Source organism: Xenopus laevis, chromosome 9_10S, assembly GCF_017654675.1.
Source record: "Xenopus laevis strain J_2021 chromosome 9_10S, Xenopus_laevis_v10.1, whole genome shotgun sequence".
NCBI classification, from domain to species: domain Eukaryota; kingdom Metazoa; phylum Chordata; class Amphibia; order Anura; family Pipidae; genus Xenopus; species Xenopus laevis.
Window position 1 is genome coordinate 33,434,392 of NC_054388.1, and position 72,089 is coordinate 33,506,480.

General features: G+C 39.8%; 1 protein-coding gene across 4 annotated transcripts; it reads right to left on the reverse strand.

Annotated features, from left to right (window-relative positions):
* Positions 1–317: 317 nt before the first annotated feature.
* rpn2.S (ribophorin II S homeolog) lies at positions 318–21,225 on the reverse strand. Of its 4 annotated transcripts, none has more exons than XM_018237182.2 (18): positions 21,069–21,225; positions 17,633–17,829; positions 17,308–17,403; positions 16,293–16,468; positions 11,775–11,850; positions 10,803–10,937; positions 9,144–9,320; positions 8,571–8,689; positions 6,088–6,193; positions 5,397–5,488; positions 5,202–5,316; positions 4,683–4,877; positions 4,040–4,126; positions 3,671–3,766; positions 2,967–3,042; positions 2,740–2,869; positions 2,297–2,367; positions 318–757 (listed from the first exon to the last, which is right to left on the reverse strand). In XM_018237182.2, the coding sequence occupies exons 1-17, from the start codon at positions 21,076–21,078 to the stop codon at positions 2,316–2,318; spliced, it is 1,935 nt and encodes a 644-aa protein (XP_018092671.1). In that variant the 5' UTR covers positions 21,079–21,225; the 3' UTR covers positions 318–757; positions 2,297–2,315.
* Positions 21,226–72,089: the final 50,864 nt, after the last annotated feature.

The following is a 72,089-nucleotide window of genomic DNA, read 5'->3' on the forward strand; positions in this document are numbered from 1 at the left end:
GACTTTTAAAAGAAGCAGGTGTACAGTTATTTCATACAATAAATGGTTTTAGTGAACTGTGTCTATTTTGAGTCATTTTTAGTAAAACAGGCTTGTTTGCACAGTGAGAATGGAGTCGCAGCATATCATTACATTATCATAGCTAGGTAGGGCTGGTAAAAATGATGGTTGATCCCAATGTTATTAATAGAGAAAAAAGATAAATATATAGGAAGGCCGGTATTTTTTTTTTTCAGAAAGGGTGGCAACCCTATAGCTAGGACCTATATGCCTGTCTTGGTCTTCCCCAATGGGAATAAAAACACACAAAACACCAGTCCCTCTCACCTTCAATTTTATTTTCACAGGAACAAAACAGATTTTTTTTTTCAGTCCCTCAAACCTATCTTTTCATGGTCACATACAAACATGGCGACTAACTCCATTTTAGTCTGAAAATGAATGAGTCTGTACTTGTGACTGCCCCTCTTGCATACAATGAGGTTCATGGGTTCCCCAAGCACAGTATGATGGATAAATTGTGATTTGGATGACTTCAAGTCTTTAAAAACTTAAATGGAAACAGTAAAGGGAACCACCAAACTTTGGTTATGGGACAAATCAGTGCACAACAGAAAAATATGGGGAAGAAACAAAATACAACTGTTGTAAAAAATAGAAAAAACCCCACGCAGACTGATGTTTGGAACTGTACAAATGCATGAGTGCTGTCATTTTCGGGATGTTTTCTTATCTTGTCTCAACTTACTTCTCTGTCCTAGAGAATGAAAGAGAAAAAAGTGAGTATATGGTCAAGTCCTGCAGGAAATATTGTAGACTAGTAATGAAACATCAACACAGGTTTACGGCTGGTCACTGTTTTACAGTGAGAAAGAAGGATCATATTAGTGTAAAACTAAAATACACAACATTAGCACATGACACATTAGACAACACAAGGTTTTCAGAAGACTTAATGTCATATAATTAAAGGACACTAGATAATAATAATTGTATAATGTTCCTACTGAACTGTGCTAAGTATAGTGGAATGACTAAACAGGAATACTTTTATTATCTCTCCCTGTACATCATATTAACAAATAGGGAGTTGTTCCAGTTATGTCGATATACTGTAGTTCCCTTGGGCAGTTTTAAGCTGGAAGGCTGGAAGCTTTACTGGAAGGCTAAGACAGGTGAACAATAATTGAACAGTCAGTACTACCATCTGAAAAACTGGGGAAAACACGGCAATGTGAAAATAATCATTTATACTAACATTTCCTCAGACAAAATACAAAGTGGAAATTAAAAATTAAAATTGATCCACAGGTTCCCTCTAACTCGGCTTTAAAAAAATTATCTTTTTGCCCCTTTTACCAAGTTAAAATTGCGGTCTGGTTAATAACCTACACAGAAGAAAGTACTTTGTGGGAACAGACCTAATTTTTTCCTGTCTGTCTGCTAGTTAAACCAATGCTGGATTGTTAGGGTCAGCTGAACCCTGGCAACCAGAAAAACATTTATCATATATATTTCATATATAGGGGCTGCATATTAAAACAATAAAAGTCAGCTTTTCTGAGCTTTTCAGCTTCTGCATCATAGCCAGTGATTTAAATTTCCCTTAAAAGGGAAGACGAACATAACAAGCTTTTTGAAAAATAAACAATTTCAAGCAACTTTGCAATATATATCAATTAAAAAATATTCAGACTTTTCATTATTTTTAATGGTTTAGAACAGTTCCCTAAGCCTAGCCCTCTGCTCTCCTGCTGATCTGTCTGACTACTTTGCTGAGCTGGCTGACTACTGTTGCTTTATATCAGCAGCCATCTGTCCTCAGCCTGCATCCTCCAAACCCCACAGTTCCCTGCACATGTGATTTCAATGAGGAATGGAACATTACAGTGAAATGCATTATGGGTTATGTCGTTCCTGCATGCTGTCTGTAAGCGGTTGTTACAATTCGTAACATCAGTTTAGTCCCTCCTTCCCTGCCAGGATTTCAAATGATGCAGAAAGAAAAGAACTGTTAAACAGCTGGATTTTAGCATAGAAAATGGCATTTATTCATACATTTTGAAGACACAGGTAACTGTGATGGATATATTAGGGCTTTCTATGTTATGTGGGCCTCTTTGGAAGCCAGAGTTCCCCTTTAAGTATGTGACATTCCTTCTGTTTAGAGTGCATTAAGGTCAGGTGTTTAGGTCAGAGTAAAAAGTGCAAAGATTGTAGTAAATAAATGTGAGCAGCATGCAGGGTCTGACAGGTGAATGAATGGCAAAAGGCAGATTTGGAAAAGCAGCCTTACTTCACCAGAAGCCCAGAGTCTACCGAAGCGTCCTATACTTTGCCAGCCTACTGCTTTGCTCAGCTGCAGTCCTAAAGGAAGAGTGGGAAAGAAGGAACAGAAAAATAGGAAGGACAGTGAGAAGATTCAAGGAGAAAGGGAAAATACAGGAGAAAACTGTGGAGAGAAAGTGGGGTCAGAGTTGGAGCAGTTCGTAGTTGCAGTAACTGCAGACACCAGATCGACAATGAACCTGAGAAAGTCCTTTAATTTTGGGGAGCACTCTTCAGTAGCACTCATGAAACAAGACGCAGCAAGCCCTAGACATGTAGAGGCCAGATACAGACTATTGCAATAGGGTTTATACTGGTTCCTGTTGTTGGTCTTGTAAGTGAGGCTGAAGAACATAAATCTAAAGGATAGTGCAGCAGATCCCGGCCTATGAAATTCTGATGCTGTAATACCTTTTTACTGCTTTGTGAGCAAGCATGCGGTTTCCTGCCAGGAATGTGATGGTCCCAAGCAAAGCCAAGTACTTCAAAGTCTGGAACATGTTCAGCTGTGTCCAATACACGTACATCAAACCCAACATTGCTATTGAAGAAACACAGGCGATAAGAGTGTTGAGCACAAATATCCATTTGGGCAACTGATTGGAAGGGTATGGAGGATTAAAGGAAAAAGTACATACTTGCATGCCCCAGGTGGAAGATGATCGTGCTGGGCGAGAAGCTGATATTAGAAACATTGGCACCAATCTTTATCCACTGAAGAGGAAAAAACAGACAATGCTGAATACATATAATGCATGTAAATACAGTCAGACCATACTCCTACACTGGTACTGTATACACAATCAGTCTACTCTTTCCGTGGTTATACAGGTATGGGACCTGTTATCCGAAAACCCATGATTCAGAATGCACCGATTTACGGAAAGGCCATCTCCCATAGACTCCATTATAATCAAATAATACAAATTTTAAAAATAATTTCTTTTTTCTGTGTAATAATAAAACAGTACCTTGTACTTGATCCAAACCGATATAAGTAATTGTTATTGGAAGCAAAACCAGGCTATTGGGTTTATTTAATGTTTACATCAGGTATGAAGATCCAAATAACAGAAAGATCCGTTATCCGGAAAACCTCAGGTCCCGAGCATTCTGGATAACAGGTCCCATACCTGTATTAAGATCTACACAGTACTGATTCCTTTGTCATGCACTTCCAGCCAAACAGTACGGATCCCCATGTCCTATATGAATCACGCTGTACTATTTATTTGTTGTGTATAGACAGAGGATGGAAAAATAGACGGTAACAAGGATTTCAGGCAGTGCTTTGTTGGATGCACAGGTACAGTTTACTGTTGGGGGGATGTTAAACACTCACCAGGATAAAAAGCAGCAGTAGAGGTGCAAGGATCAAAGCAGTAAAGGTGTTTGATACCACAGTTGGTGGCCTTTTCTCAGGTTCCCGAAACAGGTGCTGAGGAAAAAAACAAGCATTTAAATGTGTCTATAGAACAATAGGGGCATTCTATTATTTCCTAGTTTTTAAAGCTTTTATTATCTATGTGTCAGCCATATTACATAAGTTCCTTTGCTATCATAACACAGCTTCAGCAAACTGCAAAAGTACTTCGTCTTTAGATCAGATGTCAAACCCAAGCACCACAGTTTGCAGCGGATTTGACACATTTGGAGTAGATTTCTGATGTGTTGGGATCATTTTCCAGATATATAATATATGGCTTGTCACCTGAATGTCTGGTTTAGGGATGAACAAGTTCTTGGATTGAATGGGAACTGGAGAATCCTCATCTGGAAACTTAATTAGTACATCAGCCTATATAAAAAGACAAAAGGGGTGGTTAGAAATTGATAGGGATACCACTTTCACAAGCCAGCTTCTTTACTAATCTCAATATGGTCATATATGGGCCAATAAAAGCTGTACTCTACTGCACCAGACAATGTTGACAGATGTATGGGACTTTCCCCATGGTCTGCCTGACCAATCTATCAGACAGTTTAGAATGCCCCATTAGATGAGCACCTTCTTGTTTAGTTAAAGCTGTCCTCTCCTGACACAGGTCTACCCAGCCCCTATCACGATACAGTTCTGGGCCTGGGGCCAAAACGATTTGGCCCAGTGTGGGGGGTAGTCAGATTGAACAATCTCCTTTGTTGACCTTACCAAGTAACGGGTGGGCCGTGTATGTCCAGCTTTACATGAATTGCAATCAAATAAGCAGCCCAAAATTTATAGTAATTTTACAGTGTTCGTTTTGACCTGTCTTTATACTACTAGATCTCATCAATAAGCTGTAAATGGTACAGTTTATTGATGATTCACAATTTACTTTCACACGATTATCTTAGGGCTGTTACAGTACACTTACTACATTCCATAGCATGGGGTTCTCTATAGTTGCATCTCCCACAATCAGGTAGAGCGTGTATGTTCCTGAAGCAGAGTCAAATTCAGACTTCCTTTCTGATGGATCCAGCTCAAACCTATAGGTGTTCTTATTGTCTGGCTCTGCCACAAAAACAACTTCTTGACCTGTCTTTTGGTTATGTAGCCGAACAAAGGTCTAACAAGCAGAAAATGAAATGTAAAGCATTAGTGAACAGCATCAATGATATCATTGTACTATGATCTGCATAATCTAGTGTATGTTATATGAGATGCTATAAAGATGAGGAATAAAACTGTATTACTAGATTTTGGTTAAATTAGGGCAGTTCTTTATACAGAAGTACGAAGTCCACTTAATGCTCATCAAATTTGGAAGAAAGCTTCAAATTGAATTTTGAGATCATAATGGGCAACATGGCGGACTTCATGATAAGAGATGTAAGGACAAAGTGGGCGGCATGAAGTTCATGATATAAACTTTAGGATTAGGAAATGGTACCTGGTGAGGTGTGAGGCTGGCTCCTGTGTTTACATCTGTCAGCTGGAAGGACAGTGCAAAGTTCTGATGACTGTCTGTAGTAAATGGTCCTTTGGCTTTTGAAGGGAAATTTACTCTGAGGAAAGAGGACAAAAAGACTAAGCAGCCTGTTTCAACATAGACTGATCTCTACAACTCTCCAATAAATCCCCTTACCTAGTCATCTTAGGAGAGATACTTTGGTCTTTGTCAACAATAGAGAGATCGACATTTCCAATCCCCACCTCAGTGGACACTTTCACCTTAAGCTAAAAGAGAAAATATAAATAGTTTACGACTCAGCTGCATTTGCCACCCACATAAATACCCATGGCCGTTGTTTTATTATAAACACTAAATCACCTGACACTGACCACTTTTGCCTGCTTCCCTCCAGTGGTCTCAGGGTTAAAACACTGACCTGCAAGTCCTACTACTTTTTAAATAAAAAAAGAACTATTGCCAACAAAGGCCTACATAGCAAGAAAACAACTCTTTTTTTGTGCATGCTTTGTGGAGTTATTAGTCACAACTTAGAGCCTTTTGTTTGTGAATAGATTTAAAAAGTCAGTATTATTCCTAAAATAACATTAAAAATAGTTCATATAAGCATCTTTATTAAAGCCCACGCCATGACATTTAAAGGCAGTTTCATATCATGTTAGTTATTCAACAGTTTCCAGTGGTAACAACTTTCTTCTTCAGTTTTTAACTGTGCTGATGCCAAATCGATACTGAATGGTTAATTGTCGAAACTGAGCACATCTGTGGTGCCTGGAGAGTTCCATATCACTTCTACATTCACATGCATCTTATACACTGGTGTATAAATAACGGAGAATATCCAAGCGATAAATACTATGCTCACCTCCACCTGACTACCCAAGTAACGGAGATCTCCTTCCACATTGATAGTGAAATCATAGTAGCCGCTAGCTGGCTTGGAATCCATGAAGTTCAGTTCAAAGGAATCCCTAAAACAAAAAATAAACAAATTAGCTTAATTAAAACCTACATTTTGTAGACCGCTTATATCATATATTTTTAAGATATACTGTATAGTAGGAGCATAGAATTTAAAATTAGGGATGCACGGAATCCAATATTGTGAATACGGTTGAACCACTTAATCCTTCGTGAAAGATTTGGCCGAATACCGAAATTGAATCCTAATTTGCATATGCAAATTAGGGACAGGAAGGGAAAAACTTTTTTTAGTTCCTTGTTTTGTGACAAAAAGTAATGCAATTTCCCTCCCTGCCCCTAATTTCAATATGCACCATTATACACCATTGTATAAGATGCATATGCAAATTAGGATTCGGATTCGGTTTGGCCGGGCAGAAGGATTCGAGTGAATCCAAATTCTGCTGAAAATGGCTGAATTCTGGCCAAATCCCGAACCGAATCCTGGATTTGGTGCATCACTACTTAAAATACAGGTATGGGACCTATTATCCAGAATGCCCAGGACCTGGGGCTTTCCAGATAATGTATCTTTGTGTAATTTGGATCTTCATACCTTAAGTTTACTAGAAAATCACAAACATTAAATAGTAATAGTCAGGTTCTGCGGCTAATAAGGATTAAATATATATTAGTTTGGATCAAGTACAAGGTACTGTTTTATTATTACTAGGGATGCACCGAATCCAGGATTCGGCCTTTTTCAGAAGAATTTGGATTGGACCGAATCCTTCTGCCTGGCCGAACTAAATCCGAATTTGCATATGCAAATTAATGGTGGGAAAGGAAATCGCGTGACTTTTTGTCACAAAACAAGGAAGTAAAAATTGTTTTCCCCTTCCCAACCCTAATTTGCATATGCAAATTAAGGTTCGGTATTCTGCTGAATCTTTCGTTAAGGATTCGGGGGTTTGGCCAAATCCAAAAGTGGATTCAGTGCATCCCTAATTATTACAGAGAAGAAGTAAATCATATTTTAGCATTAGGATTATTTGGATAAAATGGAGTTTATGGGAGATGGGCTTTCTGTAAATCAAATCTTTCTGGATAACAGGTTTCCGGATAACATATTCCATCACTGTACAGATTCCTGTACGTTATATATTTTAGAATATATATCTATTTTAGAATTCCATACACTCATGGGTTAAAAATAAAGTATAAAAAAAATCACTTATTTCAAAATCTCTACATCTACGCATTTAGATCCTCTAGGGACAGTTATCAAGAAGACGATCCCTAGAGGATCAAAATGCATAGATGTAGCTATTTTGAAAAAAATTATTATTTAAAACTTTATTTTTAACCGGTAAAAAAAAATCTATGGTTTGAGCTGTACTTGGACAGCATATTTTTAAGTACATCATTATAATTGCACTTTGTACTGAATTCATTATTGCAGTATTACACCCCCCACAACTAGGCTGTAGCAGTAGCACCCTATGTTAAATGTATCATTAGTAAAACTGCTCACAGTTGCCTTTTTAAAATTTACTTAACGGCATGCACAAAACTTACTGGGGTTGCTTTATTAATAGAGGTGCAAACAATCATAATTAATCTTGATTAATTTGCTACAAGTTGTTGGAAAAAATATTTGCTATTGGTGACTGCATTGGCGCAATGTGGCACCTATGTTAGAGCTCAGCCCCAACTATGTTTTAAAAGATAAATCTGTTTTTAATGGTCAGTCATGTGGCCACTACCCAAGTTTGGAAAAAAAATAAAAAATCCACCAAACCCTGCACTGCTAGTGAGACCTGAAGGCATTTTTGTAAACCACGACTTTCATGAGATCTAAGGGTGACACACATTTACCCACCTATGTATAAAAGCAGGTGAAAAAACGAAGGATGCACCAAATCCACTATTTTGGATTCGGCCGAACCCCCGAATCCTTCGCGAAAGATTCGGCAGAATACCGAACCGAATTCTAATATGCAAATTATGGGTGGGAAGGGGGAAACATTTTTTACTTCCTTGTTTTGTGACAAAGTCACACGATTTCCATCCCGACCCTAATTTGTATATGCAAATTAGGATTCAGATTCGGTTCGGCCGGCCAGAAGGATTTGGCAGAATCCGAATCCTGCTGAAAAAGGCCGAATCCCGAATCGAATCCTGGATTCGGCGCATCCCTAGAAAAAACAGCTGGTTCACTCCCATGGTTGTGTTCACACACTGATTGGGTTTCAGCATAAAAATTCATATTTTTACGTTTCTGCACCGAAACATGCAGGTGGCAATAAAGCCTAAAATGTGGAATATAAGGCAATATCTAAAGGTGAAAAAAATAGGCAGCCCATACAGTCTGCTAGTTTCAAATTGGGATTAGAGAACAGGGAATTCACGCACTTCTGTTTATTGTATTGCAAAGATTCTTACCCGGATGTAGTGAATGCAACCTGTTGCAGAACAGTTGCTTTTGTGCTGCTGGACTTGGCTTGATTCACTTTGACTTTGGCTTCTGTCAGTGGCTGAGACAACACGTTTGTGACCAGCAACTGCAGAGAAAACAGTAGTGTATAATGGATCTGGATTAGAGAATAATCCTCAACATTTACTTTTAGTAGCATGTACACTAAGGTTGCTGGCCTATTTTTAAACCAGAACTTGAAGGTATTGTGCAGCTAGGATATTGTATACCTCAATTACTATTCACAGTTTATAGGATCAGTAACCCTAGCAACCACACAACAGTCTAAATGTCAAAGTAAACAGCCTGCAACAAAATACAATTATTATACAAAGTCTGCTAGGACTGTATTTGCTGTCCGGTCATCTTCTGTAAGAGTGCTTCTGTTTCAGCTGGAGTGGTGGGAAATCAGATTATGTTTTTATTTTGTTTACTACTTCTTTTATCCCCCTGTCAGGCCTCTTTCTTCTCTGGGGTGAACAGCAATAGCAAAAAATGTAATTTGAAAATGCTGCCACCATAAAATAGAAAGTATCAAGAACCTTGAGCAGTGGCTGTTTATGGGACACAGCAGCAGGGCCATCGGGTACCACGACGAGAGGAATGTGATAATGATTATCAGATAAAGCAGAGGCTGCCAATGCCACACTGAATGCTTCTGAGATGGAATCAAATTTCTTCCTGCTGAAAATGGCATTCATCAGCTGGACAATCTGTTCCTGAAGAGGAAGAAAGAACACGGAGTGAAGATCCCCCGTTACTGACCAAATGTTTCTACCTTTAATATCTGCTGATCAATACAGAAAATGTGCATCTACATAATTTGTATACTACAGTCTAGGAAATAGCAGAGGCATATGATCCAACTTTTAATTACTAAAGTGACACAGAAGAAATTGGAAAAAATATAGAGCCTAAGCCAATCATCCTGGTGGGATAAACGATTTGCATAAATGAGAAAGGAGAAGATCTCTGTTGTTCTAAAGTCTGAAATGCCCACAAAGCAATAATGTTTGTGTACTTTGATGATTTTTCAACAGTGCAATTAGGCTTAACATTATTTACAGTGATAATTCAGCCTTCCTCTGAAATGGAGAAAGTCCAATTGATTTATTTAGAAGTTACAAAGTTTAAGTAGGCTTTAATACATTACATAGTTAAATCGGGTTGAAAAAAGACAAAGTCCATCAAATTCAACCCCTCCAGATGAAAATCCAACATCCAAACACCCCCCTCCATACCTTCACATGAATTCTATATACCCATATCTTTACTAACTATAGAGTTTAGTATCAAAACAGCCTTTGATATTATGTCTGTCCAAGAAATCATCCAAGCCATTCTTATAGTCATTAACTGAATCAGCCATCACAACATCACCCGGCAGTGCATTCCACAACCTCACTGTCCTGACTGTGAAGAACCCTCTACGTTGCTTCAAATGAAAGTTCTTTTCTTCTAGTCTAAAGGGGAGGCCTCTGGTACAGTGATCCACTTTATGGGTAAAAAGGTCCCCTGCTATTTGTCTATAATGTCCTCTAATGTACTTGTAAAGTGTAATCATGTCCCCTCACAAGCGCCTTTTTTCCAGAGAAAACAACCCCAATCTTGACAGTCTACCCTCATAATTTAAGTCTTCCGTCCCTCTAACCAGTTTAGTTGCACTTAGTCTCTGCACTCTCTCCAGCTCATTTATATCCCTTTTAAGGACTGGAGTCCAAACTGCACTGCATACTGCAGGTGAGGCCTCACCAGGGACCTATAAAGAGGCAAAATTATGTTTTCATCCCTTGAGTTAATGCCCTTTTTTATGCAAGACAGAACTTGCAGAAATTTGCTTTAGTAGCCACAGAATGACACTGTCCAGAATTAGACAACTTGTTATCTACAAAGACCCCTAGATCCTTCTCATTTAAGGAAACTCCCAACACACTGCCATTTAGTGTATAACTTGCATTTACATTATTTTTCAAAGTGCATAACCTTGCATTTATCAACATTGAACCTCATTTTCCAGTTTGCTGCCCAGTTTTCCAATTTAGACAAATCACTCTGCAAAGTGGCAGCATCCTGCAAAGAACCTATAGTTCTGCACAATTTAGTATCACAGTTTAGTACATTAGCTTAGAACTAAATATAACAAGGGAATAATGTTCCCAGTGAATATGTAAACACATCAGAGCAAGTGGGACGTCTCTTACCTCCTTCAATGCGGGCTCCGTACCTACATGGTCTGACAGTCTGTAAGTTGCTGCCACAAACAGAGCAGTGGCTTCCAGACCTTCTTCAAACTGCAAGTACTGACCCCCTAGGTCATCGAGACGAGCAACAAGATCCTGGAAGGTACAAATACAAAACATTTCAATCTGTAGCAACCACCGGCCCACAGCCTCTATGTGGCTTAACAACTGAGATGGAGTTCAATCAGAGAGAGACAGATGTGCAATGTAAGTGTGTATGAGTGAAATATATATTTTTTTTCTTGTCCCACATTACACAGATAATGTTTTGGTTTAGAAAGAGGTGGAGAGCCACTAAACATGCACAAAAGGGTTCAAAGAGGAAACAAATGGTTCAGTTCCTATAGGAAAGGCTTTGGGATCAGCCAGATACTGAAATGCATTAAAGTCAAAGTATTCCCCTAGTTCAACACTAGTTCGAGAATAGAAGTTTTGTGGACCATTCTTTTGCTTGTTTTAATTACTACAAGGAGGTTTTTGGTATGTCTTGAGCTAAATCACCCCAAGGCTGAGTTAAGCCCAAATTCTAATCTCAGCTTTAGCATGCAGATCTGATTCAAATAAATGGAGCAGGGGCAATAAGCAGATCTGCCTCTCTCAGCCTGCAAAATTATACAGGCTGACAACAACCTGTGTGCCCATAGCCTAAATGGATATCCTATAGTTCATTGTGTCAGTGCTGCAAGATACATCTCATTAGGGGTTGTGAGATCTCTAATAGGAAGAAGCTTCACTAACCCCTTAACCAAGCCTAATGGAGAACTAAGAGTGTAGGAACAGGAAGTGGGGACAACAAGATGAGCTGCTTTATCTGCCTAAAGACCTCAGGAACTCAGGAGTGCATGGGTACATTTTATTCAAAAGTCTGCCCAGACTGTATGGAAAGATGCAATATTTACAACACATGCTAGTATACCATCTCCTTCTCCATACCTCTATCTCCTCCACAATCCCACGTAAGTTAGCTTGCTGGGACAGGAATGAGGCCGTGAGCAAGGCTTCAATGGTGCTGTGGAAATAGAATTATCCAAATTAACAATGCAGAGCTATCCTGGGAAGAAGGGGTTACATTTTTGTGATTTATTATATGAGTTTGGCATGAACAATGCTAACTACATCTCCCTCTGAAACTAAAAAAACAGTCACATGCCTATAAGAGACCCCAAAATAGAAGATGTTCTCTCACTGGAGGAAGAAAATCCGACGGCAATGGGTAATTCTTCCTGCTATCTGACAATCTCATTTCAATGATAATGCAAAGGGTCTCCTGGGCCAAGATGAGGGGGACCAGGCATTGAATAGCGAAGCATTGCGTGGCAGTGGAATGACAGACACGTCTGTATGTGAATACTAGAAGTACAGGGTTTATGAGTATGATGGTTTTCTGCTGTCTCTGGGGACTGCTATTATTACTGCAATGTACATTTAAAAGGCTTCTTGCAAATTGCTCCTGCTTTCATACTAAGAATTATATATGTTGGTAGGTGCCACATTTATATGGAGATTAGAATTATTCATTATTCAATAGTCATAAAGTAATTTCCCACGTACAATACCAAATAAAATGTTCGCAGGCTTTCAAGTAGTTGTGTCTCTTGGGGACTAGAACAATATGACAGCAATTTGTTAGTTTAAAAGAAAATCTGTAAAAGGAATAATCATCGATGGTGGCTTGCATAGATAGGAAAGCCGGTCAAACGCAGAAAGATCCACGTTTTAGCTAGTTCAACCAAGCTGGAGTGAGTCAGATTAGGGTTATCCAATCATTTATGCCTTTTGTTAAAGGAGAAGTAAACTCTAAAAATGAATGTGGCTAAAAATGCCATATTTTGTATACTGAACTTTTTATATATTTCATATATTGCCCAGGCTAAAGTTTGAGATTCTCAGTGGCATCAATGATCCAGGACTTCAAACAAGTCATGGGTGTCACCATCTTTAAAGTGTTTGCGACACACATGCTCAGTGGGCTCTGAGCAGCTGTTGAGAAACTTAGTGATTGTTGCAAATTATCAAGCAGAAAATTAGGTTGTCCTGTAATATAAACTGATGCTACAGGGCTGATTCTCAAATTCTGATGCTACGTGCACTGCTTTCTGATTGGACGTGCATTATCTGTATTAATTACTAATCAACCTTATATTGTGACATTTCTATTCTATGTATATATACTGTATATTGTGAGTGGGTCCCTAAGCTCAGTAAGTGACAGCAGCACAGAGCATGTGCAGTGAATCAGCAGAAAAGAAGATGGGCAGCTACTGGGGCATCTTTGGAGACACAGATCTTTACTGCTAAAGGGCTGTGGTTGCCTTGGGCAAGTACAGAAACCTAAAACATAATGTACAACATTTCTAGCTGGTTCTTTAGTTAAGCTTTAGTTCTCCTTTAAATAATGGCGTTCTATAGCAGAATGCATCAACAGCTGAATAGGATCAGTATCAGATAGATTAAGGAAGAGGGTGTATTTATACCCATATGCAGGCCAAGAGACTGTGGGCTTGGTGATTTTTTGGAACATTATTCTCCTTGCTTCCTATTTGTTCACTACAGCATGCAGAATGCATATCAACCTTGTACAAAAGGATCATACTAATGGCATTTTCTCATTAGACCAGCCACTTGGATGGAACTCTGACCTCCAGACATTTAAGGAAACAAACAAAGATCTGTAAGAACTTGTTTGGAAACCCTGCAGCCCCAATTTCTCTCTCTGGCACAACCACACCACTGGGCAAATTGAATAATCGAACACATTTGCAAAGGAGGGTTTAGTAATAGTGAACAGCAGAGGGTATTCATTTAATCTTTCCTGATATGACTGCATTACTGCAATTGTTAGGCAACCTCCCCTCTAATCACCACCACTGACTGTAGTTCTTTCTCCTCCTATTCTGCCTGGTGCTCCCACCTTTTTAAAAAACAAAACAAAAATAAATCAGCCCCAACCTGGGCTACCCTGGACATTTGCACGAGCAGTACAAAATACTTTATTTTTTGTACTACAAACACATCCTTCTAGAGTTGGTAAAAGGGCTACCTGGGAGGTCGGAAAAAGACGTAGGCATGGCACTTTCCTTCTTCTTTAAATTTAAATGTTTAAACTAAAAAAATAAAAGCAAAATTTCCTGTGTGATGTCTGAATACTGAACTTGAAAATATAGTTTAGAGTGCCTCAAGAGTTTTCATAAATCAGAGCAGGTTATTTACTAGAAATAACCACTTTGGCAATGTAAGGATTTTCCAATTTTAGGGGGCAGATTTATCAAAATATAAGATTAAAATTTACAAAAATATCAAGGCTAAACCACAGTAATGTTCTAAGATACCACACAATTTATATCTTCTCCAAACAGCATGGGCTGGTGCATCCATTCTCCAAAACTATGCTGGCCCCAGGTACTAGTGTAGGATCACTTTGCTGCCATAACTATCTTTTTCCAGGATCCTCTCAACAGGTTGGTCCAGCCCATATGTGCAGTTGAGTAAAAATAAGGCTTTTCACTTTACTGCACATTCACAACTAGCCCAAGAACCCAGTCTCCTTTAGAAGTATCGCAGGGTATTTGCATGGTAAGTGATATGAAAAATACAGGAAAAAAACCAGAAATCTATATTGTTGATTTAACAGACACATTTGGGGGGAAACACACTTATTTCAGTTGGGAGGATGTTCTGTCTGGGGGTATGTAATGTGGCATTTAAAGGGAAACTATAACTGCAAGTTTATTAATAATTTTACAACATTATGAGAGAGAGAAAATGGGTTTACATTCAGCGTGTTCATCCATTTTGCTTGCTTTTATACCATAACCTTGTAGTCTAAATAACATAGGTCATCTAGCTCCGAATGCCAAACCCCGAAAATGAAAAAGAGCCGAAGAGTAATGTAAGGAAATGAACAGAGTAAGAAAGAAAAGCATAAAAAAAAAAAAAGAGATCCTTCTATAGCTGTCCGAAAATGTTAATGAAAAAAGATTTTTTTGAAAAAAAAAGTGCTTATCCACCTGGGCTTATGTAGATAAACACTATCTGAACCTACAAAAATAAATCTAAGGGCCAGATTTATTAAAGGGGTTGTTCACCTTTTGGACAATAAAGCTAATTTAACAGCCCATGTCATTAAAGTTTTTGTGATTTATCTTTATTGCTTAAAATGTTTGCTTTCAGGGATACATACCATAGAAGTGGATCATCTCTGCAAAAACTCTCTACTTTGTTAAGTGATCGTGGGACACGCTCTGTGAAAATGCAACGAAGTGAACAAGGAAGTTCACGACTGAATCTGCACTGCGCATGCTCTCTCTCTTCACTTATCTTTATCAGATTGCCTGAATCTTGCCAGCCAATGGAATTGAAGCAAACAGAGTTTTTGCAGAGATGATCCATAGCTTCTGTGGTATGTATCTCTGAAAGCAAACATTTTAGATAATAAAGATAAATTACAAAAATGTTTTTTATGACATGGGCTGTTAAATTAGCTCTATTGTCCAAAAAGTGAACAACCCCTTTAAGGGTGAGATTGAAAATTCGAATTCTCAAATTTTTTTTATGGTCAAAACTGTCAAATATGACTAGGGAGTTATCCAAATTCAATTTGAGTTTTTTTTTTAAATTCAGATTAGATTTTCGAGCTTTATCATACTCTGGCCCTTTAAGAATTCGACTATTCACCACCTCAAACCTGTCGAATTACTGTTAAAGTCAATGGGAGAGGTCCAGGAATCAATTTGGAGATGTTTGCAGCCTTCCTGGCATTTGAGTTTTTTTCTGAGAAAAAACTGGAATCCAGTTTGATCTAATTCAATTCGAATTTTCGGGTTGTTTCAATTCGTCAGAGTTTAATTTGATTTTATTAATAAATTTTGGAAAGTCAAATTTCGAATTTATAAAAACTCACATGAATTCGAAATTCAACCCTTGATAAATGTGCCTCTAAGTGTGTTCATTTTTGTTTTTACAAACACAGATTGAAAGAAAACAGAAATGGAACAAGGTTAGCCTAAGTGGGGGTGGGGGCTAGTCCCAGCAACCACACACAGACTACAATGATCAATTTTTAATCTGTGGAAATAAGTACATGTGTTGAAAAAATACACATAAGATCTTGTATTTGGATGTTCAGACAGTGTTTATGTATCTTATACATAAGCTTTACTAAAAAGCTAATGTCAAAAAGGAGGTATATTGTCCCTTTAAAGAAAAACAAGGGCAGTCTTAATGTCCTAAAAACTAATTTTACAATTAGAATGCATAATGCAAGTGCTGCATATCTACAGATTCAGTAGTGCCATATAGAATGATAGATTTCCTGTACCAATATTCACCTTGAAAAATAAGGATTTCCTCAGACAACTTAAGTACTTACACATCTTTTGACAAAAAACTTAAAATAAATCACAGCTCACAAAGAACCTAATTTAAAAAGCCAAATAAACCGTAGATACTCACGCCAAAACATTTTCCTCCTTGCTGAGTCTGGTGGTAAGAGCACTAACCACTTCTTGAGATGCAAATGGGAGACCAAAACCACTGAGAGCACCTACAGCCTGATATATCTGGGTAACGGAGGAGTCTTCGCTGATTGCTCCAAGCAGGAGGTCCCTGGTCTCATTGGTAATAGTCACCTGTAAAGAAAAATTATTTAAAAAAAAAAACAGACCAAGAAAGTCTTCTATAACCACAAGGTTTACTGCAAGAGCCCCCCCTACCTACAGCCATTTGTACTAAATGGAGCATATATTTTACTGCTTCCACTCCTACCTTAAGGGTGAAGACACACAGAGCTGCTACTAGCACAGCTATAAAAATAGACAATGCTGATAATTTACTGATAATTGTCTCTATGTGTGTTTTAGTAGAGGCAATTCTCAATATTGTCTCTGGCGTGGTATTCTCAAAAGTTTTGTAGCCATGACAAGTAGTTGCTACTAGTAGCTCTGTGTCTTCACTCTTAGGCCTTTCCTCAACATTCATCTGTTACCCAGCTGACAAGAGGTCACCCATTCCGTTTAGAAGAAAAGAGGTTCCGCCTAAATATTCGGAAGGGGTTTTTTTTACAGTGAGAGCTGTAAAGATGTGGAATTCTCTCCCTGAATAAGTTGTACTGGCTGATACATTAGTTAGCTTTAAGAAGGGGTTGTATGGCTTTTTGGCAAGTGAGGGAATACAGGGTTATGGGAGATAGCTCATAGTACAAGTTAATCATTGGACTAGTCCGATTGCCATTTTGGAGTCAGGAAGGAATTTTTCCCCACTTTGAGGCAAATTGGAGAGGCTTCAGAAGTTTTTTTGCCTTCCTCTGGATCAACTGGCAGTTAGGCAGGTTAAAAAAAGTTAAAAAGGTTGAACTTGATGGACATGTGTCTTTTTTTCAACTACCTGTGTAGCTATTGTCTACAACATCACCACCCATCCCACTTCAAACACACACTTTATGAAGTTCAATATATTTAAATAGACCCACCTCACAGCTAGATAGAGCCTGGCTGGCCTGAGCTGCATAGAACAGAGAATCCACACTACCAGAGTCAACATTGGAGCGGATGATATCACATGCTTCCTGCAGGAATAAAGGATAAGTTCAGTTATGTATTTAGGCAGCACTGTATATCATGTAAGATTAATGTTTTTTTCCCCCCTTAGCCTAGTGTGGGAATAATGTGCTTTTTGTTTTTAATACTGCCCGTACCAATGCTGTGCCCGTCTACTTGTTAAAGGCAAACACTGTTCAGATTCTGCACACAATGCAAAGGCTGCTATCCCATGGATTATGACACTCTTACACTCACCTGTTCATCTGACACACTGTGCCCAAGTGCTTTGAGTCCTACTACGTAGTAGTATGCATTTTCTAAATTAGACACGGGTTGTTCCAAAGCATTCTTAAGTCGCTCTACGTCGGCCTGGCTCAAATAGTGGCTGGGGGTCAAAGCTTGTACGCTTGCCAGGAGCAGGAGAGACCAGGCGAAAAATGAATGTGGAATGTCTTGACAAAAAGAGAAAAACAATTATTTAGATAACAAATCTATTGCTATAGTCCAGAAACTGCTACTAATTACCATGGACAATAAATGATCACAACAAACTCTAATGATCAGCTCAGGCCAAAAATACACTTAGCCTTGAACTTAAGTGAAAATGTTTATGCATTGTGACTAGATAATGGTAAAAAAGTATCTCCTTTTTTTTGCACTCAGTAAATTACTTCAACTTAATTTATTAATCTTTTAATATTTAATTAGAAAATATTAATTGAGGTTAATTCATATATGTAACATTATCAAAATTTCATATATATATATATATATGTATATATATATACACACACACACACACACACACACACACACACACACACACACACACATCAGTTACTTAGTTCATATATGTTATTCAAATCAACTGCTCAAATGATAATGTCCAAATGTCTGTTGAATGTCAATCCATCATTAATTCGAAAATCAATTATTATTAAAAGCAACTCGTGGAGGTGCTAGTGGATTTGCTCATTTCTTATAGTGTCTCTTAGCGAAACCAATAATATCTTTAATATAAAGCTGCAATGTCTCTTTCTGGCCAATATATAACTTAGGGAAGATTTTGTAACTATGTAGCATTCCGTTTCTGCATTAGTTACATTGTTGTAAATGATGCAAAGTCTTAGAGGAAACAGTGTATAGCAAAGCTTTAATTCTCAATAGGCACTATCCTTATTGGATACTTTTTACCATTTGCTACATGGATAAATATACCACTGTCAACTGTATGGCACAAAAAAAACCTGCCTGACGTACAGCTCAGTCTGCCTTATCATGTACAACCTATGTGATATGACCTTTTGCATAATTCCTGTGCTGAGGCTGTAACCTAAAAAGATTATCACTTCTAAAGCAACTGTACATAGTATAAATTCAACTGCAAAAGTGATTTTAACTGTGAAGTTGCAATAAAAGGGCACTAAAAAGACATGATGTAAGCGGTCAGCTACAGAAGCAGAAAGCATATGCAGGTACTATACCTCCATCTAGTGCATATGTTCTGCCACTGTGAAAAGAAGGCAAGAATGAGAACAGCATTTGTACCTAAATTGTAAACCATGCTGCCTGGGGAACCCAAACAATCTAGGGGTCAACAATTTTAAGTTTTAATAGTTAGATTTGGAGTGACAGCTCGATTTCTGTATTGCATCTCATTTCTTTGAGTAGTATGATAATGTTTCTATGTACATATCATAATCTGTCCCCCATATATGTTGTATAGTGAATGGTCAGCTCATTATATAGGAATAGCTGGACAGCACTAGAGAAAAAGCAAGCCAAATAAATCTTTAGTTTAGTTTTCCTCCGACTACTACAGTTTCTTATTACACTCCAAAAAAAAAATACAAGCAGATTAAGGGTTTCAACTGACCATAGTGTTTATGAATATGATAGGGGCCTTGTACTCAACACTAATTGACTGATGTGAACAGCAACGTTGGAGATAGATATATCTTTATCTATATGTGTGTACAAAAGATTTCACAGAGATGCCTAACTGTTTTATTAATGCCATACAAGTCAGCAAAAACAAGAGAGTAAAAGGAAAGTTTTAGTATGGGGGGGATAACAAATGAAAAAACAAACAAATACAAAAAGTATTGTAGAAGTGATATCTATATTGGCTATTGCCCTTTGTCAGGCAAAATACAAATGAAAGCAAGAAAGGCACAGCATATATACTGTTAGATCAGTAAAAAGAATTCATGGGCAATACATTAGGAAGTTACAGAAAGATAGAGATCAATTGTAGAGATAATACAATGAATAAGGGTGGGTTGTAAATAGTCCAGGAGTCTGGATTCAGTCAGGTCACATAGTGTGACATGAAACCTGACTCTGAATTAAAGCTGGCCATAGACGCAAAGATCCGATCGTACGAATCCTCGATTCGTACGATTTTCGGACCATGTGTGGAGTGTCCAGACATTTTTCGACCCTCAGTCGATCGGCCAGGTTAAAAGATTTCTGTCGGCTGCCGATAACATCTCTGCATGTATTGCCAATCGTGTGAGTTTCAGTGGGAGACTGTCACTAGCTTTGGTCGGACATAACTTTCGTATGATTGCTGTCAGGGGCAGAACATCGGCCGATCTGTTCTTTTACTACTTTACTTGATCGGAATGGTTAGTGGCAGGTCGGGAGATGGGGGAAGTCAGATCGTTTGAGGATTCGAACGATCGGATCTTTGCATCTATGGCCAGCTTTAGCCTGTGTCTTAATTTGTTAAAGAACATACATACAGCATGACATACATACAGCATGGGGGGGGGGAGAGAAAGTGATATTTGAAGACAAGAGAGATGGCCTGAACATTTTTATTTTCTTTTGGCAATTCTGTCAGTTAATGTATTAATGGGGCAGTGGTTGTGCAAGAAGCTAAAGTCTAAATAAAGGCATTAAAACATTTTTTTTTTTTTTTTTAAAAACTTGCTGCTCAAATACTATGCATTCTTGTTGAAGCTTACCGCATTTAAGATGGAGAAAGACAGATAAGAAAGCCAAATAACCATAAGACCACACAGAATAAAACATAACCGTAGCAAGATATCGCCCTTCCATCCACCCTGTTGACTGCGAGTTCTATTTACCCCCTTTATCCATCAGTTTGTGTGTCATTTGCATATTGGATGTATGAACTCTTCTCTTGTTTAACAAATGTTGGCAGTTTTTCCATACACACACACACACACACTATATATATATATATATATATATATATATATATATATATATATATATATATATATATATATATATACACACACACACACATCTCTATATCTAGCTATACCTCCAAAACAATAAAAGATAAAGATCTATATATCTCTCTATATCTACCCCCAAAGCAACGTCACAGGCTTCAGATCGGAAGCAGAATAATGGAGCCCCTAATATAGAAGTGACAGACGTCCCCCTCCCCCCTAAAATGTTAGGGATACAACTGGCAGTACCCTCTGAGCTGCTGGAATAGTATACAGGTTGTAGTTGAGTGAGCTGTCACTGCTTGGAGGAAAAGTGCTAGGGTACGTGGAAGCAGAGGACAGAAATGGCTACTGGTGACACTGAGCCGAGCTCACGCCACAGAGCAGCCACACAACAGCATAAGCTATGCACCCGGAGTAACATGCACACCCCAAGACCCCATTTAACCAGTTATACATTGTACCCCCCATGTCCAGCTCACCCGCCGCCATGCTGCTGAAACCCCGCCCTCACAGCGTCACCACACCGGCACAGAGCCGACTACAACTTCCGGCGCGAATAAACAGGACACGTCAGGAGGAGGAGCTCGACTAAACCAAAGATGAATGCAAGGGGGGGGGAGTGCGCACTATTCTATCACTTTATTGTCTTCCTAACTTCACCTAGCAAGTGTTTTCTGTGTTCACGGTCTATAATGTACGTGACAGCCTAAAAAATAGCTCCCATAACCGGCCGGGAAGCGGAAGTATTTTCGAGCCAGACGACAATAGATTTGTCATTATAAGGACACTCATGTGGCTGACTATAATTGGTTGGAAAGCCCGCCAATCACAACAACTGGGGCGGAGCCCGCTGGTTGACATGAATCATCGCCAGAAGCGAGTCAAAAACTCTGTTGAGGCGCGCGTTCCAGTGTTTATGACGTGTAACTATACATTGTCACTGACTAGGATAGCATCATAACGTTTCCCTATAACGCAAAGTCAGCAGAGGAAAGAAACACTTTTTTTCTGTGTGAAAAATGTTTGTAACTAGAGATGACTGGGCCCTACAGCAAGTTGTTTTTCAGCCCCCTAAAATGTCTCTAGGTTGACGTGTTTTACCAATGTTTATTGAAATTGTATATGAATTAAGGGCCTAATGGGGCCCCTATACCTGCCCCTGCAGACAAAGGGTCTTCTTACTCAGTAGTTACGCCTCTATGTCCGAGGGTTGGGTACCTGTGGGTTACCCGCAAAAAAAAAAGGAGGATTTACAGGTGCGGGTATACCCCTGGGTCTGGGGGTCGGGTTGCGGGTCTCATCATTAATTATCTTATGTAATATTGTCTATATTTTACTACATTTAAAGTTGTTTCTGTCCTGCCCACTTTTGATGATGTCACTTCCGTTTTGCAGCGCCATCACTTCCTGTTTAATGGAGGTCGGGTTGAGGATAAGGCAGTTGCGGGTCCGGTAGCAGATAGGGTTGCCACCTTTTCAAGAAGAAAATACCGGCCCTCCTATATATCTATCTTTTTTTCCCTATTAATAACATTGGGATCAACTATCATTTTTACTGGCCAGGCCGGTAAAATACCGGCCAGGTGGCAACCCTAGTAGCAGATCAAAGTGGGTAAATATGCGGGTCCTGGTCTTAGAAATTGGTTGCGAGGTACTGCTGTAATATGCCATAGACACTCATGCCACCTCACCCCTTTAAAAACAGAACACATATGGAACACACAGCCTGCATGGCTAATTAGCATTTCATTTAGATGCACTGCTGCACATAAATCAGTTTAGTCTGCAGTATGCATCTAAATGAATTGCTAATCAGCCATGCATGCTGTGTGTTCCATATATGTTCGGGTTTAAAGGTGGCAACCCTACTCACTACTTCTTGGGCCTGTGTGTACTTCAAAAGCCAGGACTTATTATCAGTCTCAGTCCAGGCCTGCTCCTCACTAAAGACTGTGTTGCATTAACCACTGTGAATCCCATGGGTGATGGCACCCCCGCGACAGTTACATTGTCAGATATGACCCCTTCTATTTGCTGAGCTGTTGCCGAAGTGACAGCACTGGGCACCAGTGACAATAGATGTATTCACATCCTAATAAAGAATAACATATTTACTTTGTGCATTGATAAGGAAATAAATCAACTGCCAGTGATAACATGTGGATTCAGAGTACTCACACCAATCTCCAGTTAGGGTAGAAGATAGGTATAGTCCCACCAGACCCACACTCAGATTCCAAATTGGTCTTAAAAGTACAAACAGGCCCCAAGAAATAATGACAGTCTATGGCATCTTGCAGCAGCCCCTCTGGCATTTGCCATAATCTATAGATTGCTAGTTTGGATCCCACCACCAGTTATGACAACTCAATTTACTGAATGCTCTCAATTGAAGCCTGGATGAAGCCTGGGGTTTACTAAGCCCACACTTGCTCTCTTTAGTCCTTAGGATATAAGTAGTACTCAGGGTAAGACTGGGCTGGCGGGATAACGGGAAAAAACCCGTGGGCCCTGGCCCTCATGGCTGGCTCCATAAAAAAACAAAACGCGGGCCAGCGCGACATCGATTGCTCATATGTGCCACAGGGGCCCTGGAGTTTTGGAGCCCGATGGGCCCACAATGGTCCAGTCCGACCCTGGTAGTATTCATTGCAAATCCTTGACTTGCAGCCTTTCACCTTCTTAAATTCATTAACTTTGCATTAGGTGATGTTATCCTTTGTCCTGTCAAGTGTCACACAATTACAGGCAAATCTTTCAAAATGTGAGATTAAAGTTTACCACAGAAAAACTCCCCCACTTTTTATTCATTCCTATGGGATCTTTAGAAGTGTATTTATGAAATGGTGAACGCCACCTTTCACTCATTGATAAATATAATTCTAAATATCCCATAGGAGTGTATAATTCAATAGAAAATGGGTGACATTTTCTGTGGTAAAATCACATTTTGATAAATGCCTTTAGTGTGGTGCCCTGTAGCATAATAATACTTTAAAGCCTGGAAAGCACAAAATCCCACAATTAAAATATTTTTCAATCACACATATCGTATTACTATGAATTTGCATAAATAACAAGAAAAAAAACATTAAACAGGTATTATATTAAGGGAGAACAAACATTTGCCTATAAACTTGCCACAATGTATTATTCTTGATTGAGGTAGAATTTAAAAAAACTCTATATTTCCACTTTTAAAATGTCTCAGACACCAGTGTTTCCTTACACAAGACACATCAACCTTCTACCTTGGAATATCCCTTAAAGAAGAAGGAAAGGTTAAAAAGTAAGCTTTATCAGAAAGGTATATATGAATACAGTAGTAAACCCTTAAAGTAATGCTGCTCAGAGTCCTCTGCCAAAGAAAACACAGCATTTCTTTCCTTCTATTATGTACACATGGGCTTCTTTATTAGACTTCCTGTTTTCAGCTTAAACCTCCAGGGCTTGGGCTTGAGCATGCTCAGTTCTCTCCTCACTGCTGTAATCTGAGCCCAGAACTATGAGCGAGCAGGGAGAGATTCAGGCAGAGACGGTGTCTAGAGCTGATTACTCAGGTATGGAAAAGCATTCTAAAGAATAAAAATTGCATTTTTAGCTTGCACCGTCGTGGCTTATCTATTGGCAATAAACTGCCTTGGTAGCTTTCCTTCTCCTTTAATGATAGTGTTAGAACCAACTATCTGGATAATTATCATTAATAGCAGGCATCTCATAATGCAAGACTGAGGTCACTCGTATGTCAGAACCTGACAAGTCTTGGCAGGACACAGTTAAAGGAACCCTTTCATCTCTCAAACCTGTTGCACAACATATCTGTTGCACAATATATATAGGCTATATAGGGTATCCAATATATATTGTATTATAAGTTTTAAGTATTAATGGGATTTCCCTTCTCCCAGAAGGAAGACATGACTCAAATAGGCCCCAGATTACATCTACAAGGCATTTTCCACTGCAGATGAAAAACTACCATCTCCTTGGGGAAAGACTGTGTCCCTACAATATATTTTGTCTCTTCCTTGTGTCTTTCTCATGGAAATTTTGCTTCATTACCCAACAGGAGTGCCCGACCCTTGAAATCATCAATAAATTAGAACAGTTGAGAGAAGGTATTGAAAAGTTAAACTCAGTGTCATCCCTGTCTCAGGTAATTTCTGAAAATCCATCTCAAAAAGCAAGGGAATTAGAAACCTTCTGGTTGATAATATGTATTACTTCCCTCTCTCTCTCTTGAACAGTTTCTATGCAGCAGAGATGTTATGCGGCATACAACACCTTCATGCAAAGTGCATTGTTCATTGGTAAATAAAACTTCTTTGGGATTGACAGTACCTTTTTTTAAAAGACATTATTCTATAGCAAGTAATAAAATATACTGCCTTAGCCCTGTGCTGTATTTTGCTTATGTTATCCTACTCACATTAAGATTCTAATTCCATCTAATTCTTTACCTTCCATAGATCATAAAACTCTATAGCGCAAACAGTCCAATCAAGTTACACAGCACCAATGCAGTAGATTTTTAATATTCTGGGTTAGAAGTAAAATGAACAGTTCAGTGTGAAAATAAAAACTGTGTAAATAGATAGGCTGTGCAAAATAAAAAATGTTTCTCATATAGTTAGTTAGCCAAAAGTGTAATATATAAAGGCTGGAGTGACTGGATGTCTAATAAAACAGCCAGAATCGAACTTCCTGCTTTTCAGCTCTCTAACTCTGAGCTAGTCAGGGACTTGAAGGGGGGCCACATGGGACATTTGTGTTCAGTGAGTTTGTAATTGATCCTCAACATTCAGCTCAGATTCAAAATCAACAGATATGACCCATGTGGCCCCTCCTCAAGTCTCTGATTGGTTACTGCCTGGTAACCAGGGTTACCAGTCAGTGTAAACCAAGAGAGCTGAAAAGCAGGAAGTAGTGTTCTGACATGACATGTTATACATCAAATCTCTCCAGCCTTTATACATTACATTTTTGGCTAACTAACTATATTAGAAACATTTTTTATTTTGCACAGCCCATCTATTTACCCAGTTTTTGTTTTTACACTGAACAATTCCTTTAATGAAGGAAGTTATTGAATGATAGCACCCACAGTTATCCATAATCAAATGGTTCTCCCAAACAGCTGGTTAAGATGATGGTTAAGATGAAATATAATTCTTTAGCCTTTATAAAACTGACATAGTGAGTAGATTAACGACTATTATTGTTTCAGAGACTTCATGCCAGACTACATCCTTGTACTGAAGAGGAACATGTAAAAATCGTCAAATTTGTTCTGACTACTGAAAATCAGATTTGACAGTACCATCAGAAGCCCAGCATGAACTCTGTATATGGCTCCAGAGGTAAGGCACTCAACAAAATATTAGAGAATTTCCAACAGCAGGGGGTTATCATATGTACCCAAAACTACTAGCTGGTACCTGAAACCTGCTCTTTCCTCATTACAATTGATTGTTAAAGGTGTTTTTCACTTTCAAAAATACTTTTTCCGGTGGAGCTGTTATCAGTTCCACCAGAAGCAAAGACTTTTTTTCCAGTTTTTCCATCTTTTATTATTTACCTTTTTCCAAAAATTTAAGCTTAAAGTTCAATGATCTTGTGTCTGGTGTTTCAGTGTGGCACTGACATTAGTTGGGCCATTTATCAGCAGTATCTTTGGAATATTAGCAACTATTGTATCAATTCTAACAGCTTCTTTTAATGAAACTCATGGATTCTGAGGGTCGGCTGCTTTAGAAGGTGAAAAATGAAACTTTACACTTCAATATAACTATTATAACTAATTGAAAAAAGTTTTGAAGGTGAACAACCCCTTTAATACAGTAAATACAGATAGAAACATATATATATGTGCTATATGCTAAAAACAGCAGTTGTTAGATATCCTTTTGATGCCTTTTTATAGGTTAGAAGATATGAACTGTTTCTAAATGATTTACTAATGAAAGAATTTTCTAAGTTTTTCCCAGTTAAATGAGCATCCTTGAAAGGTTTCAGCTTGATCATGACCCCTGAATTAAAGGACTAATTAAGTGAGAAATGCTAACTTTTGCAAAATAATTTGATTTCTTATCAATGGGAAGAAAACATATTCTGTAAATGAGTAATTTATTAATGCTGGGTACAAGCAATATGCACACTACCACTTGCAAAACTGCACCCATGCATGCTGGTACGATATTTGATCCAGGGGCTGCCTGCCAATTGATGGAGTGGTGAAGGATTTTTTCACTATCTTTGACTGGAGCAATGTGTTTTTTTGCCTTTCTCTGAATAAGGTAGAAGATAAGATTTAAAGGGGAACTATCATGAAAATAAAATATAAGCGTCAGCATACTGAAATAAGAAGTTCATTAAATATGATCAATTAAACGTTTTGCACTGTTTCTGAAATAATCAAGTTTATCTTCACTATCCCTCTCTCAGCATCTGTTTCTCTTCATTCTCTCTTCATGTAGGAATTGGGTGTCAGATCTCTGCATGTATTACCGATCGTACGATTTTCAGAGGGAGACTGTCACTAGATTTGGTCGGACATAACTTTCGTACGATTGCTGTCAGGGGCAGAACATCGGTTGATCTGTTCTTTTGTACTTTATTTGATCGGAATGGTTAGTGGCAGGTCGGGAGATGGGAAAGCCCGATCGTACAATGATTCGTACGATCGGATTTTTGCGTTTATGGCCAGCTTTAGTGGTAGACAAGGCAAGGTCAGTAAACAGGCAGAATGGTTGGGCTGGCAACAGATAGGCAAGGTCTATAAAGCAGGCTGAGGTCAATGGCAGGCAGCAGACAAGAGAGGTCAAGAAACAGGCCGGATGGGGACCGAAACAGGAGCAGGAAAACAAGGCAGGGACTTAGGAACCAGAAGAGCACAGGAACAAGGAATACTGGATCACAGGAATAACAGGCAAGATCAGGAGGTTTGATAATAAAGCAACTTTGAATAGCAAAGGACAGGCTTATATATGTTCTTAATTACTTGATCATTGGCACATGTTAATAAGGTAGGTGGAGTGATGAGAGTGCTGCATCTCCTGAATACTAATGAGCTCTAGCTCTAAAGCTCCCAATGACTCACAAGAAACATGAAGGAGATTGTAAGTTTACAGGTCAGTGGTCAATTTCAGGTTCCTGACAATTAGCTGGTAAATCAAAAATTGTTCGCAATGCGAATAGCAAACAATTTTGCCTTTGCAAAACGTTACCTCTCACGATAGTAAGAATAGGCAGTACAGGGCAGTATATTGTGTAAATAGATAAATGATATTCAATGATTACCTTACCAATGTAAAACAAACACTACATTAATATCTCACATGGCTAATATTGCAGACAGCACCCATTTCTGTGCAGTCATCCCTTAAAATGTCCAGTTTAAAGTCAATCAATCGCCATGAAAATATTTGCATATCATGAAATTGCTATAGAGGTCAATTTTGGGTGTCTGCAATGGGAGGAAAAAACATTTACTGTATGTACAGTAGGCAAAAGAAAAATTTAAATAATCCCTGGCCAGATATCAGATGAACAGGTAGTTGGATTTTTTCTTGTCCATGGGCCAATAATCTCTCAATTTGGTCTGGAGGGGTAAAGTAAGCAGCTAATATGTATGATTGGTTTTAGGCATTCACTGCATTCACCACAAACCATATTCATCCCTCAGTTGACTTTTTTAAGATTTGAACAATATCCACCAATAAATATAAAGTATTTTTTTTAAAAAGTATTTCACTAACGCCAGAAATATGAATAACAATTGCTTTCAAGAAAGTGATGTTGGACAAAATGCCCTGGTAACAAAATTCTTGTATTTGCCTGTTCACCATTGCCCTAAAGGCTTGGGGACTGCAATTAAATTCTTCATGTACCAGATAACATATAGGGTCAAATTTACTAAAGGGCGAAGTGACTAACACTGGCGAAAATTCGCTAGCGAAGGAGATAGACTCTTGCGCTACTGGCACTCTTACGCCAGGCTCTGGTGAAGGAGCATTACTTCACAAATTCACTAAGATGCGGATTTTACTGAACGTTACCTCTTGCGCCAGACTTGCCTTCGCCACCTCAGACCAGGCGAAGTGCAATCGAGTAGATTAGTTGAAAATTTTTCTAAGTCCCAAAAAACGCTGGCAACTTTTCATTTTTCAGGATGATAGGCTGCAAAAGATCACCTACATTTCCTAACATATGGCAGATAAACTAAAAAGTGGGCTTATGTGTAGAGCAATATAACAACTTTATTTTATTACGGTTCCTTGGGCTTGTGTAGTGTAATGTATTTGCTGCAACATATAAGTCCATTCAACTTTAACTTCCCGCTGTATGCAATTTAGCCAACACTAACGCAACTTCGCTTTGCTTGCCGCAGTAACGCTAGCACAACTTCGCCAGCATTCGGCGCCCTGGACGCAACTTCAGATTTTAGTGAATTAGCATTGTCCTGGCGAATCTACGCCTGCCGAAGTGTTGCGATGTGATCGAAGCCGTCGCTGGCGAATTTTCGGAGGTTGTAGATAAAATAGCATCAGCTGGCACATAAGGAGGAATGATTGTAGAAGTAAAAAGGAAATATATCAATATGATATATCATGAGCATGAGAGAAGTAGGCCAGGCACAGATTAGGGGTTGTTCACCTTCAAACTATTTTTTCAGTTCAGTTGGTTTCAGATTGTTCACCAGAAATAACGACTTTTTTCAATTACTTTTCATTTTATATTTGTGACCATTTTTCTAGTATTGAGCTGTAAAGTAACAATTTTTACCTTCCAAAGCAACTCTGGGAAGGGGGGGGGGGTCACCAACCATTTAACTGTTCTAAATTAATACATTTAGTTGATATATTTGTTATCTTTGTCTCTGTTGAGCAGAATCCCTGAGTTTCATTAAAGACAGCTGTTGATGAATAGTCGCTAATATTCCACAGACACTGTTTATATACGTATCAACTAAATGCAGAAAATTGTAACAGTTCAGAATGCTCCTGGATCAATGAGCTGCCAGACTGAAATACTAGAGACACGAACATTAAACTTGAATTTTGGGAAAACGGTAAAAAATAAAGTATGGAAAGCAAATGGAAAAAGTCTGTTTATGATGAACAATCTGAAAACAAATCAACTGAAAAAAAGTGTCTGGAAGGTGGACAACCCCTTTAACATGTGTTTTCTATATATAAAATGGATTGGACGGCATATCAGAGGAGGAGTAATTCATCATCGATCCCATGATTTCGTTGTATCTATCCGACGCTTTGAATTGAGTCCAATAAAACAAATTTAAACCATTTGTTTGATCTACTGCTTCTGATTTGAGAAGATCAAACTGCAATTATGTAAGTATGCTGGCTGCTTTAATCTATACGTATGAAACATATCAATAAAGAGGAGGCAGAGTGCCTAATGACTGTAAGCTCTACAGGACAGGAACCTGCTTCCTTCTATGGGGCAGATGTACTAAAGGGCAAATTTCCCCTGTGAAGGCTTCGCCAAACTTCGCCAAGTGCAAATTCGCTACCACTATGCAAATTCACTAAAATGCGTCCCAGCAGTCGAATATCTCCCTGCTCCTCCCTTCTGGATACTGGGAGTCGGTTGCTTCCGACTTTCCTTCTACTCTTTGGGTCTCTTGCGGGAGGGAGATTTAAAAACAAGGCCGATCCGGTGAAAGAACCTTCGTAGGATAGTGCGCGGCTCCGGGATGAGGTCAAACTGTATTATGTCGCAGAGCAGAGGGAAATAACAGGACGCGTGAGCTTTAAACTAGAGGAGACACATTTCAGATGTTATTCTCAATATACGCTACAGGGGGACACATTACTGCTTATACTTTGCCTTTAAACTCATCCTTAGCCCTGTGTGAGCGAGGAATCTCCCCAGATCTAATGAGATCAATACTATACAAAACGTGAAGATCATGCTGCGTGTAGAATAATCACAAGAATAATTACCCGTTATCCCGATGACTTATAGGAGTCACTGAGCTCCTAGTAACACGCTGCTATTGGCCTATTCTACTGCCATTTAAATTCAGTGGCAAGTCAATGAAATGTTCTGAAATGAATCTGCGGTTGGATCTTCTACCGCTGCTCTTTCCGGCAATGAACCCGACGCCTTAGGAGAAGACGAGGACATTCTGAGATTGTTCTCTAAAAAGTCAAGTAACAGAACCCATTCTGTGGACACAGTGGACACTGACCCCAGGCTGCGCCCCGGAACATCAGAGACACTGAAAAGGTTTAAGGCCGGCCAGGACAAAGCTTTACACGACATCGCCTTTAACTTGCAGGGTCTCTCCACCGCTCACGGTTAACCGGCAGCACAGACAATGTCAGCCACTGATGCACTTTCCGCGCTTCCCTGATTCAAGAGCGTTTATAATAGAAAGAAGAGAGGATTTTCCCTGCACACAGATGTATTTTTGGAAAGATAAACTACTGATTGGAGCTTGTTTTGATTTTACAGAGATGTATGCATTGTGCTAAACCATATGTATTGATTATTGATGTACTATTGATGTACTGTATCGCAGCTGTACGAGGCTCCTCCTCTCTCCGCTTTGCCATATACAATACACTCCAGGGGCAGAGCATTATGGGAAATCCATGTCAAGTCCATAGTGTTGCCCAAAGACAACATTAGCGCAGGGGCACACAAAGCTACTGGGGGGAGATTAGTTGCTCAGCCACAAAACGCTTTTTCTTCGGGCGACTAATCTGAAGTTTCCTTTTGAGACAACTTTGGCAAACAAAGCGCTCTGAGTGCCATCCCGCCGGCGATTTACATTCTAGCTGTCTGTAAGGCAGTTTGGGGAGATTAGTCACCCGGAGAAAAGGCGATTTGTCACCGGGCAACTAAATTCCCCTGAATCTTAGAGGGTGCCCTGACCGTCAATGAGGAAATGTTCCTATACAGCAATGCCTTCTTGTGTTCCTAATAAGCAAACAACGGGTTCTTTATCATTTGGATTTACATTCCAGAAAATGTATTGATCTTTATAATGAGGGCGTAACTCCTGTTCTACATCCTCAGATCTGGCTTTGTACACAATAGGGCTAATGTATCAACGCTGGGCAAATTTGCCCTATGTTAGTAACCCATAGGAACTCATCAGTGCTTTGCTTTTTTCAGGCAGCTGCAGGTAGAGCAGTGAATGCAACAATTTGATTGGTTGCCATAGGTAACTGCCCACAGGCAAATTTGCCCAGTGTTGATTAATGAAGCCCAATATTCCTAACCAAAGTCACATGACATTTAACTCAGTTTCCCTAGTTGTACGTACACCTCCCTCCCACCTTACACCTTACACCATACATCACATCCCTACTCAAAAGCAGGCAAATTGCTCAGGCAATTTTTTTTATTATTTTATGCTGGGCCCACACTGACCACGCTAAACTCAAAACTTTATTGGTTGATGATACTCCTATGCAGGTTGTTCTCCAGCAAAAAATTCATTTCCATACTCACATCCCAGCTGTTTGAGCTTCTGGCTGTATGTTGCTACCTGTCTCCAAACCTTAGCAACTGGGAATTGTCCTGTGTGTGACTTTTATTCCAGGGTTTTCTAGTATGGAACCCAATCACCAATGTCTGAAATCTAATAAAGAGTGGGAATGTGTGGGGTTCCATAGAAGCCAGACTCCTCCTAGTGGTGCAGCCCCTGTCACTAGCAAAATGATCTGACCATTTTTTTTTGTGTGTTTTATTATGTGTGTGTCAATAAAATGTATATTTTGTACCATGAAGTGTGTGAATGTTGACTGTCTGAGGCAGTGATCCCCAACCAGTGGCTCGTGAGCAACATGTTGCCCCCAACCCCTTGGATGTTGCTCTCAGTAGCCTCAAACCGGGTGATTATTTTTGAATTCCAGGCTTGGAGGCAATTTTTAGTTACATAAAAACCAGGTGTACTGAAAATAGTCTCCTGTAGCTGCCTGTCCATATAGGGGCTACAAATAGCCAATCACAGCACTTGTTTGAGACTTTTTCATGCTTGTTGCTCCCCAAATCTTTTTACATTTGAATGTGGTTCCCAGGGGACTCCTGGTCTAAAGCAATCATGTCAGTGTGTCTGTGTATGTTTTTTTTATCACAACCCACATTTTGCTCAGATGATGGCTACATACCACCGATCTCTTTCAGCTGATTTGAACTTGGAAGCTCAAAGATTTTGCTCCGCACAAGCATATTATTGGCCAGACATGATTCAAGTTGTGGACTGGTTTTTAATCAAAATGAGCAGGGATTCTGAAACTTTGGCACAGCACCCAAACATGAGTCTCCAAGATCCCTTTCTTCCTAGAAAACATGCTGCATTTATGGTTCTAACCATTTTTTGGTCCCTAAAATGATTTACAAACTTAATCTGTAAAGGTTATGTATTTGGAAACCGTTACTTGCGAAAGTATTAGAGATCTCCCAGTGTGTCCCATCCAAGGACAATTCCCATCAGCCTTTTCTTATTCCCACCATAGGTCTATATGGCCCCTACGTGCCCCAGTCTGACTCTAGTAAAGTATGACACACAAGTAGCCAGATTTAACCTAGCTAAATTATAGTGTAAATTAAGATTGGTACTATCTACAGTATGATGCAGCAAACCTGGGCACTAAAGCAGCACCTGTCCTGTTTGTGTCAGTAGCAGTATCATGTCACGTTGCCATTTTGTGATGTGCTTATCTGTAAATGTAATGTAAAATGAAGCACAGACAGGTAAGAAGCAAATGAGAAACTTTGATTCCTCCACTAGACACAAATAATGGGATGATGTGGATTGAACTCTATAGCACACTTTAAACTAAAAGCGATGGTGCATGAGCCAAATATCAATGGCTCCAAATGCCAAAACCCATATTCTAATTTGTGTTACTTGTGTCTTGTAATGGAGGCTTTTTGTTCCAAACATGTTACCTTTCCAATTACATTGGTCTGTCTCCAGTGACATAACTAGATACAGTATTACTGGGCCCCACAGCAAATTATTTTTTAGGTCCCCAAAATGTCCAGAGGTTGACCTGTTTATGAATTAGGGCCTTATGGGGCCCCTATACCTCCTGGGCCCCCCTGCAGCCGCGGGGTCTGCTTCCTCTGTAGTTACACCCCTGGCTGTTTCAGTAATGTCCCCTGTGGTGTGTTTACTGGTATTGGTGATGACTAAAGATGTCAGTGTTTTATGCCAAAAAAATAGTAGCCATGAAATGGATGAGCCTGCTAGCTCCAGCACAACAGTATCTTAAACATAGTAGTAAGAAGCTCCAATCCAGGCAGCTTTTATAAAAACCGGGTTGTCCAGGTCAAAACCAGACAAGTACCAATTCTAGTCCCACTGCTAAATATTAATGGCTGCTAGCGGCTTCATCTTGACCTTCCAAGGGGTCCCTCTTACCTACATGTCGTCATGACTACTCACTACTGTTTCTTGGATATGCCAGTTGTTGCTAACTTGCACTCGCGTCCTTAATTGACCCAGAGCATTGTTGTCTCTGTTCTGTAAGAAAAAAAAGAATAATGAACCTCTGACACTTCCCAAATCCAGCACATACATCCCCACATTTGAAAAATGGAAAGAGGGACAAAAAGATCTATGGCCACACCCCCTAAATTCCATGGCCATTTTACAAAATGTGGCAGGTTATACAAAGTTTGAATACATTTCTCTGAATTTCAGGTACAGGTTTTATGTGTTATAACAGTTAATGAAGGTGAAGTCCCCTTAAAGCTGCAAGTCACAGTTCTCCCAAAAGACCTGCTTATCTTAAATAGTTACAATTGTATCTAAATGCAAGTGCTGTGATTTATGGGCTCTCTACCAAAAGCTTCTTATTTAATTACATTTCAGAAACATTGTACTTTTTTTCTGGCTGTTCAATGCAGGAGACCAAAGGGAAATGTAGGACATTTCAGTAGCAAACCTGGACTGTGTGCTGATATGTCAAAATTGGAATAGTTGGAAGATACAGTATGTCAGCAGAGCAAATCCACAGGATGTTGTTGGTTTATGGCTTAAAGGAAAACTATACCCCCAAAATGAACACTTAAGCAACAGATAGTTTACATCATATTAAGTGGCATATTAAAGAATCTTACCAAACTGGAATATATATTTAAGTAAATATTGCCCTTTTACATCTCTTACCTTGAGCCACCATTTTGTGATGGTCTGTGTGCTGCCTCAGAGATCACCTGACCAGAAATACTAAAACTCTAACTGTAACAGGAAGAAGTGTGGAAGCAAAAGACAGAACTCTGTCTGTTAATTGGCTCATGTGACCTAACAAGTATGGTTTGTTGGTATGTTTATGTGCACAGTGAATCCTACGATCCCAGGGGGCGGCCCTTATTTTTTAAAATGGCAAATTTCTATTTATGATTACCCAATGGCACATACTACTAGAAAAGTATATGATTATGAAAATGGTTTATTTATATGAAGCAGGATTTTACAAATGAGCTGTTTTATGCAATATCTATTCATATAGACCTACATTGTTTGGGGGGTATAGTTTTCCTTTAAGAGTGGGTACCTTTGCTTCCTTGGGCCTAAAAGACTAGTGTCCTCTCCCCCATGAAATCCCACTGTTGACATCACTGTGCCATGCCTACTCCTGTGCTCCTTCAGTGCCCCTTCTGCCAACTCCTCTACAACCTGCCAGAAGGCTCAATTAGTTTCTGTTTGCTGTCCTGTCCTGTCCTGTCCTGTTTCTGTCTGAGCACAAAGGTGAAAAGTGCTTTTGTGCCTTTAAAAAACAAACTTTCTTCTACCCCGGGCCACCATCAGGAGAGTACAGGAGATACTGCAGTCAGGGGTCAGTCAAACAGAGGCCCAAATGTAAAAGCACAATGGGCAGGGTTTGGGTGGTTCAGGGGTGGCGTTTTGTCATACTTCAGGGGTGACCAAAGCAGATCTAGGCATGGCCATAGATATAAGGGGAATCGTATGTTTCATTGAGGCCCCATTTTGCATTTATATATTGGAAATTCAGATCATCCAGGGGGCCTAGGAGACTAGTGGGCGAATAATTGGGGTACTGTAGGGTGAGGTCCCTACTACATTATTAGTATGGGGCCCAATGATTACTGATGGTGGCACCACTTTTATCCCCTACACCCCCTGTTCTTTGCAACTTCTTCTTCTAACAAATGTATAACCTCCATGTAACGGACGCACTATTGTGCAAAGTTACTTACAGAATGTATTATGTAAAAAAAACTTGGCCATAATATATAAAAGTGTAACTAACCAGTGTATGTCAAGCTAGATTTGAATGACAAAATAGATATTTGTGACAGAAAGCAAAATTTTATAGTACAGGATTCATTCTTTCCACAAAATGAAAGATCAGTTTCAGTTTTCACAGAATATCCATTCTGTGAAGCAACACTGTCATTCACATTCATGAACCAATAAGAACAAAGCTTATTGCCATATAACAAACAAGATGAGAAGCTGTCAGCTCTGCTCCACATGGCTGCATCATCCCTAAGACATAAGGGTAAATTCACTAAGCGCCGAAGCGCCTAACGCTAGCGTGAATTCGCTAGCGTTGGGCATTTCTGTTACTTCAAAATACGGACGCTGGCGTAACTTCGCTAGTGTTACTTCGAACCTTTACGCCTGGCAAATTTACGCAACGGACGTAACTACGCAAATTCACTGACACGCGCATTGTTCTGAACGCTACCTTTTACACTAGACTTCCTTCGCCACCTCAGACCAGGAGAAGCGCAATAGAGTAGATAGGGATTGCTTCAAAAAAAGTAAAAAAATTTTTGGCTGGCGTTTTTTCTTTATTATGGGTGATAGGCTGAAAAAGATCGAAAAAATGTTTGGGGCTCCCCTCCTTCCCCCCTACATTTCCTAACTAATGGCACCTTAACTATACAGTGGGCACATGTGTAGGGCAAAATAAAAATTTTATTTGCTGTTTTGAAGGTTTCCCAGGCTTGTGTAGTTCTGCTACATATACCTCCATTGTAACTTGAATTGGCGCCGTATGCAAATTAACCATCGCTAGCGTAACTTCGCTTTGCTTGGCGAATTAACGCTAGCGCAACTACGAAACCTTACGCTGCCCCTGCGCGCAACTTCGGATTTTAGTGAATTTGCGGAGCGCTGGCGAAAATACGCCTGGCGAAGCGCAACTACGATTCTTAGTCAATGCCCCACAAAGTATCTGGCCTACTATAGAGGGCGCCCTCTAATGTCCCCTCCCCTTTATGTTTTGCATACTTTTCTTTCTCTACAATCATTATAAGTGCAGCATTATATTTCTCAGCCATTTGTAAAAACTTCCAATTAAGAACTTGTAGTGTTTAACAGCAGCCCTTTTAGGAAATGTTTGTTCATGTTTATTACAATGCAGCACAGGGGACATTAGAGGGTGCCCTCTATAGCAGGCCACATACTATGCCTTAGCCATGTGGAGCAGAGCTGGCCACTTCTCATCTTGTATATGGCAATAAGCTTTGTTCTTATTGGTTCAGGAATGTGACTGACAGTGTTGCTTCACAGAATGGTTATTGTATCTGTTTTGTGAAACAAAACTTTCATTTTGTGGAAAGAATGAATCCTGTGCTATAAAATCTTGCTTTCTGTCACAAATATCTATTTTGTCATTCAAATCTAGCTTGACATGCACTAGTTAGTTACACTATTATATATTATGTCCAAGTTTTTTTTACATGATACATTCTGTAAGTAACTTTGCACATAAGTGTGTCCATTACATGGAGGTTATACATTTGTGCGACAGATTGCTTGTTAAAATATACAGAATGGAGTTTGTGATATAATGACATCCTTTTGTGCACTAACCAGATTTTGTTCTCATTCTTTAATAGAAATAAGTCTTTTGTATATTTTTTTATCTGTATATGGTCAAAAATCCTTATATACCATGAGAGACATTCTTTCTGTGTATTAGGGATAGTTTTGTATACAGAATGTATTTGGGACAAACGGCACCCCATAATTTTCTGCCCCTTTTATATTTAGCATTTAAGATTTTGTGTTGCTTTCATTCCATCCCACCAGTCTCCCTTCCCGTCTCCTCTCTTCCTGCAGGATGCTATCATAAGAAATTAATGTTACCTCTCTGTGTTTATTGAACATGTGTTATGCACGTGTGCCGTGCAATAGAACAGAGGGCGCTCTGTCCCACTGCTCACATGTTTAAGGCTTGTGCATTTTTCCTGCATTTGTGAGTACATTCTGAGCAAGAATATTTCATAAATATGCGTGATTTGTTGTTATTGTTGGTGTTTATGTGTCCAGATGTGTTGTTGTGTTTGTATGATAATAAATGAGTTTGCTATGCAAGTAATTATGTTTCTTTTAAAGCTTCAGCTTTTATTTTTCTTATGTTTGTTATTTATAAACCTCCATCTTTTTGGTGCAAATTCTACAAAGAAATGTTTCACAAACTATTTTGGGATCGAGACAAATACCAGGGCATTTTGCAAGACTTGTGGAATCCTTGGTGTTCATGTGAAGTAAATGTATGCCTTTGGGGGAATGTTCCAGGTCTAGTAACACAAAGCGAGCAGTAGGACCATAAAATGCTGCCTGCTGTTGCATATCACTCATTTAATAAAATATGACTAAAACAGAGCAAACTAGTTTTTGGTGACAAAATACACATAATTCAGTTGTGGGTCCCTCTCTGGAACCTTTGACTGTTTATGTGGCCGCTATGAATTGCTGGGACTAAGCAAGTAAACTTGAAGGAGAAAAATAAGCAAACGTTACTAGGGGTCCCCTTCACTGCCTTCCTCCCAAACAGCCCAAAACAACCCAAAACAGCTGACATGACTGAGCAATTGAATTCCATTTCTCTGGCAGCAATCAAGCATGGAAACTTAAAGGGATTCTGTCATGATTTTATGGTATAGTTTTTAATAATTCACTCTACCATATACAATGTCACTCCTAACCCAACAAGTGTATTTTTTAGTTGTGATATTGGTGATATTGGTGATATTGGATATTGGCAGCCATCTCAGGTAATTTTGCATGGTCATGTGCATAGGCGGAGGGTGAATTTTTTGTTTGAGGAGGCTAAGATGGGCCATTCATATACTGACCTTAAGCTAATGTGAGGCTTAGTGGATGCGTCACTGCCATGAAAGTGAACCCCCCCCCACCACCAACCTCTAACTCATTGGGGCTCATTTATCAACTCTGGGCAAATTTGCCCATGGGCAGTTACCTATAGCAACCAATCAGTGATTAGCTTTTTAAAGCCAGCTGCAAGTAGAACAATGAATGCAGCAATCTGATTGGTTGCCATGGGTTACTGCCCATGGGCAAATTTGCCCAGTTTTGATAAATGACCCCCATTGTGTTCCAGGAAAAGCGCAGGTGGGAGTGATTTTTCACCCTAAAATTCTCAGGATGTTAAAGTATTTACATATGTATTTCAATGGGTTCCAAATAAGGTCATATTATATGGGTTCTCTACCCATTTGTGTTCACAGATGTCCCCTTCATTTTAACAATGGGGTGATATTTTTTATGAAGTGTTAAAAAGTATTTAGCTTAAATGTGTTTTAGCTTTATAGAGAGAAGGCAGTGGGTACTGACATCCCAGGCACACTATATAAAGTATCATGCAGTCTATATTTACAAAACAAGCATATTATATGCAGTGAGATGCAGTGGGTACTGGCCCCCCAGGGATTTTATGCAGTTCGGGGTGCCACCTGGCCAGTATTCTACAGCCTGTTGGTAAAAATGATCCCTGATAGCAATGTAATTAATAGAGCAAAAGGTTAAAAAATATAGGAAGGCTGGTATTTTTTCCTGAAAAGGAGACAACACAGTATGATGTTGGATGCAGTCTAAATTTAAAAAACAAGCTTATTTAATGAAGTGAGTTACAGCGGATACTGCCCCGTGGCACATTACTTGCAGTGTCATGCAGTGTGTACTGATGCCAAATATTTAGGCATGCCACCACACTGTAACATTGCCACTGAAACACAACATTGATGTGTTTCCCAGCCACCTTAACTAACTATAAATTAACAAAACAATGACAAAGAGAAAAAACAAGTGCAAAAACAAAAAAAAACCCATTAGTTAATTCAGGACTGTGAATTGATTGGTTAATTATACTGTCTGTCAAGAGAGTGGCACTCTGATTTGGGAAACCAGGGGGAAAATGATCCAATCAGAGTGCAGCCAATTACAACAGAACCAGAGCTTGCAGGAATGCAAGAATCGTACCATGATGTTAAATGTACCAGCGCAGTACAAGCCATTAAGGTGACAGGCAGGTTTGGGGAGGCTTTGCCTCCCCTAGCCTTATTGAAAATCCGCCCATGGTCATGTGCTTTCAGAAAGAGCCAGCACTTCAGGATGGAACTGCTTTCTGACAGGCTATTGTTTCTCCTACTCAATGTAACTGAAGGAGTTGCAGTGGGACATAGATTTTTACTATTGAGTATCTACTGGGGAACTGTTATGTAGTTACTTTCCCATTGTTCTGTTGATGGGCTGCTGGGGGGGAGTGAAGGGGTAATATCACTCCAACTTGCAGTGCAGCAGTAAAGAGTGATTGAAGTTTATCAGAGCACAAGTCACATGACTGGGGGCACCTGGGAAGCGGACAATATGTTTATTCAAAAAAATATTAAAAAAATCAGTTTGCTCTTGAAAAACAGATTTCAGAAGTCTACTGGAGCAGCACTATTAACTGATGCACTTCCAGTTCTCTACTTTCTGGCTGTGATCACTGACCAAGACCTGCACACTTGAAGCAAAGATCATACCAACTTCAAGTTCCCATGCTTGAATGCTACCCTTCCAAAGAATGATGATAATATTGCCAATATCTGCAACCTCATGGGGAGAAGGGGATGCTGAGTACAAAAATGTTTAATTTATTAAAGTTTGTTCCTTATTGCCCCTATCTATATTGGTATATAATATTTATAACTTTGTGTTTGGTCTGAATTATTTCTTAGGCTGAACAACTTGTATAACTAAAGCATTGACTGTGCTATGAAGTCTGGCCTCAGCCCCCAATAGAAAATTTCTATTCCATGTCATGAGATGTGTTATAATATTGTTTTAGTGCTCACTTTTTTATTACTTATTTGATTTTATCCCCCTGTGCTTTTCAGGTTTTTTTAAAATATATTTCTCTCTCAATATATGAGCATTTCTTCCCACTTTTTTTTTGCATCTCCTCTCATGTTCAAAGCCCTTCAGCGGAGACAAAGAAGCTATGTCTCTGTCTTCTTCCTGGAATGCAACGTAAATAGCAATATCCGCCTTGGTGATTTTACTATTTACTCTCCCAGTGTATGCACATTTTTTACCCAAAGTTAGTGATGGCAACATACATGTTTTTATGGGCTTCACATGTGGGCTCTGACTACCCAAAAGCAACACAGATATATATTTTAGATTGGGGATTGCTTAGTACACTACATTTTAATAAAAGAAAAACATGTACACTTTCTTTTGTGCCAATTTATATAAAAAGCATGTAACGTATGGGCAGTGTTATTTGTCATGTGTCTGCAGAATAGTGTGCCAAGTACATGAGATTTAATTACAGGTGGATAAACATAAAACATTTCTGATGACTCCATAATATGTTTGCAAGCAGTAGTGATAAGCTGTCTGCTGGATTCCCAAGCAAGGGGGTTGCATCTGAGACTGAAAGGCTCCAAGTGCCCCCAGGTACAAAAAAAAAACAGTAGAGGGTAATCACACCAATAAATGTCATTATGCTGGTTTTACCTGTCTGAATTAGCCCACACAGATCAATTTAAAGTGACAGGCCATGTCAGAAGCAAAGGCCTCCATTGGTAGAAGGGCAGTCCATAGAGTTGACACCTTTTCTGGAAAAAAATACTGGCCTTCCTATATATTTATTTATTTTTTCTATTAATAACATTTGGATCAGCCATCATTTTTACCGTCCTGGCAACCCTAGCAGCCCAAGGAACAGCAAAGAGTATAAACTAGAGCTCTGAACATTAGTAAATGCTTTAGACTGCTGAATTTGGGTTCTGCTTGGGCTAATGCAACTTGGTTCTGTGTTTTTTAATGGAAGTTTGTCTCTTTTACTACAGGGGAGCACAATACCACTGCCTACTAGTTATATACATTCAATTGTAATAACAGTTGGGGAACAACACAAACATGCAAAAAGTCCCTGGGGATGCCAAATAGGCTGTGATTGGCTATTTGTAAGCCCTTATGTGGACTGGCAGCCTACAGGAAGTTCTGTTTGGCAGTACATCTGGTTTTTATTTAACTCAAACTGGTTTCCAGGCCTGGAATTCAAAAATAAGCACCTGCTTTGATGCCACTGGGAGCAACATCCAAGGGGATGGTGAGCAACATGTTGCTTACGAGTCACTGGTTGGGGATCACTGACCTATAGTATTCATTGATAGCATTGATTCCCTTCACCTTCCTTCTTCTTCATAAAGTTATTGCTTTCTCTCTTCCTGCTAATCAATGCCTTTCTATTTCACTAATTTCATCCTTCCTCTACTGTCCTTTTGTCCCCCCTATAGCCCTTTCAGGCCTGGACTGGGAGTCAAAATAGGCCCTGCCATTCCATATATGCAGAGGCCCAAACATCCCCCTACCAGCCCACTCTATGGTAACTTTCTATGGAACCATACAGCAGCCCCTCTGGCATTTGCCAGAACCCACAGATTGCCAGTCCAGGCCTGAGCCCTTTTGCTTGCTTTACAGAACACTAAGGAATTTGTTCCCCCCATGTTCCAATATCTTGCACTGATGAGATCTAATAAGATCGAAACAGGCTGTGTGCAAGTTTGGATATATGGCTCTGAACCAGGCTGTATCTGTGCTATAAACCAGTGGTTCTGGATGCATAGTTGGCCAAAGGGACACAAAGGAGTGATTTGCATGTCTCCGCCCATGATGCCTTATGGGAGAATCAAAACTCTCATCTTTGGTATCTAGGCAGTGCTGTGTATATGGCATGAGACAAGTAAATACCTTCTGATTCCAGTAGGCATCACTTTGCATATAATTGCTAGCTAAGGGCTTTTTGGCTCCTTTCAGCCCTTCTCACCATAACCAGATTTGGTTCCTTATTTTTCCCCCCATGTAGAAATTCAGTCTCCTGACAGCTTTAAATGATTGTTCTCCAAAGCCTTACATTAACTGGAATACATAAACCAGAGTCCCTAGCTCTCTGTGTCTTTGTATACATGTCTCTTCTACCCCTCCATCCTTTACCAACACTGGATTCTTTTAATTGACCGTCGCAGACAGCTGAAAAATGTTAATAAAGTGCAAAGAGAAGGTAAGATAGAAATATGAGACTTTGCCAAACATAACTCTCCTCCCAGAAGCCCCCTCCATGCAACCCTACTCATGGTCTGCAGAAAAACCACAGAAAGATAATTGCATCTATACGATGTTGCACTATAGTGTGATCTAGAATATACTTTTCATAATACTGATTCTTAAGGCAGGTTTTGCATAGCCCATTTAAAGTGTTGGCAGGAGCAACAGGATATGACACTTTCACTCCTAGGATGGCCCCCTGTTTTACTCAAACATATATAATTTAATTAATCTACATGCATATGTATAACACAACCTCATATACACTATGTATGACCAAGTTCCCTGCAAATTGATACATGCAGGGGCTCCTCAGGGGACACTATGGTCAATTTCATTAGGAGCCAATTAGCCTACCTAGTGGGTATAATAACCCTTACCCCTTGCTGCAACACCATGAACTTTGTAGATCACATGTACAGTTTACAACTATGCATCTCCCTCCTCCTTGCATTGCCTGTAGGGGAAACACTGCGCACCTGCACACATAGCACAGCTCGACATCCCGTGACACACACTCTGATGCGTAGCCAGAGGCTAGGAGAAATTTATGGCTCTCAGAACACAACTCACCTCCATTCTCACTTCCTATGCTCTACAAACCTCCTTCTCTCTAGCTCCCCATCTCATTCCATCTGTCTCTAACTCTCATGTTATTTGCCTTCTCCTTTGCTTCACTTTGCTACGCTCTGCTCCACTCTTACTCTTTATTTCTCTGATACCAAATAGAATCTTTAGGTTCATGATCATTTCCAAGCTAAATGAGCAAGATGCACCAATCAGAAAGGGTTATTAAACCTGCATCTCTCCAGCTGATCTAATGGCAAAATGTTTGATCTTACTCAAGTTCATTTTCCACAGACACAAACAAAATATAAAGTGAATATAATACAAAACGGCAGCAAAAATACTTTATATACTTTCTGTGTGAAACAACAGAAGTTTATATTCAAATAGTGTCTAAAAAGTAAGAATAAGACAGAAATTATATTTAGACCTATTGCATAGGGTGCAGCTTCCCATGACCATTTACCTTGTGCCTCTTAAAGGAGAAAATAATATATAACCACTGGGGAGGGTGGGTGCCAAAATGTTAATCCTCCAGTGATTCTAATAACTCACCTGAGACCCCAGGTCGGTGCTCCTGTTCATTGAAAACCACCTGGGCTACTACTGTAGGATTGCCACTGCACCCTGTTCTACATAATCTCTATGTTTTGGTCTGGATACATCGATTATATAAGAAGTGTAAGGAGTTTGGGACACAGTGCTACTATAGAATACCCACGGCCGGTGTACAGTAGTTTTCAGCAAACAGGAGCACTGGACTTGGGTCTCAGGTAAATTATTATAATCACTGGGGTGGTGGATTATAAATTGATTGCAGATTACAGGTATAGAGTAGCTCCAGGCCCAGCTATGGACTCTATGTGGTTACTCTAAACTCTGTATTAAATTGGGTGAGTGCTGAAGGGTTACAGGTATCACTGATAGATTCTACTGTTGTCATCTTGCCCTTCTATTCCTGCTAAGGGTCATTTATTTATTTTACAGAATTGAAGTGGGCTAAATGCAATTTTGAGCACAATCACCATGTTTTAACCCGCAATGCAGCATTTTTTCCACAATTCCAGGGCAATTACGGTTGTTAGAGGAGATGTGCCTGACGCAGTTGTGGCAAATGCATCAAGATTTGGGTTTACACTTTGATACAAATTTGATGCAATTGCACTGAATTTCTTTTGTCTGGTTGGGGTTTATTTCCAATAACTGATCATAAGCAGATGCATTTGCAGAGAGACCAGACCAGAGAATAAATTATTTCTGAGAATCCCCTCCTGTGTAGTGTAGGATACTGGATATACTCAGGGGAAACCAAATATTGTACCTGTGGAGATTCTAATTCACCTCAACAAAAAGATGGTGCCAGATCGCCCCTGATTTGAGATGTTGATTGCACAAAAAAAATCAAAGAAATATCCATTTCCCCAAAAAATTAAAAATGCAATTGTGCCAGAAATGTGTAATTGTAATAAAACCCCACAATTATGATTTTTTTTGGGGAAAAATCTGAGTTTGTAGTCTTGAAGCAGGTGCAGTATGTTTAGTTCCCTTAACATGTCTTTGACATTTTTCTCCCATAACAATTATTCTGCCCACTCTCATTGACACAGACACATTAGGGCATGGAAGTGTAGTTTCAAAACAATCTGCTGTCAGTAAAATGGTTGTTTGATTGTGGCTAAGGATGCTGGGAACTGCAGTTCAGAAAGCCAGAGGGCAGCAGGTTGTGCTGAGGAATGTCTGTGTGTAGTTGCTCTGCTCACTGTCTGGGCACCCGTCCAAGCTGAACGCGCATGCCTTTGTGCACACATTATTTTGATACATTATTGTGGGCCTAGTGCCAAGTTACTGGGACAATTGCCCTTCTCTTTCCAGGTCCATGTGTATCCCAGCAGTAAATATGTGTGGTGTTACCCAGGTGATGTAATATATGTATAATATCTATCTGGCTCCCTGTCACTAAGGTGTTCCATGCACAATAACCTGACACCATGCTGCCCACCAGCTCCTTGACTCTGCTGAGGGTTTCATGGACCCATTAGGACTCTGTCTTAATGCACTTGTACTCACATGCTCTGTGTATATTACAGATACTCTCCCCTGTTCTGTGTATAATACAGACACCATTCCCTACTCTGTGTAAAATACAGATACTCTCCCCTGATCTGCGTTTAATACACATACTCTCCCCTGATCTGCGTATAATACATACTCTCCCCTACTCTGTGTATAATACACATACTCTCCCCTGTTCTGTGTATAATACAGATACTCTCCCTGTTCTGTGTATAATGCAGATACTTTTCCCTGCTCTGTGTATAATACACATACTCTCCCCTGCTCTGTGTATAATACAGATACTCTCCCCTGCTCTGTGTATAATACACTCTCCCCTGTTCTGTGTATAATGCAGATACTTTTCCCTGCTCTGTGTATAATACACATACTCTCCCCTGTTCTGTGTATAATGCAGATACTTTTCCCTACTCTGTGTGAAATACAGATACTCTCCCCGGATCTGTGTATAATACACATACTCTCCCCTGATCTGCGTATAATACACATACTCTCCCCTGATCTGAGTATAATACATACTCTCCCCTGCTCTGTGTATAATACACATACTCTCCCCTGCTCTGTGTATAATACACATACTCTCCCCTGCTCTGTGTATAATACACATACTCTCCCCTGCTCTGTGTATAAGACAGATACACCCCCTGCTCTGTGTATAATACGCATACTCTGTTTGCTCTGTGTATAATACACAGTCACATACTCTCCCCTGCTCTGTGTATAATATACATACTCTTTTTGCTCTGTGTATAATACAGAAACTCTCCTCTGCTCTGTATAATCAAGTTACTTGCATCCCCTGCTTGGTGTGTAAGTAAATGTGCTGCTTTGTCTGCAATACAGATGAACACACGGCTCTGTATTTAATACACTTACATTCATGGTTTTATTTGGTGACATAAAACTTTCTGGTTGGACAGGAAATGATTTTCACTTTCTGTTCATTTCTTGGGGCAGAGCAGGGATTTAAAGATCTGAGAGGAATTTCTGACATGACGCAAGAAAGATGGAGCGAGGGAGAGCCAGGAGGGCAGGTGAAGGGAACGATAGGAATAGAGCAACATAGGAAATGTGGGGAGAGAAATGTAATCATAGGGAAGAGAAGGAGAGAAACAGCATTGTGAGTGGAATGTGCTGTAAGGTTCAGGTATAGGCAGTGTTGTGAGGGAAATAATGCAAACTCTATAGGGGTCATTTATGAATGCACATTGTTGTGATGCCTGGAGCTGGTTCTTCAGCTGTCAGACTAGGCACAGACCACTGGGGCTGTAATACCCTACTTTTAGTGTACCCTTTTCATGGGCATTCTTGGTTTCTGAAGCATTCATTTTCCATTACTATTCCCTGGGTAATAAGGGGAGGTCCTTGTTGTTGGGAACAAGAGGTTCTTGTCCCCCTTGCAATGAGCAGTTGAGAGATTAGCCAGTTTTCATAATCTGAACCCAGAATAAAAGTATTATTCTAGAGTGTTCCTTGCTTAGCCATTGAGCTACTTTTCCTGCTTTACAGTAATTAGGTGGCCAAGAAAGTTTGGGTTGATTAGCACCTGAAATATACAAATCCAAGGATAAGTGCAAATATTACAAGACCTATTATACTGCTACAATGGATATTTGCAAATAACATGTTTGTACTTTGTCTTTCAGCACGTGCCTAATTAGTTTTTTCTAGATGATGTCCAGCATTTGGTTTTAAAGGTGTTTTTGGCCCATAATTCCCTGGGAAATGGATGCCTTGTTACAGTATATAGCAACCTGGAACCTGACATTCATAACATCAGCAACCTAAGGTTCAGTGACGCTCATTGTAACATAAGCCCACTACTATTAAAAGCACATCAAATCATTCTTTCTCCCTTAATGTGCATTTGGTTGCAGGGAGACCTCTCAATTCTAGGTATTTTCTCCTTGTATGAGGACTGAAACAGCTGCATATAGCAGAGGACGGTGTTGAAAGATGAAAGGCAGGACATCTATTACGTGAAAGCCTAGGCGAGAAAGTAGTCATTTAGTTTGGTAAACTTTATAGTAGATTAACAAGGGAAAAATTGAATAACTGATTTACTGCAAACAAGCAAAAATGTATACGTTTTTTTTCCATTGTACAGTATGTCCAATGTCAATGTACTTATTATTTTATTTTATAACATGGTTTGAGAATATAGAAAGAAATAGGTTTAAAACCCGAATAACTGAGCTGTATGTCCAGAAAGAATACCAGCCATTCTTTGTGGGTCAATGGTGGCGCCAGTCTTTCAATCCAGCAAAGATAAGGTTGAAGATACACAGAATACTAATAGCAACTACTTGTTGTGGCTACAAAATGGCAAAGAAAACCCTGCCATAGACAATACTGAGAATTTGCTCTACTAAAACATACTTATTTATCAAAATCCAATTTTTTCTGAGTATTTAAATAAAAGCAGTCTGACCAAACTTGAATCCAGCATATGACCTTAATTATTATTAAAAAGAAGCAAAAACCCGAAACGCACAATGTTTTCCAGAATCAGTCGATTTTTCAGATTTTTTTTTTTTTGGGCTAATTTCAGCGCAGACCACAGAAAATTTCAAATTGGATAGGGATCTCTCTCATTGACTTATATACAACCCCGGCTGTCTGAAATGCCGGATTTTCAGATTCAGACTTTTTCCATCCTCGGAGTATAATAAATATCACAAAATTAGAGTTTTGATCTAAATCGCCGGCGGAATGGAACTTGGGGCACTTTATTTTCTGAACCTCGGGCAACTTTGGAAAACAAAGCACTCCTAGTGCCATCCCGCCGGCGATTAAGATTCTAGCCGGCGGAGAGGCAGTTCGGGGAGATTAGTCGCCCGAAAAAGAGTTGATTTGTTGCCGGCCGAATCTCCATGTGTGTCTCTGCCCTAAATGGGGGCCAAAGGCAAAAGATGGATAACCCAGCCTGAAGATAAATTAGGGTGATATCTGAGTGTCTTATTAGTGTCCTAAAGTGTAATATCTGAGTGTCTTATTGGAACTATAAGTGAAAGGCTGAAATACAGCAACATATCAGTAACCTTGCATACTGTCTGCCATATCACTTGTAAACCTTCTCAGCTTGTCCAGATCCTAATCTGGTGATTGATAATAGCCTGCCTCTAAGAACTTTATTTCTTCTCTCATATGCACAGACTCGGTCTTTTCCTCTGTGATTATTGACAGATCTGGCTCACAGCTGACAATATAGCAGGATACTTCATGCCCCAAAAAGCTCACTGGAAAATGCCAGAGCTGGTGCACCTTTCTAGGGACCTTTCTTTAGAAAATTTAGACCATAATTTTAGACCATAATTAGGAATGACCCATATGACTGGACCCAACATCAGAAATCATAGGGCCTCGTGCTATTTAGAGAGCAGGGTTACCAGCCATCTGAATAAGTATAATTTGTACCCCATTGTGAAAAAAATGTCATCCACATAGAACACCCCTGACACTTGTGGTCACATCTGCAGTGACCAAAATTCCACCATTCCTTCAATGAGACCCACTGCTTTTTCAGTCCATAAATCGGCCTACTTCTTCTGTCTGGACCCCCCACTGGCACATGGCTCCCAACTGTCCCAACCCTCCGATGGCAGGTCTACAAGTTACATTATTAGTCACCATTTGTAAGGATATATTTTACTTCAATTCATATTCATGAAGATGATGTATTCACATTTTGGGAGTAGGTGATCAGTCCACATACATAGGACAGGTGTCACCCAGACAAGGAGTGTTAGGCTAACCTTTGAAGGACTATAGCCAATTCATTAACAACACCTAGTACAAGAGAGATCAAGTCTTGGTGACACCTTCCTGAGAAGAAATATCCTATATCCTGAGAAAAGCAAGATCTGTTTGGCTGCCTGACTTCACTGTTCTGTTTGTTTGGACAAGGCTGTGTCTCCATGCACATGGCTCTGGTATTCTGCAAGCAGCTGTGGCCACCTTCAGTGGAAAATAATATTTATGTACAATGACCTGTGTATCTCTGCATGGCAACAGAGAATTGTGCCACTGGAAAAGTCTGTTTTAATTACTATTCAGCCCTGCCCATCAGAATACCATCAAAATGCATTTACTTGGAGTAAATAATAATTTCTAGCCTTGATTGTCTTAAGTACATTACACCCTATAATTTGCCATGGAGGTATGAATACGCCATGTACACTATACTCTGGCAGATTCCCTCACACACTGATGAAATCCACGCAGACAGTTTACTATCAAATTCTCGGATAATATTTATTTTCTAACTGCCCTTATCATTCCACTGATAAATTTGTCATCCAAGCTCTTATCTGATCCTGAGTGGAGTATTGCCATCTGCTGCTGAGTGGCCTTCTTGAACCCATAATGAAGTCCACCTAAAGATCTGGGTTCATTTATAAAGGAACCAACACATGATATTCATTCACATTTGCTCTGCTCCTGAATTTAAATGCCTAGTATAAGAAAGACCAAACATACACAAACTTTGCTACTCATTAATAGGCACAGCCAATCAGATGATGTAGGGGAACTGTGTACTGTACTTAATGCCAGTCTATGCAGTATGGGCCTATACCTACGGTGCTTTGAGGTGACACTGGGCCTACAAAAAAGTGCACTAATCTCTGGGCAGTCCAGTGGATTCTCTTTTCCACCTTTGAGTCACCCTTTCTATTCTCAGTTGGCATGTGCAAACATTTACTGTTGTACTGTTATATACAAAAATGTACTATATGTTGGGAAAAACCATATTGTGCAGGGTCAAACCACCCATCTAACAGAGTACAGATCCCTGTACATGTATGATAATTCTTATTGTTTCAAATGGTATAAAAATAGCAGTAGAGACATCGGTGGGAGAGTTGCTTTTGGAGGACTGTTGTGCAAGGTTCATCTTTAATCTTTTAATCATTCATCATTCAAGGAGAAGGAAAGGCGCTATTTACTTGGTTGTACCAAAAGTTAGTAACCCCAAGTGATTGTATTTACTTACCTCCACTTCCTTCTTTGCATGGGTGTGCATGCGCAGTTGAGTGAAAAGCCGAACTTTAATGAAGAAGTCGGCTGTTTCGTTCTACTGCGCAGGTGTCTGCCCTGGGAAATTTGAAGAAAGAAGAAGAAGGAAAAAAATGTCTCTGTGGTGTCTACATGGTGCTCGCTGAAATAACCCCGGGCCGGTGCAGTTTTCTCCTTATAGTAGCACCGGCCTGGGGTGCGAGGTAAGTATACAGTATATAATCACTTGGGGTGCGCCTAACTTTTGGCACCCCCAATTAATTAAGCCTTATCCTTCTCCTTTAACAAACATTGTTGACACTTTTGCAAAAACGCTGCAAATTAAATCTGAGGCAGCACTGTGTCTACAATATTTTCTGTGTGCGCTGGAATCAGAAGTTGTGCGGGTGCAACTTATAGGGAATAGTGCTGGAATGTCCTGGGAGAGGAGTGCAGCTGGGTGTCTGCAATTTGCATACAACTGATGTTGTGGCTCTCTATGCTATTGTGGTTCATTAGTTCATTGGGTAGTAGTGCAGGGTTCACAGATGTAAGGAAGGCCCAAAAAGGACCACTTGCTTGGAATTCTGTGACATAATATTGTAATGTGGGTAAAATGATGATGGATTGTGTACCAACTGTGTGCAGATTTTGGGGGAACTATGGTATTTATGTACTTGGCAGCCCGTTAATAACTTTGTAAATAATAGAAACGTTACTTGCACACAATGCCTACAAATGTGCCTGCAAATTTCTTTTGTTCTAGAACTGGTTGCCCTGATAGTAGTTCCATTGCTCTAAGAAAAAAGTCCTGTGCTTTATATTGCCTTTTCCTGCTTGATTCCTTTTTCATTCCATTTTGCATGTCTTTTTTGCTTTCTCTCATTCTCTGTCCTTACATCTTTCTTCCTTCTCAGAATCACCCCCACTGCTATCCATTAATACTGCCCAAGCCCCACCTGTACCCGTGCCAGCCCAGCAGCCATTAATATTTCTCCCAAGACGGCATGCCTGCCCACGCCCCCCATGATCTGTACCTGTGCCAGCAGCCAACAATGAGCCCAGCCATACTGCTGCCCAAGCCCACGCCCCCACCTGTACCTGTGCCAGCCCAGCATCCATCAATATTTCCCCAGGCCCAAGCCCCCCATGATCTGTACCTGTGCCAGCTCAGCATCCATCAATATTTCCCCAGGCCCAAGCCCCCCATGATCTGTACCTGTGCCAGCCCAGCATCCATCAATATTTCCCCAGGCCCAAGCCCCCCATGATCTGTACCTGTGCCAGCTCAGCATCCATCAATATTTCCCCAGGCCCAAGCCCCCCATGATCTGTACCTGTGCCAGCCCAGCATCCATCAATATTTCCCCAGGCCCAAGCCCCCCAATGTGATCTGTACCTGTGCCAGCCCAGCAGCCATTAATATTTCCCCCGGCCCAAGCCCTGTGTATGGAAGTGTCACGCACCGCAGCCAACTGCGCATGTGCATCGACGTGTCAGCATGGAAAGTCACGCTCCAGAGTGGGAGAGCGCCATCACAATCTAAATCTGCTAAAACAAATCCCAGAGGGGGTAGGGGCATGCGATTTTGAAAAATTATAATGCCATTAATAAAGGCCAAGCAAACTGAATAGTAAAAATCAAAAAAAAAAATGTTTCCTTGAGAAGTGCACCCCCCCAGTGATTGCGCCCTAGGCGGTTGCCTACCCTGACTATCCCTTGGCCCGGCCCTGGCACAAAGATTTTTAAATTTTTCACATGCGCTGTGTATGCATTCCATGTGTTGAGGGAAAAGCAAGGACTGCTGTGTCTTACATTGTACCTGTGTTGTGTTTATGGGGCAGCAGTGTGTGTCTCTTCAGCTAAAATTACATTTTTGTGGTGGGATAGCGGTGGGATTACTGGGCCAATATTATATTCTCTGCTATTGCCTCTGTTCTTTCTGGTTCCCAAGAGAGAGAGCAGAGGTGAACATGCAAGGTAAAGTTAAAAGAAGGGGGGCAAAGAAGCAGATGAGAAAGGAGTCATGGGGAAGGTTAAAGGTACAAGTTTTAAACAGCAAGGGTTGTTTACAAATGCTATAACCACAAGTGCTAGAATACTAATACAGAATGCTCTCATTCACTAATAACTTACATCCAGGGCCTTGCTCCTCATGCAAGATTACAAAGCAAGGTTTCATTTAGCACCCTGCACTGTCCAGGACTCCCTAACTTGCACCTTGCTTTGGCTTTTAAATACAGGTAAAATGTTTTTAAGGGACAGTTCATGTCAGTCAAAGGTAATTAATGTCGAAGGAAGTAGGAGGTTGGATGGGGGCACAATAGATGTGATCTACAGTATTTGAATTTTCACAAAGCTTTTGATAAAGAGCTTGATAACCACAGGCCTGGATATGAGGCAAGGCTACAAAGGCCCGGACCTAGGGAACCTGAAATTAAGGAGCTATTGTATCAGCCTGTACAACTGATTCAGGGAGAGAATTCCACATCTCCACAGCTCTCACTGTAAAAAAAATCCTTCCAGATATTTAGACGGAACCTCCTTTCTTCTAATCAGAATGGTTGACCTTGCCTCAGCAAGAACTTCTGGTAAATAAAGCATTAGAGAGGTTATTAATGTAAAAAGAACATAATAAATCTCTAAGAAGAGCAGCTAAGCGTATAAAGGGTATATGAGGTATGTCTCAGTTATGAGGAAATGCTCACCAAGTTGGAGTTGTTTATACCAGAGCAGGGTACTTAAGGGGGATGTTATAACTATGCATAAATATATAAGGGGACCATACAATAAAATGTCATGCTTTATTCACCAGCAGGTCCATCAAGCAGACACAAAGGTGTCCATTCAGATCAGAAAAAGGTTCCACCTAAAGGGGTTTGAAGTTGTGAAATTCTCCCAAGCAGTTCTACTGGCAAATACATTTTATTGCTTTAAGGGTTAGATGGTATTTTAAGAGCAGAGAAAATACAAAGTTCTTGTAATTAGCTCTTACCACAATGTTGATACTGGGACTGGTCCGCTTGCCATCATTGCTTCAGGAAGCAACCTTTCCCCCCATTTGAAGCAAACTGGAGTGGTTTCAGATTTTTTTTTCCATTTCTTTGGATGAACTTGCTATAAGACAAGGTTGAACTTAATGGACATGTTTTTTCCAACTTCATCTACAGGTATTATGTTACTGTGCATGTTACTTTAATACAACTGTCAATATCCATGGAAGCTACACATTATAGATCAACAGCAGCTGTAATATGAACAACTGGAGGATCCTTTAAGCCTATCATGATCCACTATGCAGCGGCTTTATAAGTCGGCAGCTGGGGTGTAATAATGCATCAACCACATGCCCTAAAAAAACACTGACTGATATAAGGAAAACATGGTAGATGAGAACCATAGTATCAGTAGACTAAATCTGAATTTGACACTATTGTGCTCAGCTAAATGCAGCACTTCCAACCAATCCAAGGAATAAAGTATATATCTCAGCACCACTGGGCGCATATAACCCTCTTTCTGCCAGACTTTACCTGTTGGGAAGTAAAGCAGTAATGTTAGGATGTCCTTGCAATAGCAGGTCTACCCTGAGACCCCACCACTCAGCAATGATGAGCCACTGAGACCTTAAAGGTGCCTTTGTACACAGTTCTCAGCTCTTATTTCCCCTTCTCTGAAACTCAGCATGTCCCAAGGATAATAGGATCCATTGTGAAGTGGGCGAGTGGAGAACAAGCTTGGAGAAACATGGGAGCAGAACCTGCACTGGAAGAAGCAAGGCATATTCTCTCCATGTTTTACCGAGAAAACAAAAAGCGCAATCTAACCCTTTGTTTAAACACTGAAACATAGAGCTTTTAGTTATCACCTTATTTTATACATGTACCAAGGCATCAACTTGGTTGTAAAATTCTGAAGGCAGAGGATTTCTATATTTTTGTGTTTTAAAACAATAGGGCTCATTTACAGTTGCAGTACTAGGTGCAAATATCTGTGCCAATTCAGTTGAAAGACTGTTTCCCACTAATGTTCCTCAATACTTTTGCTATGTGCCAAATGCACCAAAATGCCATTTGCGCTTGCAAAGGTGCATGGTAACTTTTACCTGAATCACGCAGACTGTTATTTCAGGGTTCCTTAAAGGGGTTGTTCACCTTCCAAACAATTTTTTCACTTCAGTGTTTTTTTTTTTGATTGTTCACCACGAACAAAGACTTCTTTCAATTACTTTCCATCTTTTATTTGTTACTGTTTTCCCAAAATTGAAGTTTAAATTTTAATGTTCGTGTCTCTAGTGTCTCACTGATCCAGGAACATTCTGAACTGTTACAATTTGCTGTATTTAATTGATACAATTACAATTAGTTGATACATACACAAGAAGTATCTGTGGAATATTAGTAACTATTGTATCAATTCTAACAACTGCCTTTAGGGTCAGGGCTCACAGGCAGATTTGGGGAGATAAGTCGCCCGGTGACAAATTTCCTCTTCTTTGTGGAGACTAATCTCTCCGAGTTGCTTTCCCCTTTTGTAGGTGAACAACTCATTTAAGTATGTTGTGCCAATAAGCCTTGATACTACTGCCAACTGAATCATGCACAAATGTCATTATTGATTAGTGCAAGCTTTGGCACACTCAACTTAATGCTGCCATCAATTGCACCAGACCAGCCATACAGGTGCATATATATTTTATTTTTATATTATATTTTAGCTAGTGCAAGTTGAGTTGTGAACACAAAAATATGCTGAAATGCTTGGTGAAAACTCTGCATTTTTGGTATAAAAACAGTGATATGTGCAAATGCCACCAGCATAATAATGTATCTAGCTTGACAAATAAATGCAATACCACAATAAGGCCACACCAATCATCATCATTATGCTTTTCAGTAGCAGTATGAACAAAATGTCTCTGTCTTAAATATATTGATAATGGGTTGAGTGCAGAGGAATCTTGTACCTGACCAAAATATACTACAGCCCCAAGGCATGGATGCCCCCTTGTTAACTGCCCCACCCTCACCCTAACTGCCCTTTAGCTATTAGTCATAAGCATTTAACAATTTTTCTGCTCTAGATATTCTTGGAATTATGACTAAGGGGGGCTAACCTAAGGGGGCCTTTACCACATGTTGAACCTCAAAGGAGGCTTGAACCAAAAAAGTCCGAAGACCAATACCATGAAGCTAACAGCATATGTGCTTTCAAACTAATATCATAGGGGCCCCTTGAAGGTGATTCTGATTCTTTGTTCTGCATGTCTGGGCTACTAAATACACAGGGGGTAAAATGCCCCAAATTTCCTCATGTGCCAGTCCCTCAAGTGACTGCTCTGACCTCTTGGTTCATTCTGTTTGTTATTCCTACCGAGTACTTATGATCCGAAGAAGATGTTCCAATCCAGAGAAGACGTACTCAGCCAAACTAATTCTGGCTCTGGCTTCTGATTTTCCAACCTTACAGATGATTATTTAACCCATGACATGCCAAGCTAAAACTCCCTGCTGCCACAAGAGTCCTGACCCTTTTAAGTGTGTAAGTTATGGAGTATTTCAGCTGCCGGATACTGTATTCAGCATTAGTACTATTTCCAGCTCGCTCTCAGTGCCAGAAATATGCAGCTAGTTAGAGGTGTTCCTGTTGCCGCTGTGTAAAAATTTCACCTCGTTCCCAGCTGCTGCAGGATTGAAGAGGGGAGAGGAGAGAGGTGCTGGCTGTATTGGGAGGAGGGTTGGGAAATTGTGGTTGGAATTTCCTTACCTTAATAATGTGGAAAAGAAATAAAGCAATAAAAAAAAGGTGAGGGGAGAGAGGAACTTAACCCCTGAAGAATGGAGAAGGTTGTTCTTAACTACTTTTTTTCTACACTAGAGGGTTTAAGCAAAAGTCTGGGGTAGAGTAATTATCAAATCTGCCCTCTATTTACATTTATGTTATGTCTCGGGTTTCACCAGACTTGGAGTTTCCTATTGTAATTTAGAGCTCAGTGATCAAGGTGAATCTTCAATAGACATATACTGTATTTGCTGCTCTTGGTCAACAACATGCTGAAGAAAAATTCTTCTCAGAGCAAGCTATGTGAGATAGGGCCACATGGGCTGGAACTCCTTAGAGCAAATTATGTGAGATAGGGGCCACAGGGGCGGGAGCTCCTCAGAGCAAGCTATGTGAGATAGGGCTACAGACATACATCTACACAGAGGTTCAGTTCCAATGTCTGTGATGAAACAAATTATTGTTTACATGTGACATTGTCACCCATAGATGACATTCTAAAGGTTATTGTGAACAAACATGAAGCAGTTTCTGCATTACCTCCCCCATTTATACTCCTCCACCTCCCTCAGGGATGAGACATATTTGTGTGTGTGGGGGGGCCTGTACTTGCAGTGGCCACATCCGCCATGAATATTCTATAAGAGTCTAAGCATTAAAAATCCCAAACCCACTTTCCTTCACTGTATATGATGACACCATGGCTGCAAATAAACCCCCAAGCCTTATGAATAGTGTTTAAATAATTTTACACTTATACTGAGACACAAAAAAGTCATGCAGAAAAGCATAAACGAAAAGGCTGAGCACCCCAAATCCATCTTTGTTGATGTAAATAGTAGGCATGATACCTGCTGTGTTAAGATGTGGTCTTTATACTTGTGTTATCACACTTCTTAAGCTTTTAAATTAAAACTATTAATGGGCACCTGCTTCTTTGCTCTTGCCTGCACTATGTTTCTACTATACAGGTCTGGCAATCACAGAGCTTGCATGCTCTGTGATTGCCAGACCTGTATAGCACTGTTTTCAAAAGCAATCACATTTACAAATACCTATAGTCACATGTAAATGAGTTTTAAAAAAGATGCACATCTTTGCCTAAGGGAAAAATTCCCTTTTAGAGTTCACCCAGAGTTGTTCGTTTACAATAAGCGGTTGTTCCCTTCAGTTTTCAGTTCCATATACCGCTAGCATTTAACATAATGTAATTTTTAAAATTGCTTTATAAATTTTCTTAGATAGATAACACAATAGATTAAGCACAGCAGAGGGTGAGCATTTTTTAAGGAGGTTAATACATTGCTTTACTGGTACATGAATGGGATCTGTTATCTGGAATATTTGGGGCCTGGGGTTTTCTGTATTTTGGAACACTATTTCTTAGGCTGGTGGCACACAGGGAGATTAGTCACCAATCGATAAATCTTTGCTACTTTGGGCGTCCAATCTGCCCTAAATGCCTTCCCACTGGCAAAAATGTGAATCAAGGGTGGGACGGCATTTGTGTCGCTTCGGTTTTCCGAAGTCGCCCTAAGTTGAAACTTCGGTTTTCTGAATTTGTCAGCAGTTGAAAGCTCGGGCGATTTCAGAAAACGACGCAACATAAATGCAATTCTGCCAACGATTCACATTTTTGCTGGTGGGAAGGCATAGGGGGAGATTAGTCGCCTGCAGAAGATTTATGGCTTGACGACTAATCCCCCCATGTGCCACCAGCCTTAAAGGAGAACTAAAGATAAACTAAAGAAATATGCTAGAAATGTTGTACATTGTGTTTTGGGCTTCTGCGGCTGAGGTTGCATAAAAGTCAGTGGGAGAAGTCCCAAAGATATCTTGATCTGTGCTGGGATTTGTGCAATAATCAGGCAAAAATCCGAAAAAACATAGTTTTCGTGTGGAAAATAAAAAAAAATTGTATGATTTGTTTTTTTATGATTTTTTTCGGGTTTTTTCCTGCACAGGAAATTTTTGGGAAAGTGTATTGATAAATAAGGGGAAAAACCTGTGCAGATTTGGTCTGAGTAGTTTTCAGAAAATATTGAGAAAAATTCGGACTCTGATAAGTGGGCCTCCCGGTGTAACTATCCTGTATGATGTGTTAAATAAACAATGGTTATTTAGCAGTTAAGAGTTTTTGCTTATTGATGGTGAATAGTAACATCACAAATATTATATCTGATGATGTCATGATAAGTTTGGCCTAATTTACTATTTTGGGCAAGCAGGTGCACCCAAACTGCCCTTTTGCCTTACTTAATCCTAGTAATATGAATGACTCCTGATGTCTAGAAGTCTTGTTTGGGGCCTTAAGCTCCACTAACAACGCTGAAGCATTCTGGGCAATCAGGAATAAGCTAGTTACAATAAGCTTGCTTCTCATTTTTTTTTGTAACTTAGATTTTTATTGTTTTTACAAAAATCACATTAAAGAATGCAGTTTAACAATTCTGTGGTTCAGCATAAACAATGGAAACAGATAAAGGTACAAGCAAACAGATACATGAAAGAGTACCAGGGGAGAACCCCAGTACAACACAACAATTGGCAGAGTTCTTAGGCGTGAGAGAAGTAGCGCAGAAAGCGGTGTTCTAAGTCTGGGGTAGAATGTATTAGAACGGGAAAGCACTTTCCCTAAGGAAAATCAAATAACGACCCAATAGGCCTCTCACGTCTAGTCAGCAGTTGGGGGGTGGATTCCTTGCGTCCCAGTGGCAGCTGAACCTCCCAAATCCCACATATCCCAGATACTAATAAACCGATCCATAGTGTTAGACAAAAATGCAATACCTGCTTCAAAGGCTCTGTTGGCATTAATTCTTGAAACTATCTCAGACAAAGTAGGCGGCATAGAGTCTTTCCAGTGGGAAGATATGGCCAGACGGGTCGCGGTCAATATTTGGTTAACCAAGGCTTGACCACAATTACGAAGTCGTGGTATTGGTTTGCCCAGCAGGAAGACAACGGGGTCCAACGGGATCGGACTATGGAAGATACGACTCAAAAGTTGAGAGATTTCAGCCCACAGTGGTTGTATTACTGGACAATCCCAAAAGATATGAAGCATGGTGCCCCGAGACCCACAGTTCCGCCAGCAGAGGGGCGAATGTTGCGGAAACAATTTGTGTAACCTGTCAGGGGTGTAATACCAATAGGTCAAGATCTTATAAATGTGTTCTTTCTGTCGCACACAAGTGACCATACGTTTCGCGTTGTTCCATATCAATGGCCATTCCCTAGGATGGACTGGGTGTGGTTGGTCCCGGTCCCATTTATCCATATATTTGTGTCTGGGTGGATCCAAGTCCGGAGGAGTAGTCAATATACTATATACCCTAGAGATGAGGCCCTTCTGTGGTAGGCCCTGAAGAGCCAAAGTCTCAAACATCGTGGGGGGATGCGACTTGAGGTATGCGACATAGGGAGCTAGAAAATGTCGTACTTGAAAATATTCGAAAAGTTTTATGTCCGTTAAGGGCTGTTTCTCCTTAATCACTTGAAAAGGCATCATTACTTGAGTGAGCGGAGTGAGCAAATCTTTGACCGTAAAGAATTGCAATTTAGCCCACTTGGCACAAAACGATGGCTCAGTACCGGGCGAAAACGCCGGGTTATTCAAAAAGGTTTTAGCGGAGACCAATTTGTATTTAAGTCGGGTCTTCAGCCAGATAGAATAGGAAAGCCCGGTGGCTGAGAGGGCAGATGATGGAATCCGTGTAGAGAAGGTAAGGTCCCAAATGAGAACATTTAAATGATAGTCGTGCACCATACAATTTTCAATGTGACCCCAGGTGGTAGATGGAAAATGATGAGACCATGCTAGAAGTTGCCTCAACTGTGAGGCCTCATAGTATCGTTGAAGATTGGGGACCCCTAGACCTCCCAAGCTCGTATGAGTCATCATCACAGATTTAGCCACTCTGTGACTCCGTTGGGCCCATATAAAATTATGAAACAAGGCCTGTAGGTCCCGAAAGACTTTAGGGGGTAACGGGATCGGCAAAGTCTCAAACAAATAGAGATATTTGGGTAAAACCGACATTTTTAGAGCGGCTATCCTCCCGAGCCATGAAATAGGGTAATTAGTCCATCGCATGAGAGAGGCCTTTGTTTGCTGGATGAGCGGTTTGAAGTTCAGGTTATATAACTGATCATGAGTTGCTGCCATCTGGGTCCCTAGGTAAGTCAAGGAATCCACCCTCCATTTGTAATTAAATTTAAGTTGCAATGCTTCAAGTTCCTTGGGCGGAATGTTGAGTGGAAGAGCTTCTGTTTTATTAATATTAAGTTTATAGCCCGAAATCTTACTATATCTGTCCAGGACGTGGTGGAGGTTTGGAAGGGAAACATGTGGATTAGTCATGGTAAGTAGGACGTCGTCTGCAAATAGAGCTATCTTATAATGTACGGAGTCCACGAGAACCCCTCCTATATCAGGGTGTGACCGTATGGCTGCCGCTAGAGGTTCGATGCTAAGGGCATAAAGAAGGGGAGATAGAGGGCATCCCTGCCTAGTGCCATTCCTAATTGGGATCGCTTTACAAGACTGTCCTGAAAGTTTTAGGTGAGTGGATGGGGTGCTATATAGATTGCGGAGAGCATGTAGGTAGGGGCCAGAGAAATTCAAGTGTTCCAAAAGTTTAAATAGGTAAGTCCAGTCTAATCTATCGAACGCCTTTTCGGCGTCTAGGCTAAGAACTAACGAGGTAGCTTTATGTCTCTGAAGTATTTCAATTAGGTCTATAGTACGTCGAGTGTTGTCACCAGCTTGTCGCCCCAAAATGAAACCCACCTGATCCCTATTTATAAGCCTAGGTAGGATTGGGGCCAAACGGTTTGCAAGAATTTTAGTGAACAACTTCAAGTCCGAATTCAGGAGGGCTATTGGCCTGTAATTGGTACATAGCGTAGGATCTTTACCTTCCTTGCGTAGCAGTGTCAGGTAAGAGGATAGTACAGAAGAAGGGATGGGTTCACCGTGTAAGTATAGGCTTGCTTCTCATTTAGGAACTCAAAACTGGCACAGACTGAAAACAAAAATCACATATTACAGGAAAACTTATTTACAGTACACTTGTAAGCAACCATTAATCTAAATGATGGAAGTTATTGCAAAGCTGTAGTACAAAGCCTGCATTTCAAGGTCCAGAGCTTGCAATTCATAAACCTCAAAGTGACCCCTCCATACACTGCCAACACTCTCACACCCTTACTGGCACAGTGTATGTAAACCTACAGGCTTCCGTTCTCCCTGTCAAAGTTGGAGCTACTTTCCCAGTGTAAAGTGATTCATCTCAGTCCATGATGATGGCCTCCTGCCATGCTGTAATCATTCCCTATGCCAATCACTGGCACTGCCCCTAAACTAGCTTAGTGGGGCTGTTTTCTCTATGTTCACAGGTTGTTATGCTGCTTTGCAGTGTATGATTACAGCTTTACCCATATACAATTAATGCCATATGTTGGGGCCCACACCTGGGAATTGTTTGTATAAAAATACCCAATATGTTTTTAGTCATAAGCAACTTGCCTGTTTTTAGTCATATTATAGTAAAGGCAAACAACCATCCCTAGCCTGGAGCATTAGCTTAAAGAGTGGAAAACTGCAATTGGTTTTCATCTGCCAGTGTCTACTATGCCAATGTTATGGTTTTAGCACACAAGTGGGGGTCATGTAATAAAAGGTGCTAAATTTGATACAGGGCTAATCACCTATCCTATAGCAACCATTCAGTAGGTAGCATTCAGTCATCACCTGTGTGTAAATGCAGGCATCTTGTTCATTGCTATGGGTTACTGCACTTCGGCAAACATTGATTACATATAGGGAAAGACGTTTTGATCACAGTTATAATTACTGCTCCAAAGACTTATGGGCAGATTTATTAAAGGGATTGTTCACCTTTAAGTTAACTTCTAGTATGTTATAGAATGGCTAATCCTAAGAAACTTTTCCACTGGCCTTTTCATTTTTTTTTTTTTATAGTTTTTGAATTATTTGCTTTTTTCTTCTGACTCTTTTCAGCATTCAAATGGGGGTCACTGATCACACAAATGCTCTGTAAAGATACAAATACATTGTTATTGCTATTTGTTACTCATATTTCTATTCAGACCCTCTCCTATTCACATTCCTGTCTCTTATTTCAATCAGTACATGTTTGCTAAGTTAATTTGGACCCTAGCAACCAGATTGCTGAAATTGCAAACTGCAGAGATGCTGATATATCTAGTATAGGTAAATCTAAAATAATAAAATAAAAATAGAAAAAAATAAAAAAAAATAAAAAAACATAATTATTAAAAAATGAACACCAATTGCAAATTGGTATTGGTCTCAGAATTTCACCTTCTACATCATAGTTAAAGTTAATTTAAAGGTGAATAACCCCTTTAAGGTTCGAATGGTAAATTCGAATTAGAGATCTGTCACACCCTGGGAACAATTTGAATTCGATCGTATGCCACCTAAAACCTGCCCAGTTCAGGTAGAAGTCAATGGCAGAGGTCCAGTGACCCATTTGTATAATAGCCTTCCTGACATTCAAGTTTTTTTCGGAGAAAAAACCTGATCCGAGTTCCATCTAATTCTATTAGAATTCAATTAGAGTTTTTGTTAATATTCGTTGGAGTACGAGTTCAAGTTTTTTCTTAAATAAGATACTATTCTAGTTTTGAGGTCATTCGAGGTAAAAAAAAACTCTATCACTTAATAAATATGAGAAATATGCACCTTATGGTTGCACAGTTTCAGGTACCATTTCTAGGCCAGGGGGTAGTTGTGATACTTCTCTGAGCCTACCCATAAGAAACAACCGCCTGGACAGCATAAGTCTTTTGATCTCCATCAACACCTCAACCTCAAAGGAATATATTAAGTATTATTGCTCTGTGATAATACACTGCACTGTAAACTTCCATATTTTGTCCCTATGGTAAACGCATCTTTCTCCTTCATTAGCACAGTACATCCTAAGACTTCATTGTGTTCAGCTGGTAGACGATTCTAACTTGGTGCCACACTGATAGTTCAGGAGCATGTCAGGCATAATGGGAGATGGCTGTGTGTGCCCTTTCCTCTGTCTCTTGGGGGAAGATCTCAGCCTGCAAACAAAAGCCTAAGTGACAAAAATAACATCCGTGAGATAGATGGCAGGATAAAGCTTAAGCTAACACATAGATGGTCCTCAGGCGGAGATCTGTCTGTGAGACTGAACATACATGGCCATCATTCTATTACACAGCAGGTTATCTGCATCTAGATAGACTGGATCATTGGTGATGTTTATTTAAATAATTTTCTATGTGTAGTATTACCATAGTAAGAGTTAACATAAGCCATGTATAATCTTTATAAACTGCAATTTAGCCTTTATATGGTCACATTGCATATCATTCCTTGCTGCTATGGCCCAGTGTGACTGCTGATATCCTTATAATTTACAGTAGGGGGAAAATCAAATCATCTCTTATAATACGAATGATAATCAAAGTTCCCTGTAGCCTTGTGCCTTTACAGTAGGACTCCTATTTTACAATTTTCAGGGGATCAGGAAAAAATTGTGTAAAATCTGGGAAATAACCAATGTATAATCAGGGAAATCCATTATGCACTATATATTAGAGGAACCACAAACATTAGTGTAAAATGAGGGAAAACTTAATATTAGGGGATGTAAAATTGATGTTTCACTGTGTAAGGTCACATATCTCATAAATGACTTCTAATATTTTTTTTAATTAAAGGCGGAGGTAAAACAACAAAAAATGCAACTTTCAACACTTTCCACCTGTGAGCTGTTGGGTTTCTTCTTGCATTCCCCTGCATATTGCTGCTGGGGAGACATGTGATTCAGCTGTCGAGGAAACTTTGGCAACATTGCGCCAAGTATGTTTCCCCAGCAGTGATTAACATGTTAGCTGGTGGAGAGGAAACAAGAGCGGTTTTGTTGCCCTTTGTAGCCAAGATGAATTGGGGGCATCAAAACATCTCGTGTATCATTGCCCTAAGTGTAGAAACCTTATAACTGCAGCAAGTTGCCCCCATTAGCAACATCTCCACCAGAACTCACACCTTTTCAACTTCCAAACGTTTATTTTCGGTCAGCGTCAAAATGACTGTGTAATGTTGCACTGTAAATAGACGTTTGTTTGCACCTCTATGCAGTTTGTCGTTACTCAAGTGCTAACACCAGTCAAAGCAAACATACCAAACGGATGCAGAAAAGCATAAAAATCTCTTTATGTTGCTTCCTGTAAATTACATTCTACACAGCCGATTGGGGGTAAATACTGTCCTGCTGCGACGTGACTGCAATATGTTAAGGTGATGCACAACATTTATGGACAAAACTATATATATATATATATATATATATATATATATATATATATATATATATATATATATATATATATATATATAAGCAGCAGGATGCCGGCACATCTCGTGTAGGAGTATATGGTGCCTGGGTGCAGAAAGCTCAAACAAATGTATGTAGACACCAGTGGGATCACCTGACTAGCTATAAAAATTAGTGTGAGCACAAATTTCCTTGTTTGTTATAGTTATACAGGAGCAGTGACCAGCTCCATGTTGTAGCTCCCACCCTTCCAGATATAGTCAGTTGATCCCACTGGTGTCTAATAAAAGGGCAGCCAAGTTTGGGAGGTTTACTTTGAAAGCAGCTAGTAAGTTGCAGGTAAAACTTAGTCCCTTTGTAAAATGTATAATGAAGCAATAGAATTCTTAATGAATCAGATAAAATTGAGCATAGGACTGGCCAGATATGGGATGACTTTGACGTAGTTGGCCAGCTTAAATATATTGCAATATATGGACAAGCAATCCCTGTTTTGTTTAAAGCAGTGGTCCCCAACCAGTAGCTCGTGAGCAACATGTTGCTCCCTAACCCCATGGATGTTGCTCTCCGTGACCTCAGAGCAGGTGCTTATTTTTGAATTCCAGGCTTGGAGGAAAGTTTTGGTTGCATAAAAACCAGGTGTCCTACCAAACAGAGGCTCCTAAAGGCTGCCAGTCCACATAGGGGCTACCAATAGTCAATCACAGCCCTTACTTGGCACTAGCCAGGAACATTTTTCATGCTTGTGTTGCTCCCCAACTCTGGTTACATCTGAATGTTGCTCACGGGTGGAAAAAGGTTGGGGACCCCTGGTTTAAAGGGTAAGGCATTTTTTAGTAGCAGTATGCACAAAATGTCGCTGTCTTAAATATATTGATAATGGGCTGAGTGCAGAGGACTCTTGTATTTGTCTCTCTCTCTCTCTCTCTCTCTCTCTCTCTCTCTCTCTCTCTCTCTCTATATATATTTTTTTTAGTTCCAATATGCCAGCACTCCATCCAAAATAATTTTTGCGAGGTGCAAGATCAAAAAATCACTATATATAATTTGAATGGATCAACACTCTCTGCAGGTAAAAAGATTTAAAATGTATTTGATCATGGTGAAACACACATTAATCCAAATTTGGATAACAAAGGTCCCCAGGTGGGACCAAACGTTGGATTAAGATGTGTTTCACCATGATCAAATACATTTTTAATCTTTTTACCTGCAGAGAGTGTTGATCCATTCACTTGACATTATGGGGGTTATTTATGAAAGTCTGAGTGCTAAAAACTCAAAAAATTTTGTTTTTTACTATAAAAAGAATTTTTCAAGATTTATTATACCCTGAGTATGGAAAAAGTCAGACGCTGAAAAATCCGGCAGCTCAGACCTGCCGAGGTTGTCGGACTTTGTTGGGAAAAAGCCAGAATAAATAGAGCGATCCGGGAAAAAAATCTGAAAAAATCAGACAATCCGCATTTTTGTTCGATTTAATCAAGTTTGTCCCCAATCCGATTATAATGTGCTTTTTTTAATTAATAAATAAGGTCCAATCGTGGATACTAGTTTTGTCTGACTTTTTTTCATTTAAATACTAAGGCCCAATATATATACATATATATATATATATATATATATATATATATATATATATACATATATATATATATATATATATATATACATATATATATATATATATATATATATATATATATATATATATATATACACATATATATATATATATATATATATATTTCTCTTCTGTTCCTATTCAGGCAAAATGTGTGTGAGTGACTGTGTGGTGTTTCCTGCAGAGTAAATTCCCACACTTACACAATGAGCAGCCTGATAATACAGCTAATTAATCACATAAGCACTAACCCAATTAGATCAACCCCTATAAGCAACTTATAGCTGGAGGAATAATAAGAATGAGGATAATTAAACAGTTATATCGTTTCTAATAAGAGCAGGACAGAGAGGAATGTGAAATATTATAGGAACGCAAATAACTACAGGGACCCGAAAGCCGCTTTCTTCCAGAGTGATGGGAAACACATTGCAGGATGAAACCAATGCATTCAGAGAGAGGGTTATTAATATGCAAAACAGATATGTAACTGTAATAAGAACAGAGAAATAGAATGGTCATAGAGAAGGAGACTGTGCATTTGCCTGCCTTTAGCATTGTGAAACCCTGGACAATAGTCAGGACTAGGGATGCACCGAATCCAGGATTTGGTTCGGGATTCGGCCAGGATTCGGCCTTTTTCAGCAGGATTCGGATTCGGCCAAATCCTTCTGCCTGGCCGAACCGAATCCGAATCCTAATTTGCATATGCAAATTAGGGGCGGGAAGGAAATTGTGTGAATTTTTGTCAGAAAACAAGGAAGTAGAAAATGTGTTTCCCTTCCCCGGTTCGGTATTCGGCCGAATCTTTCGCGAGGGATTCGGGGGTTCGGCCGAATCCAAAAAAGTGGATTCGGTGCATCCCTAGTTAGGACACTAAATGGAATACCCTGATTATAATGAATCTGTGCCATGATTCTGCTTTGTAAATGCTGTTACGCATTACAATAAGGTCAACACATTACACATCCATAGGGAATGATGAGAGAATATTACATGAATGCTTTTGCGTAACCATCAACATTTGTTTAACATAAGTATTGTTTTCACATAATTTTTTCTTTCTAGGACAGAGACCCCTAAAAGTGGTCTCTGCACCCCCCCCCAGAAACCCCCAACTCTTTTTACATTTAAATGTGGCTTGCAGTAAGAAGAGCAGTTTAATTTACAATATAACTTTAGAACTATTGAAAATATTTAATTAATGTGTACTGAATAGTTGCTTAGAATTATATTTTGTTTCGTAATGCTAACATTTTTTTTTGGGTGGAGCCCCCTTTTAATTTATGGAATGCTATTGTTATTATGCAATGTGGATGTGGTTTTGTTAAGAATTTGGCTCTATAAAGAAGCAGGAGGCGCTGAAGAGTTTCCAGTTTTTGATTATTGGATTTTGTATTGATCTCATTAAAATGTAACTGTGTAACTGTGTTTTTGTTTGATTTGCATGTAAGCCTGCAGTTAACAACTGGGCAAGATTATTGGGTGTGAGCAGGGCTCTACCACCCAAGGGGGTCTCTATTATTCACCCATTGGTTAACTTGATGGAGGGCCCTGCCAAAAAGTAGCATGGGGCTACTCTGGCTACACCCCTGATCCACCCAGTTAAGCATTTTATACTAAGGGGACGATTCACCAAGGAAAAAACTTAGGAAAGCCTATGGGGACCCTCCCCATAGGCTAACATTGACTTTGGTAGGTTTTAGATGGCGAACTAGGGGGTCGAAGTTTTTTCTTAAAGAGACAGTACTTCGACTATCGAATAGTCGAATAGTCAAACAGTCGAATGATTTTTAGTTCAAATCCTTTGATACAAAGTCGAAATAAAGTCGAAGTATGGTGGTCGAAGTAGCCCAAAAAACACTTCGAAATTCGACGTTTTTTTACTCCTTCACTCGACGTTACTGAATCCGCCCCCTAGAGTTGCTTCCTATAAAAAATTCTTACCATTCAGCTGGCGACAAAAGGCTTAAGTGGACAGGCTAGGGGCTTAATTTAAGAGAATTACAAATTTATCAACAACATTGCCGGAATATTCGTAAAACTGGTTAGGCTGGTAAAATAAAGGCCATAATTATAAGAAAAACACAATTTACAATCTCTTTAACGCCGCCCACTCTCCCATGGTGCCCCTGACTACAGGAGCCCCTGTTACTCCCTAATGGTGGACATTGGTGCTATTGTGATAAAGGCTATAAAGAACCAAAAAAACCAGAGCAAATTTCAAGGCAACACAGAGAGAAAGGAATGGTCTCTGAACTTGATTTTCTTGATTTTTTGTTTTATTCAAGCTCCCAAACTGTGGCTTTGGCCTGAGGGTACAAAATAGATGGCACAGCCAGGCCTGACTGGCAGTCTGTAGATTCTGGCAAATGCTGTAAAATGCCATACACAGTCACTATTTATTGGGCCTGCGGGGGCTGTTTGGACCTTTGTGTACTTAATATACAATGGCTTATTCAGAATCTCAGTCTGGATACTGGCACATCTGAAGAACAGAGACCCGGCCAGCACCCCCTCAGGACCCGGTGGAGATTATCTGTCTGAGATTACCCTGGAACTACAGCAGGAAAAATGGACAGTGTTTCTGTGTATCTCTAAGGGCAGGGGCACACGGGCAGATTTGGGGAGATTTAGTCGCCTGGCGACTAATCGCCTCTTCTTCGGGACGACAATCTCCCTGAACTGCCTTCCGCCTGCTATAATGAGAAAATGGCAGCGCAATGGCACTCACGGTTCTTCGATTTCCCGAAGTCGCCCGAAGTCGCCTCATGAGGAAGGCAGTGTTTTAAAGGAATGACAATGTAATGCACTGTTGCCCTGCACTGGTAAATAATACTATACTTTCTTAATGCTTAGCCGACAGATAATTACAATAAGTGCCCTATTAAAAAAATCTTACCAAATTAGAGTATAAAGATCTGGAAATATTGCCCATCTTTTCCCATGAGCCACCATTTTGTGGTGTCCCCTCAAATGATAGCCTGACAGGATATAATGCAGCTTTAAAGGAAAACTATACCCTCAAAATTAATACTTAAAGGGGACCCGTCACCCAAAAAAATTATTCAAAATCCTATTTGATCAGATTAGTCAAGGAAAATGAACTTTAATTACACTATATAAATTATCTGAATCTTGTTTCCTTCAGTCTGGGATTTCAAAATTATAGCAAGCAGGCAGCAGCCATTTTGTGGACACTATTATTAAGACAAGTCTTGCATCATCTCAGAATTTTGTTTGTGCACCAAAATGGGGGACTCCATGTCCATCCCCATGCCCTGGCTACACAGTTATATGGTACAGAGAACGGGGGAATATGTGGAGAGCAGTGACATCTAGAAAGTGCTGAATTGAAAGTGAAAGTAATTGTCTGCCCCGCCTCTATGCCACGGTCATAGAGGAGGGGCAGACAATATTTGATTGACAGCTGAGATTTTTAAATGAGCTTACAGCAGCTATGAATGCTTGAATAAAAAATAGAAATTGGATTTCATGTTTAATTTGAAAAGGACTTTTATTATACAGATCTTTGTGTCTGGGTGACAGGTCCACTTTAAGCAACAGATTGTGATGGTCTTTGTGCTGCCTCAGAGATCACCTGACCAGAAATACTACAACTCTAAGGGGCAGATTTATCAAGGGTCGAAGTGAATTAAAGGGAATTTTCAAAGTAAAAAAATTTGAAATTTGAACTAATTTTTTGGATACTTCGACCATCGAATAGGATACTACGACTTCGAATTTACTTCGACTTCAATTCGAAGTAAAAATCGTTCTATAGTAATTCTACTATTCGATAATCTAAGTACTGTCTCTTTAAAAAAAACTTTGACTTCAATACTTCGCCAAATTAAACCTGCGGAAGTGCTATGTTAGCCTATGGGGACTTTCTACAACCATTTTCTAAGTCTTTACACATCAAAGTAAAATCATTCGAATTCGATTCAAACGATTTAATCATTTGATCGAACAATTTTACTTCGATTGTACTATGGCCAAATTTGAAGTCGAAGTATTTCAATTTGATGGTCAAATTTCGAAGTATTTTACACTTCGAAATTGATAAATTTGCCCCTAACTGTAACAGGAAGAAGTGTGGAAGCAAAAGACACAACTCTGTCTGTTAATTGGCTCATGTTTATTTACCAGTAGGCCACTGAACAGAGAACAATCTGAAGACCAGTACCAGCACATGATCTACATACCCCGAAATATTTTGAAAGAATGGGTATTTGATGCGGTAGAGGTACTAACCTTGAGTCTCAGATTGCTGTATTTTTAACAAAAAAAATTTTTCAAATTTTTTCAAACTTTAAAAAAATTCTCAGATTTTGTAAGAAACCTGTTCTAAAAAATGTATAATTGCACTGCCTATTTTCACTGATATTTTAATATTTTATGAAGATACATGAATTTGCACAAGGTGTCTGTATGATGGACGTTTTTTTAATATTTTTTTATATACCTTAAAGATAAAAGTGGAATACATTGGATCTGCAAATGTTTAACAAATGTGGATGCAGTTTAACAAATTGTTAATTGGATAATTTCCTGGTCCCTCCCACTTGGTTGTCACACCACCCCCCTTCTATTGTCTATTTAACACAGCACTTTGAATGTAATTTTAGGCTTGAGAAAGGGCCCTGTGCGGCTCGAAACGTTGCCATGTTTTTGAAGTTTGCAATGAGCCAATAAAAGTCACTTTTTGCATTGACAAAACTGAATTGTGTGCTACAGCTACTTTAGACTTTGTTGCAATATTACTGGCTCTTCGCAGGGGGCCTTGTATGCTGTTTAGCACCAGATACCTGAAAAGGTTGATGGAGTAACAGGTGAGCGCTCTAATTTTTTGTGTGGAATTGCTTTTCCTGCCAAGAGGAGCTCCCTGAATAATTCTCCACAAATGTCTCAACATGGCTCACATTCACAAGAATCGACATCCTTTGCTTATACTGAAGCAGATGCAATTCGTATTTTGGGTCAAGATTCGAGCAACAACTCTTTCCTGACCGAACCTACTGGACAAAACCTTGCACGGGAACTGGAGAAGGAGAAAAGACACCTTACAGGTTTGGAACTCCACTCCATAACACTTAAAGAATATTATAAACTGAAGCGGATTCCACGTGGTTTACGGGTAAGCCTGAGACCCACTATTTTCCAAGACAATACTGACTTTATTAAACGCTATGAGCAAATAGTAAATAAGTGCTCGTTTGATATATTACTGCTAAACATTGAATATCTACAGAATAGTATTCCGGAAGTAGAGACACGAATAAAAGAAATAGAAGTGCAATTGAAACATTCCCTGCAAGCCGATGAATTAAGGGAAATCCTTACCAAAACAGATGAAATAATCACTAGACACCGGAGGACTATTGAGGACCGGAAGAGAACGAAGTTCCATCGAGATGCGGAAGACTATAGAACCGGACAAGTGTACCAGTGGAACGCAGGAGGCGGTGGAACGCAACGTGGAGGACGCCGCGACGCATCACGTGACCGCGTCGAACGCGCTGACGTCACACAGAGAAGACGACCGCAAGGGAAGAAGCTCCGCTGGAACATTCCTGATGATTACACAGAGAACGCTACAGAAAGCTCCACATCGTCCTCTTTTTTAGATTACAGCCCCCCAAGACGCGTAGAGGCAAGAGGAAGCGCAATGGACGACAACAGGAGGCAGAGCTATCCCAGGGACTATACCACTGCTACCGAACGGAGACAA

Excerpts from the sequence above, each read along its gene's own strand:
- rpn2.S (XM_018237181.2), bottom strand. The coding sequence starts at position 21,078 with ATGGCGGCGGGTGAGCTGGACATGGGGG. Across the intron at positions 11,851-16,292 it reads AAGGAGGAAAATGTTTTGGC|CACCATTGAAGCCTTGCTCA; the intron begins GTGAGTATCTAC and ends CTATTTCCACAG. Across the intron at positions 4,878-5,201 it reads CCAGCCTCACACCTCACCAG|ACCTTTGTTCGGCTACATAA; the intron begins GTACCATTTCCT and ends TCTGCTTGTTAG.